General features: G+C 39.4%; 5 protein-coding genes and 1 pseudogene across 5 annotated transcripts; 4 read left to right on the top strand and 2 right to left on the bottom strand.

Moving 5' to 3' along the window:
- Nucleotides 1-8,618: 8,618 nt before the first annotated feature.
- Nucleotides 8,619-9,527, top strand: LOC109245272 (olfactory receptor 4C11-like). The gene has a single exon (XM_019412575.2). The coding sequence runs from the start codon at nucleotides 8,619-8,621 to the stop codon at nucleotides 9,525-9,527; it is 909 nt and encodes a 302-aa protein (XP_019268120.2).
- Nucleotides 9,528-25,806: 16,279 nt separating this feature from the next.
- LOC109245182 (olfactory receptor 4C11-like) lies at nucleotides 25,807-40,790 on the top strand. Its single transcript, XM_019412496.2, has 5 exons — nucleotides 25,807-26,699; nucleotides 29,875-29,897; nucleotides 34,374-34,441; nucleotides 36,978-37,205; nucleotides 40,695-40,790. Exons 1-5 carry the CDS (start codon nucleotides 25,807-25,809, stop codon nucleotides 40,788-40,790), a joined length of 1,308 nt encoding a protein of 435 aa, XP_019268041.2.
- Nucleotides 34,679-34,779, bottom strand: LOC128776302 (U6 spliceosomal RNA; annotated as a pseudogene).
- A 148-nt stretch (nucleotides 40,791-40,938) lies between the features above and the next one.
- LOC109245275 (olfactory receptor 4C11-like) lies at nucleotides 40,939-41,847 on the top strand. The gene has a single exon (XM_019412579.2). The coding sequence runs from the start codon at nucleotides 40,939-40,941 to the stop codon at nucleotides 41,845-41,847; it is 909 nt and encodes a 302-aa protein (XP_019268124.2).
- Nucleotides 41,848-47,645: 5,798 nt separating this feature from the next.
- Nucleotides 47,646-49,890, bottom strand: LOC109245183 (olfactory receptor 4C6-like). The gene is made up of 2 exons (XM_019412497.2): nucleotides 48,995-49,890; nucleotides 47,646-47,679 (listed from the first exon to the last, which is right to left on the bottom strand). Exons 1-2 carry the CDS (start codon nucleotides 49,888-49,890, stop codon nucleotides 47,646-47,648), a joined length of 930 nt encoding a protein of 309 aa, XP_019268042.2.
- An 18,656-nt stretch (nucleotides 49,891-68,546) lies between these two features.
- Nucleotides 68,547-69,455, top strand: LOC109245276 (olfactory receptor 4C11-like). The gene has a single exon (XM_019412580.2). It carries the CDS (start codon nucleotides 68,547-68,549, stop codon nucleotides 69,453-69,455), a length of 909 nt encoding a protein of 302 aa, XP_019268125.2.
- The last annotated feature ends 2,634 nt before the right edge of the window (nucleotides 69,456-72,089 follow it).

Genomic DNA, 72,089 nt, shown 5'->3' with positions numbered 1-72,089 from the left:
ATATGCCTTTTTGATGCCTGTTTTTGTTGAATCTAATGGGAGTTTTCTGGGCTTTGTGGATTTTGAGGTCTACTTTTCCACCATTATTTGCTCCCATGACCCTTCTACCCCTTTTCCCTCTCTTTGTCTTCTGGGACCCATATGATTTGGATGTTACTCCTTTTTAATGAGTCACTGAGTTCTCTCATTCTTATATCGTGCTCTTTGCCTTTGTTTTCCTCTTTTTTTTCTGCTTCATTATTCTCTATAATTTTGTCCTCTGTATCATGAATTTGCTGCTCTGCTTCATCCATCCTTGCCACCATAGCACCATTCGAGATTGAATGTCAGTAATAGCATTTTTAATTTCACCTTGACTGGAGCTTACTTATTTTATTGCCACAGAAAGGGATTCTTTGTGTTTTTTGTTTTTTATGTTACTTTGGGTATTATTCTTATTATAGTGATTCTAAATTCGTGTTCTGTCATCTTGCTTGTAACTGTGTTGATTAAGTCCCTGGTTGTCATTTCTTCCTTTTCTTTCTTTTGAGGTGAATTCCTTCATTTCATCATTTTGAAGGAAGAAAAAAAATTAACAAAATAAAGTAAATAAATAAAAATTAAAAAATTAAAATCAACACAAAAAAATCAAATGAAGGATGCTGGTCATAGGTGTGTTTTGGTCTGGTTGTGGAAAGAAGTTTGATTGAATAGAGAAAAAAAGGAAAGAAAAGAAGTGAAAAAAGGCAAACAGTTGAAAATTTAAAATAATGAATACAATAACATAGAATAAAAAGAAATGATGAAAGTGAAATCGATTTAAAAGTTCACAAAAATGGAAAAATACAGTAGTAAAAACTGAAGAAAAATCTTTTCATAAAAATGGGAATAAGTATCAATTTTTTCTCTTTATCTCTTCATGAACAAGAAAAGGAAATAAAATTACATATATAAAACAAAAGGATGGGTGCTGGATTGATTGTGAGTTGGTGGATGAATAAATGGGCAAAGGACATTGAGGGAGACACTTATTGTGATGAGCACTGGGTGTGAGATGTAGGGGATGAATCACTGGGTTCTACTCCTGAAATTATTAGTGAACTATATGCTCAATATCTTGCATGTAAATTAACAAATATAATTTGGTATGTACAATGCAGTAATAGCATTAAAATGAATGAAATATTACCATTTGCAAAAACATGGATGGACTTAGAGTGTCCATAAGCTAAATAAATCAGTCAGAGGACGTCAAACAGCACATGATTTCACTCATATGTGGAATTTAAGAGATAAGGCAAATGAACAAAGAAAGGAAAAAGAAAAAAAAAACACCCAGACTCTAAAATAAAGAGCAGAAAATGCTGTTTGCTGAAGGGAGGTGGGCGGCTGTGTGAAATAGTAAAGGAGATCAAGAGGAGCGAAGATACTCCACAGGTAGCCAGTCTGTGACACTTGTGATTAGCACTGAGTAATGTGTAGAATTGCTCAATAACAAAAGTGCATTTCATTGTTAAGTATAACTTGAATTGATTTAAAAATAAAAACTACTTGAAAACATCTTCATTTCCATATATTTTCCCTTCTCTCTTTACCTGACAACTTACTGACTTCAAAATATTTAGAAAGTGTAGAAATTTTAATGAGTAGTTTTCATTGTAATTTTATAATTTATGAGTATTTTTAACATTTATAATATTATATCTAAGAGTGACATTTTCTAGAATAAGAAACAGGGAGAAGTTTAGAAACTTACTTAAAGTGAGAGACACAAATAGCGAGGCATGAATTCAATTACATCACATGTGGTTCAACCTGTACATGGGCTCCGAGTTTTGTGTGGTGTTGGAAAAGATTTGCCTTAAATATCAGAGCATTTGGTAGCTTTCAGGAATCTATACCTGCTTGCTTTTTCCATAGGGCAGGGACAGGAGTGGAGCACTTGGTAACTGAAATGAAAGGTGTCCCTTAGGACAGACTGGTAGGGGAGAAGGGCTCTGAGGACAGAATCTGCCCATTGACAGCCTTGTTCAGGAATCCTTGGCACTGTGGTTTGCTGTGGCCAAGGATTGACTGAGTTTATCCCTTTGGGTTGGGTGAGAAGGGGAGAGTCCTTGTCCCTCCAAAGGCTCAGCATTTGTGAACATTTATGGAATCTCTATAAATATCAGATGGAGGAGGAAGAAATGTTTAATTCGTGTGCTCTTCCGGGGAGTTGTTTTGGGGTTACAGAGTTGCTTTAAGAGACGTTTCTATAGCAGAATAGTGGGGATATTTCCTCTTTATTCTAGAAAATTATAAGAATAGAAGTGAGAAATTTTCTGCTGATATTACAGCTCTAACTCAGTCCTTTTAATAAAGACTGGCTGTCTGTGGAGTATCTCCTCTCCCCACAGACCCTGCACTGGAAAGCTGAGTAAATCTATTGGATATATGGTTCACATGTTGCACACTTACTGCACATGATTCATCTTCAAAGTAAATCCGAATTGCGAGAGCAAATCTAGGAGCTCTCTATTGGATCTCATCTCCTTTACGAGCAATAAGGTAAATATTCAAACCCAAGTAAACTATGTTCTTTTCCTTGCCTCCCACGAAGGACTGGGTTTTAGGGCAGTTGCCATGATTTAATTCTGTCTCCTGAGACGCTTGAAACTCCAGGAACATATTTGTCTTAGTGATGAGAGGATCTGAATGTGTCAGGGCTCCCAGCTTTCACTGGCCTCTGCTTGAGGCAGGACATTCTCAGGACCAATGCTTATTGGAAAGGTGGGGGGTATATTTGAGGGGGCAGAGGTATAGTATCCTATACATATGGGTTTCTTTTTTTTTAATTGATTAAATAAGCAGCTGACCCTCAATTTATTTATTTTATTTAAATGTTTTTTATTTATTTTGAGAGAGAGAGAGGAGAGAGAGAGAAAGAGAGAATGAGTAAGGGAGAGTCAGGGAGACAGAGAGAATCCCAAGCAGGCTGTCAGCGCAGAACCCTATGTGGGGCTTGATCCCACGAACCGTGAGATCATGACCTGAGCTGAAATGAAGAGTCTGACACATAACTGACTGACCCACCCAAGCACCCCTATTCATGTGGATTTCTTATTTACAAGGCTTAAGTTCTGGAAAAGGAACAGGTTGTATACTGACCACATGCAGTCTGTATGCATTAATACTGTTGATACCTCGATCTGTGATATATTGATTGTTCTGCCAGTAATGATACTAAAGTTGGCTGTCCATACCTCCTGAAAAACCTGCTTACAGCTAAGAATTATATTCTCTTTCTGCTGTTGGGGTAAGGGGCATATATGGAGTGGAGGAATGAGAAGCAAACTCTCTATTGAAATCTGAGAGAAGTATTCTTTATCCCTAACAAGATTCTTTGCTCAACCTTACACTGTGGGTTTAAGTTATAAATATGAATATGAATATATATAAATAAACATAAATATAAATATAAATATAAATATAAATATAAATAAATTCTGATCTTATTTTGATCACTCTTCAAGTTTGCATCCATTTGAGAGTCAGGGTATACATACTAGGCATGGAAGTGCTTTTCTTCTTTACTGATTCATGGTTTCTGGCTTTACGCTGACTGCACCCAAATGAATGGAGTCTGCTGCTTTGCATGGCACTGGTGGGTAAGGTGTGGAGTGTTAGAGTGGGAGAGATTACCATGGAGCACAAAAATTTGAGTTCTGGTACTGGTTGCTTTTTGACTGCTCTCTGCTAAGCTACTTCCCAGCCTAGTCGGAAGTGCACAAATTAGAACAATGTGAATTTGCCTAATGAGACGTGAATTCCAATGAGAAAAGATTTTAAAGAGAAAAGGAAAGAAGACTATAATCAAGGGTTGCATGATTCAAACACACACACACACACACACACACACACACACACACACACACATTTTAGCAGTGGAAGGCAAGTAGCAAGAAAGTTGTTTGGGAAAACCTGGAAGGCTGTGCTCAGGAGATGGACAGGGTACTCTGGACACAGGAAGCAATGGAAGGTGGAGGTTATCAGACGAAGGTCATTTAGCCACTGAGAAATACTGAAAGTGTAGGGAATGAGATGGTCGGGACATATTCATGAGGGACAGCAAGTGTCAGGCATGGCTGGAACACACACGAGAGGAAGCCCTGGGAGGAAAGGTGGTAAGCAAGACTATGGCACAGCGTTTGAGGACTTTGAAAGTCATGGTGAGTATTTCAGCCTTTGCACTTGAAAACCACAGTAACCCTTTTATCATAAGTTATGATTCATCATATTTTTAGAATGCCCACTTTTCCTTTTCAAGTTGTAGTTAGGAGGTAAAAAGAGGGAGAGGATGGAGCTAGGAGAAGATGGAATTTCTGAAATTGTGTCCTTTCTTTCTGTATAGAAACATAGAGTGTCCATCTGAAGAATTGTAGGATTGACCATTTGTAAGACTGCTGTTTATGAGTAACTGATTTTGTACTATGTTTGAGCTAATAATGCTCACAGTGAAAACTCACGTAGTTATCTCCCTCGACGTGTTATTTTCTCCAACAAGATGGCATGAGACATTTTATTTAGATTTTAATGAGTATTAGACACTGTGTGAAAGGAGTTTTTATGTCCCATGTTTTGAGAATCTAAACTGATCCTGTTTTTAGATCAGTGAAAATACTTTGTATGATATTACGATGATGGATGTATGTTACTAATATTTACCAAAACCATAGAATGTACCACACCCAAGAGTGAGCCTTGGGGTAAACTTTGGACTCTGGGTGATGAGGATGTGTCACGGTAGGCTCATCAGTTCTGGGAAATGTACCGTTCTGGCGGGCGATGTTGGTAATGGCAGGGGTGATATTTGGGTGGCTGCTAGGGACCATATGGGGAATCTCTGTACCTGTGTCTTGGTGTTGCTGTGAATGTGGCACTGCTCTAAAAAAATTAAGTCTTAGCAACGAGAACAAACTAAGAAGCAACAACGACCAAAAGATCTTATTAAAGCTGAGAGGAGGCGTGTGATTTTGCTGCCTCCTCCCCGCCCCCCACAGAGACAGCTGAGAGGGAGCCCATCTGCTCCTCCTCTGACAGGGGAAGGGACACGTCTGGAGTCACCACTGAATCATACTCGGGATGCCTGCTGGGTCAATCTTCATTCTGTTGGGGCCACAGTGAATTCCCCTGTATGCTCTCCATTGAGTTTCTAAGTGCAGGATGTACAAAGACTGATATCTTCAGGGCAACCCTGACATCTTGAAGGGAGCAGGCACCTCAGTCCAGATAAGCTCAAATCCAACTGGACTATGTTTAGAAAACTAGATGACTAAATTTTGATAAACAGCTGAATGAGTTTTTCCTTCTGCGCTGAATATATCTTAATAAAATCAGCTGTCATATCTTGTATATCTCCAAATCTCATACTTGACTGCAAAAATATGTTCAAATTTCATAACCAGGCTTCCATGGCTTTTGGCAAAGACAAAACCTTGCTTTTCCAAGTTTTTCTGCTGACGCTAGAGTCCGTCTAAACCAGCGGTTTCATATTGATCTTCTCTATTTGTCCCATCACCCCCATTAAAACGTTGGTTGGTTTCTTTCATGTCAAATGCTCTCTCCCCTCTGATATTCATATCTTTGCATCACAAACTCTTTACAAACCAGGGTATATTTTATTTCTACTTTCATGTCATCATGGGTCACATATAGGGAAGCTGTTTGCACTTTGTATTTGTTTTTTAGTATGTATTAACGATATTTGGAGTTGCCGTTACCAGCTTCTGATCACCATGAGCAAATTAGTGCCAAGATGATTTCAGTCACTTGGGGGAAGGAAATTAGTGTGCAAAAGCATTGTGCAGATGCAGTATGGGTAAATGAACAGGTAGATTAATATCTTGGTAATATTAATAATCATAGTGGAATGTTGATACTAGTAATCATAATGAAAGAACCATTCCAATCACAGTTACTAAATACCTGCATCTCTTCTGCGTCGTACATACTGAATTATTTAGCCTTCATAGAAACACTAAAAAGTAGATTCTTTTACAGGTGAAGAAAATGAAGCACAGAGGTATGTAAGGACTTCTGCCACATGGCACCATACTGCGCAGTGGGTGGGGTATGAATCCAGCTTTTCCGCTTCAGCCTCGATGCTCTCACTGTGCTAACTTACCTCTCTGCTCTGCTTTAGGATGTTTGCATCTCAGGGGACCTGGTTCAGATTCTGACTTTCTTCAGTCAAACTATAGTTCATCTCTTAACAGAATCTGGAGTTTTTCACTGACCATCTGTCTGTTAGGAATTTTTACTCTTCTCTCTGCAGATGGATTCTTCTAATACCAACCACATAGTCCCTTACATAATTAATGATTTCATCTACATGTATCTTAAAACTCAAAAATCATTAACAAGAAGTGAGTATTTTGCCCATTTTTGCCATAAGTCCAGGTAATTGTGATTTGATATTTAAAATCAAAGATGATTATGGAATTCTGAGAGAAGGGAACAGGCAGTACAATTTTAAAATGTTTTGAAACAAACACTAAATTAGAATGGGGAAATGGACAGCTTGTAATAAAAGAAAAGGAAAAAAAGTCATAGAAAAAGGGAAAAAGTAAAATCATAATAGGGAAAGTAGCAGAGGCGGGGACTTACATAGCTCTCGCTTATTATAAGCTGGATCTTTTTCTCATTTTATCTGCAGTGCGGTGTAACCATGTTATGTGTAAAGTAGCTTTCCCCAGATAATAAAGAGTGGAGCTGGGATCTGAACCCAAGACATCTGACTACAGCAACTGTGTTCTTGACCAAGAAATGTAGTTAGTTATTTTCTTGATGAATAGCCATCCCAGATAAAATATCAAGATTGCAAAATATGAACTGAACAAATACAAAAAATTCTCAAGAGAACAACATTTTCATTAAAAATGCAGTAACAATGTAAAATGTGGTTGCTGATAAAAATGTGTATGTATATAACAAAATTCAATTGTTTTCTACTAACCAAATGAGAGAATAAGATCGTCATAAAATGACCTTTTTTGTTTGTTTGCATGTTCATCAGCTTTTCTGCAAAATCATCAACCTTGAAATATTGACCATATGTGTATATAGTAAAAGGATGTAGAGATACATTCATATGTAAATATACTTAGAGAATATTTCTTAAAAGATATTTCTAAAAGAAAACCAAAAGTAGTTATTTCTGAGAGTGCGTTTATAAATTCAATAATTTGGAGACAGCTTTAAATTTTCTTTCATTTTTCTATGTACTTTGGAATATTAATGATAAACATGAATTATTTCATCATAAATATAGTTAATAAATGGACATACCATATTGAAAAACATTTTTACTAATTATCCACAGCAATGATAATCTCTAGCATTTGGGACAGCAGCAAATTACTTGGGAAACTACTCTAAGTTGCTATTTATATGAGTCAAAATTGGAAGCAATATAAATATCTCAAAGGACAAACAGTCAAAGAGATTCCATTTAAGACACTTAATACAATATCACATAATTAAATTAACAGTGAAACTAACGATAAGTATGATAAAATGGGAAGAAGGGCTATAATAATTCCAAGTCAAAATCAGGACACAAAATGATATTATATTAAGATTTCAATGACAAACTCAATATGTTATGAACAAATACTTGATGTAGAATAATCATGACATAGTATGTTAGAATTATGGGATATGTTTCATATGAAGTTTTTAAAAGTATGCTGGTGAAATCAGGGTAAAATGAATATCTCTGGGTTACAAAACTATTTAGATTATAGGCATCATTAGGAATTTTATGGCATGTTGAATTCAGAGGCAGAGACGCTCAATATTCTGAGATTAGTCCCAGAGTACAGTCAAGAGGGTAAACAGTTTTCCTTGATTATTCCAACCTCAAAGTTGCCTTGACCTTTGTTATATAATGACATCAGGGAAGCGGACATTGAACAGGAAAGGCGTAAGTAAAAGATGGTCAAAATAGATTTACGTAAAGCATATTGCATCCAAGAAACTGATGGGTTCAGAGACGAAGGGGTCAGAGACCCAAAAATAAGCGAACTGAACTGAGAGTATTTTCTTCCAGAGGGATTCTCTGACAATATGAGTGCTTAATCTTAGTGGAATAGTCTTTTTTAGATGTCAAAGCATATAGATAAAACGCAAAACACATGAGATATATGTGTGTATCTGTGTGCATAAACAATCTTTTAATTCTTAAGAAAACTCAGGATCAGGTAAGGTAAATATTTGCACTCCGTTTTTCATATGAAAGCTAAATTTTGAGATAGTTAAGGCACTTGCCAAAGGAGAAGTGAAGTTCTGCAGTTTTCAATCTTGGTAGAAATCATAATTTTTAAAGGATATTTAATTTTATCTCCCCAGATGCGAAGGCTTTGTTGATCCAATTCAGTTAGCTTCTGAATCAGCAGATAGATCTGGGAGAGGCTTGGGCATCTGCAGATTTACCAAGAGTCATAGGGGATTGAAGACAGTCAGAGGTAACATAACATGGAGCAAAAGCAAGGCATTCAGAGTTCAGCCCACCGATCTTCCCAAGCTGTCACTTCTTTTCTTCTCTTTGCAGATTCAGCCTTGTCCTCCACTGCACCTTACTTTCAGCCAGTAGAATTGCAATGAATAGCAGTGTGACTGAATTCATTCTCCTTGGGCTGACACAGGATCCAGGAAAGCAGAGGGCAGTATTTGGGGTCTTCCTGATCTTTTACCTTGCAACACTGTTGGGGAACTTTCTCATTGTAGTGACTATCAAAACAAGCAGGACCCTTGGGACTCCCATGTACTTCTTCCTGTTCTATCTGTCTTTTGCTGACACTTGCTTCTCTACAACCACAGCCCCCAGATTGATTGTGGATGCCCTTTCTCACAAGAAGACCATTTCCTACAATGAGTGCATGATTCAGGTCTTTACACTCCATTTCTTTGGGTGCATGGAAATCTTGGTGCTCATCCTCATGGCTTTTGATCGCTATGTAGCCATTTGTAAGCCCTTGCGATACACAACCATCATGAGCCGGCACGTGTGCAGTGTTTTGGTGATTCTAGCCTGGGTGGGATCTTGTATCCACTCTTCGGCACAAATTTTCCTGGCTTTGAGATTGCCTTTCTGTGGCCCCAACGTGATTGACCACTATTTCTGTGACTTGCAGCCCTTGTTGAAACTTGCCTGCATGGACACTTATGTGATAAATTTGCTAGTTGTTTCCAACAGTGGGGCCATATGCACGGTGAGTTTCATAATCCTGCTTATGTCCTATGTTGTCATCTTGTACTCTCTGCGTAACCACAGTGCTGAAGGAAGGCGAAAAGCCCTTTCCACCTGCACCTCCCACTTTATTGTGGTTGTCTTATTTTTTGGTCCATGCATATTCATATACACACGTCCCCCAGCTACATTTCCAATTGACAAAATAGTGGCTGTGTTTTATACAATTGGGACGCCCCTGCTGAACCCTCTGATCTATACACTGAGGAATATGGAAGTGAAAAAAGCCATGAAGAAATTATGGTGTAGCAAAGTATGACTTCTTTGGATACACGATATTCAGGGATTTCAATGTATTTTTCCTTAACAGCTTGGTTTTCCTTCATGGACAGGCAAGGTGAATTATTCTCATTGTGGGAAAAATCCATTGGGAAATTTTAATTTCACTATTATTTTATATATTTAATTGAATTATTATGAATAAGTACGAATATATACACAACCCTTATTCAGAGAGAATGGCATTAGAATAGGATTACTTAATATCCATAAACATTGTGAACAACCTGGGCTGGCTCTCAGCTGAATTCTTTTGATACCTGGCTATATTTACATGATAATTTCTCTTCCTGTACGATTTGTCTTCAGAAAATAATGTATTGATTATTGACAGAATGATTGTGTGTGTGTGTGTGTGCGCGCACACACTAATTCTCTACAGATTTTATTCTAGTCTTTAAGAACTTGGACATAGAGCTAATCCCTATGGAACCAGAACTTAGAAATGAAGGTTGTGGTCTTGACAACCTGGGAGTTGGAGAAGATGTTCTGAGAAAATTCTGTGGTGGAATCCTTGCCTGAGCCTGACTCACTGGGACATGGATGGACCCTCAAACTCCACGAAGAGCTGGAAACCTCAGTGAAAACCTGGACTGTCACTGGATAACACTCTCAGTGTTCAGTGAATGGTGGGAGAAGGGGAGTTTTACACTTGGCAGTGATGGGCGGTATCAGCCAGTGAACTGGTTTTTGGCAGGGTCCTTCTCTTTCATCGTCACAGATCAGGGTCAGTGAGGGGGTTTGACAGCAGGAATATGCAGAAGGTTAAGGGGTAGAAGGGCACTAGAAAATAATGTACAGTGTAGAGAAAGCAAAGGTGAAAGGAAAGTGGTAACTGTATCCAGGTGGGATAGAAGAAGCTTTGCCTTTTTATATTGGAGAATCACTCATTGGGTATCTGAACGTTTGCAGGGAAACAAATGCAGTTTCTGGGTATCTCTATAAAATTGACCTAGATTAGCTTGACTTCCTTGGCTCTTACATTCATTTGCATATCAGGAAAACACTTTATTTATTTATTTATTTATTTATGGTTCCCAATGGTGTCTGAAAATTCAAATTTCATATTCCTTGGGAGAACCCAGGATTGAAGGTCCACATTACTGCTTTTTGATTATGGTCTTCTGGTTTTGAGAGGAATGTTTAAATACTTATTTTAATTTTTGAAGTTAAACTAATTGATATCTGTAATAAACACCCTACCACCATAACCACCACCACCTCCGCCACCACCACATCATAATCTCATAATTAAGTACCGTCATGTGATGCTGTTTCAGTGTCTAAACTTACAATTCACACCAAATTGGCACCAAGAAGAATTACTTTATGTGATATAGGCTAATGAGAAAAGAATCCAATGACCTTCCTAAGTATGAGATCATTTCTAGCAACTGAAGACCAAATGTTATCATGTCTCATCTAAGATACCCAAGACTCCTACATAGAAAGAAGTGGCAGAATAAATAGTTAAATCCCAAAGAGAACATTTGTCAGAGCTCTCAGTGCCATATTTACAAGAGGCAATTATGTTTTATGTTCTAAGTGAAGACTCCTGATCTTCCTAGTTTTGTGTCTTGCAGTTTCATTTCTGAAGCATGAATCTGGTCATGTGAAGTTTATATTTAGAATAATCGATTCTTAAGTGACCAAGACATAATAAAAATAAACGTTTAATTCTTATCATTTGTTGATTTTTAAAATTTAATATAGTGGGAGAAAGAAAATATTCATTAGTATTCAGAAAGCTGTGGGAATTTTCTTCTCATGCTTAGATCATTTAGATCCAGCTTCCCTTAGATTTTAGATAAAGTCAGTTCATAGGGGTGGAAGAAGTGGTCAGGGGACCAAAAAGTCTTACTTGACCTGGTACCTTAACAAACTCACTCACCGTGTCTGCTTCTGGCAAATAGTGAAAGATTTTTCTTTGACTTCCTTTTGGGGGATTTTTGTAGGCTCTCTAATTTTAGTATCCTGGGTGTGGGAAGAAGATTTCTGTTTCTTATGATCACTGATGACCCCTTGTTAGCCCTCAGAAAGCCAGTGGTTTCCTTCCAAATTCTGTACCCTTCCCAGTGATCTCTTTTGAGCTAGTCACTAGAAGTTCTCCTTATGGCTTCTCTGTGGGAGTGTGTGGGGAAACATCCAGGCATATCTGCTCCCAAAGAGTTATATTTATATGGAAAACTTCTAACATAGGCTAATGTCAACCAGTCACCCTCACCTGATACCAACCAGTCTCTCTTCCTTCCTTGACTTTTCTTATCTCATTCTGCTCTGAGTACCTATATGGAGGGCCCCATGCTAGGTTCTCCAAGTAGTGCTCCAGCACGCAAACACACACACACACACAAGCCTGTGCACACGCACACACACACACACACACACAGAGACACATGTGAATTCTGGGGTGAGGGACTGACATATGTCTACAGTGATTTACTTAAGGATTTTTTTCATAATTCTCTTGGCCACTTTATAACCTGACCACGTCTATATCCTTTTTCTAGTAGGATACTTTCCTTCATCTTTTCCTTTTGTTTGGAAATCAGCATAAGGTGATTTAGACACACAGTTCACATCCATTGTGTCTATACAACATTTCAGTTTTAACACCTTGCTACATAAGAAAAGTTACATTATAATTTGTATGAACACTGGGCTTCAACAGAATTTATTTTAATTTAGAAAGTGATGGGAGACAGCACTGGAGGGGCCAAGATGGTGGAGCAGCAGGGAAGTCTTTTTTTCCTGTTCTCGTCGCTGAAACACAGCTAGATCAACACAAAACCACCTGCACACCTAGAGAAGAGATTTGAGGATTAACACAACAATCTGCCACTTGAGGCACAGAACTCAGCAGGTACATGGTGCAGAGAGGTAAACTGGGGAGAGAGAAGCTGTGGATACTAGGAGCTGTTTTTGCTTGTGGACAGAGGACAGAGACAGGGCGAGAGTACAGGAAATGCACTCCCCCTAAAAGAGGCTAGTGAACAAGAAAAAAAAGCAGAAACACCCACAAGAAAGGGAGGAAGAGAACTTAGAAAAGAGAGGGTTTAATTATGTCTCCGTAAACAGGGGTGGGCAGAAGCTGAAACTCCACAGCTCAGTACCCGGTGAAGCTCTGTTTGGAAGGGTGAATTCCTCAGTAGCAGTGAGGTCCGAGGGGGTGCTAGGGCCACACGGGGAGAGGAAGTTTCCCTTCCAGGATAACATTTGGTAAACGCTGGGTGGCCTCCCCACAGGCATAGGTCCCAGCAGACCCTGGGTAACAGGCACGTTCACTGGAGTTGCCACGAGGATGTTAAGGGTGAAGCCTGGTGCCATATCTGTGTTGTGATTTACCGTAATTCATAATCCCTGAATCACTGCCGCTACATGATTACATGAACTTTTTCTGGCACAGGCTGGAACCAGGCTTCACTCTCTGGGTATCTGCAACATCGCAGTCATGTGAACCTTCCTGGGGGCAGGCAGGCACCGGCCATTGCTCTTGAGACCTTCCCCCAGAGCATCTCAGTGGGTCATAGCTGTGAGGCCCTCAGAAATGAGGGGTTTGGATACAAGGCCCCATCTGAGATACAACATGGGGGGAAGGTGCTGCCTGGTGGACTGATGTCTTGGTCACAGGCAGTGTAGTTGTGGGGAGTGGACAGAAGCCTGAGACAAAGGAGGAGTGCTTGATTGCTGGTGGGGGAGTTCACAGAGTTCTGATACTAGAGACTGGGTAGCTTGGTGTTTCCATTTTCAGCCGTCCTGAGCATGTGAATACACACCCATGCTTGCCACAACCTTCCACTCTAGCACACTAAGCAGCGCCATCTTGTGGAGGATCGAGCCATTACACCAAGACCCTTCCAAGTGGGCCAATGGTGCTCTAGAGGAATGCCACAAGTGTCTGCCTGCTTAGTTTACAACCATAAAGTGCTTGATAGTTTGATTCCTGGGGGAAACTGGATTTCTTTCAACCATATCTCATTCTGTTCACTGGTCCGTCTATTCCATTTTTTTTCTTTTTCTTTTCTTTTCTTTTCTCATTCTTGAAAAGACAAAGAGAAAAACATATTTATTTTCCAGTTTTATAAAAAGATTTCTCTTTAGGTTTTCTACTTTACTTTTTACTTTTTTGTAAATTTTTAAATCCTATTTCACTTTAATCATTTCATTTTATTCTATCTTATTGTATTTGTTAATTTAAATTTTCAAATGATTTTCTTTTTGTCCCCCTCTTTTCACTTGTTTTATTTCCTTTGTTCTCTATTCTATCAAGCTTCTTTCAACAACCAGACCAAAACACACCTACAATCCAGCATTCTTTATTTGATATTTTTTGTGTTGTTTTAAATTTTTATTTTTTTCTATTACTTTATTAATTCTTTTTCATCCCTCAAAATGATGAGACAAAAGAATTCACCCGAAAAGAAAGAAGAGGAAGTGACAACCAGAGACTTAATCAACTCAGTTATAAGCAAGATGTCACAACCAGAATTTAGAATCACAATATTAAGAATACTACTCAGCTTAAAACACACACACACACACACACACACACACACAAACACACACAAAATCGCTTTCCGTGGCAATAAAAGAAGTAAACTCTTGTCAGAGTGAAATTAAAAAAGTTATAACTGACATTCAATCTCAAATGGTGCCATAGTGGCAAGGATGGATGAAGCAGAGCAGCAAGTCAATGACATAGAGGACAAAATTATGGAGAATAATAAAGTTGAGAAAAACAGGAAAACTAAGGCAAAAGAGCATGAGATAAGAATGAGAGAACTCAGCGACTCATTAAAAGGGAATAATATCCAAATCGTAGGGGTCCCAGAAGATGAACAGAGAGAAAAAGGGGTAGAAGGGTCATGTGAGCAAATAAGAGTGGAAAAGTAGACCTCAAAATCCAGGAAGCCCAGAAAACTGCCATTAGAGCCAACAAAAACAGAGCATCAAAGAAGCATATCATATTCCAATTCACAAAATACTCAGGCAAGGAAAGAGTCATGAAAGCAGCAAGGGGAAAAAAAAACCCTTAACCTACAAGGGAAGACAGATCATGTTCACAGCACACCTATCCGCAGAAACTTGGCAGGCCAGAAAGGAGTGGCAAGATATGTTCAATGTGTTGGATCAGAAAAGTATGCAGCCAAGAATTCATTATCCAGCAAAGTTGTCATTGAAAATAGAAGGAGAGATAAAAAGTTTCCCAAACAAACCAGATGGAGTTGGTGAACCCTAACCCAGCCCTGCAAGAAATTTTAAGGGGAACTCACTGGGAGGAAAAAAGATGAAACAAAACAAAAAAGATCTAAAGCAACAAAAACTAGAAAGGACCAGAGAATACCACCGGAAACTTCAACTCCATAACAATACAATGGCAATAAGTTCATATCTTTTAGGACTCATTCTAAATGTCAAAGGACTAAATGCTGCAATCAAAGACATTCGGTAACAGAATGGAAAAGAAAACAAGATCCATCTATATGCTGTTTACAAGGGACTCATTTTAAACATCAAGACACCTTCAGTGTTTATTTATTTTTGAGAGACAGAGAGAGATAGCATGAGCAGGAGAGGGCAGAGAGAGAGAGGGAGACCCAGAATATGAAGCAGGCTCCAGGCTCTGAGCTGTCAGCCCAGAGCCCGATGCGGGCCTTGAACTCACAGACCGCGAGATCATGACCTGAGCTGAAGTCGGACGCTCAACCGACTGAGCCACCCAGGCGCCCCGACATCAAGACTCCTTCAGATTGAAAGTAGAGATGGAGAACCACCTAACAGGCTCCCAGTTGCCAAAAGAGAGCTGGAGTAGCCAGTCTTATAACAGACAATGTAGATTGTAAAATAAAGTCTGTCACAAGAGATTAAGAAGGGCATTAGATCATTATTAAGGGGTTTATATACCTAGGATATCTAACAGTTGTAAACATTTATGCCCCAATGTGAAATAACCCAAATTTATAAATCAATTAATGACAAATATAAAGGAAATCATTGACAATAATACGATAATAGTAAGGGACCTCAACACCCAAATTATAGCAATGGACAGATCATGTGAGTGGAAAATCAACATAGAAGCAAAGGCTTTGAATGACACACTGGACTGGATGTACTTAACAGATATATTCAGAACATTTCATTCTAAAGCAGCACAATACATATTCTTCTCCAGTGCATGTGGAATATTCTCCAGAATAGATCACATACTGGGACACAAATCAGCCCTTAATAAGTACAAAAGGATTGAGATCATACCTTGCATATTTTCAGACCACAACACAGTGAAACGTGAAATCTCAAGAAAAAATTTGGGCAGGCAACAAATAGTTGGAGACTAAAGAATATCCTACTAACAAATGAATAGGTTAACCAAGAAGTTAAAGTGGTACATAAAAGTATATGGGCCAATGAAAATGATAATACCACAGATAAAAACCTCTGGGACACAGCCAAGGCAGTCATAAGAGGGAAGTATGTTGCAATGCACACCTTCCTAAAGAAGGAAGAAAGGTCATAGATACACAACCTAACTTTACACTTAAAAGAGCTGGGAAAAGAAGAGCGAATCAGCAGAAGACAGGAAATAATAAAGATTAGAGCAGAAATCAATTCTGTCGAAATTGGAAAAAAAAAAAAAGAAACAGTAGAACAGATCAATGAAACCAGGAGTTGGTTCTTTGAAAGAATTAATAAAATTGATAAACGTTTAACAAGTTTGATCAAAAAAGCAAAAGGATAGGGCCCAAATAAATCAAATCAAGAATGAAAGAGGGGAAATCATAGCCAACGCTGCAGAAATGCAAACAATATTAAGACAATATTACGAACAATTATATGCCAATAAATTGGGCGATCTGGAAGAAACGGACAAATTCCTTGAGACATATAAACTACAAAAACTGAAATAGGAAGAAATAGAAAATTTGAACAGCCCCATAACCAGTAAAGAAATTGAATCAAAAATCTCCCCAGAACCCAAGTCCAGGACTGGATGGCTTTCCAGGGGAATTCTACCAAACACTGAAACAAGAGTTAACACCTATTCTGTTCGAAAAAATAGAAAAGGAAGGAAAAGTTCCAAACACATTCTATGAGGCCAGCATTACCTTGATTCCAAAACCAGACAAACACCCCACTAAAAAGAACTACAGACCAATTTCCCTGATGAACATGGACGTAAAAGCTCTCAACAAGACCCTAGCCAACACTAAAAGAATTGTTCACCATGATCAAGTGGGATTTATACCTGGGATGCAAGACTGACTCAATTTCCATAAACCAATCAATGTCATACATCTTGCTTAGAAAAGAAAGGAGAAGAACCACATGAACCTGTCAATAGATGTGGACAAAGCATTTGACAAAATTCAGCATCCTTTCTTGATGAAACCCCTCAAAGAGTAGTGATAAAAGGATCATACCTCAAGATCATAAAAGCTATATATGAGAGATCCACCACTAATATCATCCTTGGTGGGGAAAAAACTGAGAGCTTTCCCACAAGGTCACGAAAACGACGAGGATGTCCACTCTCTCCACTGTTATTCAACATAGTATTGAAAGTCCTAGCCTCAGTAATCACACAACACAAAGGAATAAAATGCATCCAGTTGGCAAATAGGAAGTCAAACTTCCACTCTTTGCAGATGACATGATACACTATATGGAAAACTCAAAGGTTCCGCCAAAAAGCTGCCAGAACTGATCCATGAATTCAGCAATGTCGCAGGATATAAATTCAATGCACAAAATCAGATGCATTTCTATATACCAATAATGAAGCAACAGAAAGATACATCGAAAAATTGATCCCATTGACAATCGCACCAAGAACCATAAGACACCTAGGAATAAACCTAAGCAAAGAGGTGAGAAATCTATACACTGAAAACAATAGGAAGCTACTGAAAGAAATGGAAGAAGACACACAACAAGATGGAAAAATATTCCCTGGTCATGGATTAGAAGAACAAATATTGCTAAAATGTCAATACTACCCAAGGAAATCTGTGTATGTAATGCAATCTGTATGAAAATGAGACCAACATGCTTCACAGAGCTAGAACAAACAATCCTAAAGTTTGTGTTGAACCAGAAAATACCCTGAAGAGCCAAAGCAATCCTGAAAAAGAAAACCAAAGCTCGAGCATCACATTCTGGACTTCAAGGTGGATTCCAAGGCTGTAATCATCAGGACAGTATGGTACTGCCACAAAAACAGACACTTAGATCAAGGGAACAGAATATAGAGCCCAGAAATGGACCCACAAACATATGGGAAACTAATCTTTCACAAAGCAAGAAAGAAAATAGAATGGAATAAAGACACTCTTCAGCAAATGGTATTGGGAAAACTGGACAGCGACATGCCGAAGAATGAACCTGGAACACTTTCTTACACCGTACACAAAAACAAACTCAAAATGGATGAAAGACCTAAGTGTAAGGCAGGAAGCTCTCAAAATCCTAGAAGAGAAAACAGGCAAAAACCTCTTTGACCTCGGCTGCAGCAACTTCTTGCTCAACATGTCTCTGGATGCAAGGGAAGAAAGCAAAAATGAACTATTGGGACCTCATCAAGATAAAAAGCTTTTGCGTGGTGAAAGAAACAATCAGCAAAAACAAAAGGCAAATGATGGAATGGGAGAAGATGTGTTCAAATTACATATCAGATAAAGGGTTCGTATCCAAAGCCTATAAAGAATTTGTCAGACTCAACACCTGAGAAAGAAATAACCCAGTGAGGAAATGGACAGAAGACCTGAACAGACACTTTTCAAAAGAAGACATCCAGATGGCTGACAGACACATGGAAACACGCTCAGCATCGCTCATCACCAGGGAAATACAAATCTAAACCACAGGGAGATACCACCTCACAGCTGTCAGAATGGCACACATTAGCAACTCAGGCAACCATAGATGTTGGCGAGGATGCGGAGGAAGGGGAACCCTTTTGCACTCCTGGTGGCAATGCAAGCTGGTGCAGCCACTCGGGAAGACAGTATGGAGGTTCCTCAAAAAATTAACAATAGAACTACCCTATGAGCCAGCAATTGCACAACTACATATTTATCCGAAGGATACAGGTATGCTGTTTTGAAAGGACACGTGCACTCCATTGTTTATAGCAGCGCTATTGACAAAAGCCAAAGTATGGAAAGAGACCAAACGTCCATTGACAGATGAATGGATAAAGAGGATGTGGTACACACACACACACACACACACACACACACACTGGAGTATTCCTTGGCAATCAAAAAGAATGAAATCTTGCCATTTGCATCAATGTGGATGGAACTAGAGTATTGTGCTGAGGGAAATTAGTCAGAGAAGACAAATATCATATGACTTCACTCATATGTGGAATTTAAGATACAAAACAGATGACCATAGGGCAAAGGAAGCGAAAATAGTGTAAAAACAGGGAAGGGGACAATGCGTGAAACTCTTAAATGTAGAGAACAAACTGATGGGTTCCGGAGGGGTTGTGAGTGGGTGGGTGGATAAATGGGCGACGGACATTGAGGAAGACACTTGTTGGGATGAGCCCTGGATGTCAGATGTAGGGGATGAGTCACTGGATTCTACTCCTGAAATCATTAGTGAACTATATGCTCACTAACTTGCATGTAAATTAAAAAAAATGATGTGGTACGTACATGCAGAAACACTTAGCCTTATTATGAATGAAATCTTGCCATTTGCAACAACGCGGATGGACTTAGAGTGCCCATAAGCTAAATAAATCAGACAGAGGAAGTCAAATAGCGTATGATTTCACTCATATGTGGAATTTAAGAAATAAGGCTCATATGAGCAAAGAAAGAAGAGAAAAAACACGCAGACTCTAAAATACAGAGAATAAAATGCTGGTTGCCGAAGGGAGGTGGGCGGCTGGGTGAAATAGTAAAGGAGATCAAAAGGAGAGAAGATACTCCAGAGGTAGCCAGTCTGTGACACTTGTCATGAACGCTGAGTAATGTGTAGCATTGCTCAATAACAAAAGTGCAGTTCATTGTTAAGTATAACTTGAGTTGATTTAAAAATAAAAACTACTTAAAAACATCTTCATTTCCATATTTTTTCTCTTCTCTTTTACCTGCCTACTTACTACTTCAAAATATATAGAAATTGTAGGAATTTTAATGAGTAGTTTCACTGTAATTTTATATTTTATGAGTATCATTAAAATTTATAATATTATATCTAAGAGTGACATTTTCTAGAATGAGAAAGGGGGAGAAGTTTAAAACCTTGCTTAAAATGACAGAGACAAAAATACTGAAGCTAGAATTCAATTATATCACATGTGTTTCAAACTCTACATGGCCTCTGAGTTTCGTATGGAGTTACAAAAGATTTGGCTTAAAGAGCAGAATATTTGGGAACTTTCAGTGATCTATACCTGCTTGCTTTTTCCGTAGGGCAGGGACAGGAGTGGAGCACTTGGTAACTGAAATGAGAGGTGTCCCTTAGGACAGACTGGTAGGGGAGAAGGGCTCTGAGGACAGAATCTGCCCATTGATGGCCTTGTTCAGGAATCCATGGCACTGAGGTGCCTGTGGTCAAGGATTGACTGAGTTTATCCCTTGGGGTTGGGTGGGAAGGGCAGAGTCCTTGTCCCTTCAAAGGCTCAGCATTTGTGAACGTCTATGACATCTCTATAAATATATGATGGAGGAGGAAGAAATGTTGATTCATGTGTTCTTCCAGGGTTTTTTTGGGCGGGTGGTTACAGAGCTGCTTTTAGAGATGTTCCTATCATAGAATAGTGGGGATGTTTCCTTTTAATTCTTGAAAGTTCTAAGACTGGAAGTGAGAAATTTTATGCTGATATTACAGCTCTAACTCAGGCCTTCTAGGAAAGACTGGCTATCTGTGGAGTATCTCCTCTCCCCACAGACCTTGCACTGGAAAGCTGAGTAAATCTATTGGATGTACGGTTCACATGTTGCACACTTACTGCACATGATTCATCTTCAAAGTAAATCTGAATTGCGAGAGCAAATCTAGGAGCTCTCTATTGGACCTCATCTCTTTTATGAGAAATAAGGTAAGTTTTCAAACTCAAGTAAACTATGTTCTTTTCCTTGCCTCCCATGCAGGACTGTGTTTTAGGGAAGTTGCCATGGTTTAGTTCTGTCTCCTGAGAAGCTTGAAGCTCTGGGAACATATTTGTCTTAGTGATGAGAGGATCTGAATGTGTCAGGGCTTCCAGCTTTCACTGGCCTCTGCTTGAGGCAGCACAGTCTCAGGAAAAATTCTTATCGAATGGGTGGGAGGTATATTTGAGGGGGCAGAGGTTTAGTATCCTATACATATGGGTTTCTTTTTCTTTTAATGGATTAAATAAGCAGCTGATCCTCAGGAAGCAATGGAAGGTGGACGTTTATCAGACGAAGGTCATTTAGCCACTAGGAAATACTGAAAATGTAGTGAATGATATGGTTGGGACATATTCATGAGGGACAGCAAGTGTCAGGCATGGCTGGAACACACATGAGCAGAAGCCCTGCGAGGAAAGGGGGTAAGCAAGACTATGGCACAGCGTTTGAGGACTTTGAAAGTCATGGTGAGTATTTCAGCCTTTGCACTTGAAAACCACAGCAACCCTTTAATCATAAGTTATGATTCATCATATTTTTAGAACGCCCACTTTTCCTTTTCAAGTTGTAGCTAGGAGGTAAAAAGAGGGAGAGGATAGAGAGTGAGGAGAAGAGGGAATTTCTGAAATTGTTTCCTTTCCTTCTGTTTAGAAACATAGAGGGTCCACTTAACGAACTGTAGGATTGACCATTTGTAATACTGACGTTCATGAGATACCAGCCCGATTTTGTACTATGTATGAGCTAATAATGCTCACAGTGAAAACTCACGTAGTTATCTCCCTTGATATGTTATTTCTCTTCAACAAAATGGTGTGAGACATTTTATTTAGAATTTGATGAGTATTAGACACTGTGTGAAAGGAGTTTTTATGTCCCATGTTTTGAGAATCTAAACTGATCCTGTTTTTAGATCAGTGAAAATACGCTCTATGATGATGTTATTAACGTTTATCCAAACCATTGAATGTACTACACCAGCAGTGAACCCTGGGAAAAACTGTGTACTCTGGGTGATGAGGATGTATCACAGTGGGCTCATCGGTTCTGACAAATGTGCCATTCTGGCAGGGGATGTTGATAATGGCAGGGGTGATATCTGTGTAGGGGCTAGGGACCTTATGGGGAATCTCTGTACCTGTGTTGGTGTTGCTGTGAATGTAGCACTGCTCTAAAAAAATTAAGTCTTAGCAACAAGAACAAACTAAAAAGCAACAACGACCAAAAGATCTTATTAAAGCTGAGAGGAGGCGTGTGATTTTGCTACCTCCTCCCCGCCCCCCACAGAGACAGCTGAGAGGGAACCCATCTGCTCCTCCTCTGAGAGGGGAAGGGACAGGTCTGGAGTCACCACTGAATCATACTCGGGATGCCTGCTGGGTCAATCTTCATTCTGTTGGGGCCACAGTGGATCCACCTGTATGCTGTCCATTGAGTTTCTAATGCAGGGGATTCAAAGATGGATGTCTTCAGGGCAACCCTGACACTTGAAGGGGGCAGGCACTCATTCCAGGTAAGCCCAAATCCAACTAGACTAAATTTAGAAAAAAACAGATGATTAAATTTTGATAAACAGCTGAATGATTTTGTTCTTCTGTGCTGAATAAATCTCAATAAAATCAGCTCTCATATCTTGTATATCTTCAAATTTCATACCTGACTGCAAAAATATGTTCAGATTTCATAACCTGGCTTCCATGGCCTTTGGCAGAGATGAAACCTTACTTTTCCAAGTTTTTCTACTGTGACACTAGAATCCGTCTAAACCAGCGATTTCATATTGATCTTCTCTGTTTGTCCCATAATCCCCATTAAAACGTTGGTTGGTTTCTTTCATGTCAATGCTCTCACCCCTCTGATTTTCATAGCTTTGCATCACAAACTCTTTACAACCAAGGGCCTATTATATTTCTACTTTCCTCTCCTCATATACAGAACCTGTTATGTACTTTGCATTTTATTATTTATTTATTATTTATTTATTTATTCATTTATTTATTTAATATTTATTCATTATTGAAAGACAGAGGGAGACAGAGTGCTAATGGGAAGGGGCAGAGAGAGAGGGAGACACAGAATTTGAAGCAGGTTCTAGGCTCTAAGCTGTCAGCCCAAAGCCCCATGCAGGGCTCTAACTCACGGACTGCAAGATCATGACCTGAGCCAAGCCATCTGCTCAACCAACTGAGCCACCCTGGCGTCCCTGTTTTTTAGTATTTATGAACGGTATTTGGAGTTGCCATTCCCAGCTCCTGATCACCATGAGCAAATTAGCAGGAACCACAGTGCCGAGATGATTTCAACTACTCGGGGAAGGAAATATGTGTCAAAAACAGTTGTGCAGATGTATTAAGGGTAAATGAACAGGTAGATTAATATCCTGGTAATTTTAATAATCATAATGGAATGTTGATACTAGTAATCATAATGAAAGAGCCATTCCAATCGCAGTTACTAAATACCTGCATCTCTTCTGCGTCGTACATACTGAATTATTTAGCCTTCACAGAAACCCTAAAAAGTAGATTATTTTAATCTTAATGTTTACAGAGGAAGAATAAGTAGCACAGTTATGTAGGGACTTGTGAAATATGGCACCATACTGCGCAGTGCGTGGGGTATGAATCCTGGTGGTGTGGCTTCAGCCTAGATGCTCTGTCATTGTGCTAACCTACCTCTCTGCTCTGCTTTAGGGGATTTGCATCTTAGGGAACCTGGTTTAGAACTTGAATTTCTTCAATCAAATCTATAGTTCATCTCTTAACATAACCCTGAGTTTTTCACTGACCCATCTATCCTTTAGGAATTTTTACTCTTCTCTTTGCAGATGGTTTCTATTCTTCTAATACCAATCACATAGTCCCTTACATAATTAATGCTTTCATCTATGCATATCTTAAAACTCAAAAATCATTAAGAACAGGTGAGTATTTTGCCCAATCTTCACAATAAGTCCAGATAATTGTGATTTGATATTTAAAATCAAAGATAATTATGGAATTCTGAGAGAAGGGAACAGGCAGTAGAATTTTAAAATGTTTTGAAACAAACACTAAATTAGAATGGGGAAATGGACAGTTTGTAATAAAAGAAAAGGAAAAAAAGTCATAGAAAAAGGGAAAAAGTAAAATCATAATAGGGAAAGCAGCAGAGGCGGGGACTTACATAGCTCTTGCTTATTATAGGCTGGATCTTTTTCTCATTTTATCTGCAGTGCAGTGTAACCATGTTATGTGCAAAGTAGCTTTCCCCAGCTAGTAAAGAGTGGAGCTGGGATTTGAACCCAAGACATCTGACTACAGCAACTGTGTTCTTGACCAAGAAATGTAGTTAGTTATTTTCTTGATGAATAGCCATCCCAGATAGAATATCAAGATTGCAAAATATGAACTGACCAAAGATAAAAAATTCTCATAAAAGCAATATTTTCATTAAAAATGTAGTAACAATGTAAAATGTGGTTGGTGATAAAAATGTATGTGCATATAACAAAATACAATTGTTTTCTACTAACCAAATGAGAGAATAAGATCGTGTCATAAAATAACCTTTCTTGTTTGTTTGCATGTTCATCAGCTTTTTTGCAAAATCATCAACCTTGAAATATTGATCATATGTGTATATAGTAAAAGGATGTAGAGATACACACATTTGTAAATATACTTAGAGAATGTTTCCTAAAAGACATTTCTAAAAGAAAACCAAAAGTAGTTATTTCTGGAGAGTAGGAGTGTAAATTCAATAGTTTGGAGACAGCTTTAAATTTTCTTTTATTCTTCTGTGTCTTTTGAATAACTAGTGATAAACATGAATTATTTCATCATAAAATATAGTTAATAAGTGGAGGCAAAATGTTGAGAAACATTTTTAATAATTATCAACAGCAATGATAATCTCTAGCACTTGGGACAACAACATCATACTTTGGAAATTAAGTTGTTATGTATGTGACTCAAAATTGGAAACTATATAAATAACTCAAAGGACAAATGGTCAAAGAGATGCCACTTATGAAACTTTATACAATGTCACATAATTAAATTAACAGTTAAACTAATGCTAAGTATAATAACATGGGAAGAAGTGTTATAATAATTCAAGTCAAAATCAGGACACAAAATGATATAATATGATGATTTCAGTGACAAACTCAACAAGTTATGAACAAAAACTTGAACTAGAACAATCATAATATAGTATGTTGGAATTATGGGATATGTTTCAAGATGAAATGTTTAGAAGTATCCTGGTGACCTCAGGGTAAATGAACATATCTGAGTGACAATACTATTTAGATTATAGGAATCATTAGGAATTTTATAGCATGTTCAATTCATAGGCAGAGATGCCCAATATTCTGAGTTTAGTCCCACAGCACAGTCAAGAGGGTAAACAGTTTCCCTCAATTATGTCAACTTCAAAGGTGTCCTGATATTTGTTATATAATAGCGCCAGTAAAACTGACATTGGACAATGGAGGTTAAGTAAAAGATTGTCAAAACATATTTTGTAAAGTATATTTCATCCAACATACTGATGGAGTCAGAGATAAAGGGGTCAGGGACCCAAAAATGAATAAACTGAACTGTGAATACTTTCTTCCAGAGGGATTCTCCAACAAGTTAATTATAGTGGAATAGTGTTTTCCAGATGTCAAAGTACATAGATAAAATGCATAACACATGTGATATATGTGTGTATCTGTGTGCCTAAACAATCTTTTAATTCTTAGGGAAAATCAGGATCAGGTAAGGCAAATATTTGTATTCCGTTTTTCACATGAAAGCTAAATTTTGAGACAGTTAAGTCACTTGCTGAAGGAGAATTGAAGTTCTGATGCTTTCAATCTTAGTAGGAATCATAATTTTTAAAGGACATTTAATTTTACCTCCCCAAATGCAAAGGCTTTGATCCAAGGCAGTTAGTTTCTAAATCAACAGATAGATCTGGGAGAGGCTTGGGCATCTGCGGATTTACCAAGAGTCATAGAAGTTTCAAGGCAGTCAGAGGTAACATAACATGGAGCAAAAGCAAGGCATTCAGAGTTCAGCCCACCGATCTTCCCAAGCTGTCACTTCTTTTCTTCCCTTTGCAGATTCAGCCCTTGTCCTCAACTGCACCTTACTTTCAGCCAGTAGTATTGCGATGAATAGCAGTGTGACTGAATTCATTCTCCTTGGGTTGACACGGGATGCAGGAAAGCAGAAGGCAGTATTCGGGGTCTTCTTGATTCTTTACCTTGCAACACTGTTGGGGAACTTTCTTATTGTATTGACTATTAAAATAAGCAAGACCCTTGGGAGTCCCATGTACTTCTTCCTGTTCTATCTGTCTTTTGCTGACGCCTGCTTCTCTACAACCACAGCCCCCAGATTGATTGTGGATGCCCTTGCTCAGAAGAAGACCATTTCCTACAAAGAGTGCATGACTCAGGTCTTTGCAGCCCATTTCTTTGGGTGCATGGAAATCTTGGTGCTCATCCTCATGGCTTTTGATCGCTATGTAGCCATTTGTAAGCCCTTGCGATACACTACCATCATGAGCCGGCACGTGTGCAGCGTTTTGGTGATTTTAGCCTGGGTGGGATCTTGTATCCACTCTTCGGCACAAATTTTCCTGGCTTTGAGATTGCCTTTCTGTGGCCCCAATGTGATTGACCACTATTTCTGTGACTTGCAGCCCTTGTTGAAACTTGCCTGCATGGACACTTATGTGATAAATTTGCTAGTTGTTTCCAACAGTGGGGCCATATGCACGGTGAGTTTCATAATCCTGCTTATCTCCTATGTTGTCATCTTGTACTCTCTGCGTAACCACAGTACTGAAGGAAGGCGAAAAGCCCTTTCCACCTGCACCTCCCACTTTATTGTGGTTGTTTTATTTTTTGGTCCGTGCATATTCATGTATACACGCCCCCCAACCACATTTCCAATAGACAAGACAGTGGCTGTGTTTTATACAATTGGGACGCCCTTGCTCAACCCTCTGATATATACACTGAGGAATGTTGAAGTGAAAAATGCCATGAAAAAGTTATGGTGTAGCAAAACATGACTTCTTTTGATACAGGGTATTCAGGGATTCTAATGTATTTTTCCTTAACAGCTGGTTTCTTTCATGTGCAGGAAAGATGAAATATTCTCATTGTGGGAAAAATCCATTAAAATTTTTAATTTCACTAATATTTTATATATTTAATTGACTTATTATGAATAAGTATGAATAAATGCACATCCCTTTTTCATAGAGGATGGCATTAGAATAGGATTACTTGAAATCCATAAACATTGTGAACCACCTGTGCTGGCTCTCAGTTGAATTCTTTTGACAGCTGGCCATATTCATATGATAATTTATCTTCCTGTACAATTTGTCTTCAGAAAATAATATACTCACTATTGACAGAATGATTGTGTGTTTGTGTGTATGTGTGTGCACACACTAATCCTTTACAGATTTTATTCTAGTCCTTAAGAACTTGGATGTAGAGGTAATCCCTATGGAACCAGAGCTTAGAAATGAAGGTTGTGGTCTCGAGTTGGAGAAGATGTTCTGAGAAAATTCTGTGGTGGAATCTGTGCCTCAGCTTGACTCACTGGGACATGAATGGACCCTCAAACTCCATGAAAAGCTGGAAACCTCAGTGAAAACCTGGACTGTCACTGGAAAACACTGTCAATGTTCGGTGAATGGTGGGAGAAGGAGAGTTTTACACTTGGCAGTGATGGGCGGTATCAGCCAGGAACTGCTTTTTGGCAGGGTCCTTCTCTTTCATCGTCACAGATCAGGGTCAGTGAGGGGGTTTGGCAGCAGGAATATGCAGAAGGTTAAGGGGTAGAAGCATGGCTAGAAAACAATGTACAGTGTAGAGAAAGCAAAGGTGAAAGGAAAGTGGTAACTGTCTCCAGGTGGGATAGAAGAAGCTTTGCCTTTTCATATTGGAGAATACTCATTGGGTATCTGAACGTTTGCAGGGAAAAAAATGCAGTTCCTGGGTATCTCTATAAAATTGACCTAGATTAGCTTGACTTCCTTGGCTGTTACATTTATTTGCATATCGGTACAACCCTTTATTTATTTATTTAGGTTCCTAATACTATCTGAAAATTCAAATTTCCTATTCCTTGGGAGAACCAGGATTGAAGGTGCTTTCCAATTTTGGGCTTCTGGTTTTGTAGGAGAATGTTTAAATACATATTTTGATTTTTGAAGTTAACCTAATTGATATGTGTAATGAACACCCTACCACCATAACCACCACCACGCCCGCTACCACCACATCATAATCTCATAATTAAGTACTGTCATGTGATGCTGTTTCAGTGTCTGAACTTATAATTCCCACCTAATTGGCACCAAGAAATTACTTTAAGTGATATAGGCTAATGAGAAAAGAATCCAATGACCTTCCCAATTATGAGAACATTTCTACCAACTGAAGACCAAATGTTATCATGTCCCATCTAAGATGCCCAAGACTCCTACATACAAAGAGGTGGCAGAATAAATTGTTAAGTCCTAAGGAAGACATTTGTCCGAGCTCTCAGTGCCTTATTTACAAGAGGCAATTATCTTTTATATTCTAAGTGAAGACTCCCGATTCCTAGTTTTGTGCCTCGCAGTTTCATTTCTGAAGCATTTGAATCCGGTCATGTGAAGGTTATATTTAGAATAATTGCAGAAATTTTCTTGTCATGCTTAGTTCATTTGGATGCCATATTCCCTTAGATGTTAAATAAAGTCTCAGTTGGAAGGGGTGGGAGAACTTGCAGGGAACTGAAAGATCTTACTTGACCTGGTACCTTAACAAACTGCCTCAATGTCTCTGCTTCTGGGAAATGGTGAAAGCTTTTTATTTGCCTTCCTTCTGGGGGCATCTATGTAGGCTCTCTAATTTTAGCATCCTTGATGTGGAAAGATTTCTATTTCTTATCATCACTGATGACCCCTTGTTAGCCCTTAGAAAGCCAGTGGTTACCTTCCAAATTCTGTATGCTTCCTGGTGAACTCTTTTGGGTTGGTCCCTAAAAGATCTTTATGGCTTCTCTGTGGCAGTTTGTGGGGAAACATCCAGGCATCTCTGCTCCCAAAGTGTTCTATTAATGAAGAAACATTTCTAACATAGACTGACTTCAACCAGTCACCCTCATCTGATACCAACCAGTCTCTCTTCCTTCCTTGACTTTTCTTATCTAAGTCTGCTCAGTGCACCCATATGGAGGGTCCCATGCTAGGTTCTCAGAGTAGCACTCCTGCATGCAAACACACACACAAACACACACACACACACACACACACACACACACACACACAAACACACACACCCCTGGGGTGAGGGACAGACATATCTCTACAGTGAATTCTCTAAAGCTGTTTTCACAAATTACTCAGCCAGTTTATAACCCGACCACGTTTATATCCTTTATCTAGTTGTAGGATACTTCTGCTGATCATTTCCTTGGTTTGGAAGTAGCATAAGATGATTTAGGCACAAGTTCACATCCATTGTGTCTATTCAACATTTGAGTTTTAACACCTTGCTACATAAGAAAGGTTACATTATAAACAATTTGTATGACCACTGGACCTGAAGAGAATTTATTTTCATTTGGAAAGTGATGGCAGACAGCACTGGAGGGGCCAAGATGGTGGAGAAGCCAGGTAGTTTTTTCTTTTCTCTGTCTCTTCCCTGAAATACAGTTAGATCATCACCAAACCATCTTGCACAACTAGAAAACAGATTTGAGGATTAACACAACAATCTGCAACTTGAGGCACAGAACTCAGCAGGTCCATGGTGCAGATAGGTGAACTGGGGGAGAGAGAAGCTGTGGATAGTAGGGAGCTGTTTTTGCTTGTGGACAGAGGACAGAGATAGGGCGAGAGTACAGGAAATGCACTCCCCCTAAAAGCAGCTGATGAGGAAGAGAAAGTGTGGAAACACCCACAAGGACTGATCAAGAAAGGAATAAAGGGAACTTAGAAAGAAAGGGTTTAATTACCATTTACAGACGGGTTTTATCAAGAAAGGATGCTGAATTTTGTCAAATGGTTTCTCCATATCTATTTACAGGTTCACGTGGTTCTTCTCCTTTCTCTTACTAATGTGATGTATCACATTGATGATTTGTGGAAATTGGGTCATCCTTGCATCCCAGGTATAAATCCCACTAGATCGTGGTGAATAGTTCTTTTAGTGTATTGTTGGATCAGGTTGGGTAGGATCTTGTTGAGACGTTTGCATCCATGGCATCAGGGAAATTGGTCTGTAGTTCTCCTTTTTAGTTCTCCATTTCAGTTCTCCATTTAGTTCTCAATTTCAAGGTAAATGCTGGCCTCATAGAATGCGTTTGGAACTTTTCCATCTATTTCTACTTTTTGGAACAGCTTCAAAAGAATAGGCATTAACTGTACTTTCAGTGTTTGGTAGAATTCCCCAGAAAAGCCATCCAGTCCTGGACTCTGGTTTTGGGGAGATTTTTGATTATAGATTCAGTTTCTTTACTGGTTATGGGCTGCTCAAATTTTCTATTTCTTCCTATTTCAGTTTTTGTAGTTTATATGTCTCTAGGAATTTGTCCATTATTTCCAGATTGCCCGATTTATTGGCATATAATTGCTCATAATACTGTCTTAATATTGTTTGTATTTCTGCAGTGTTGGTTGTGATCGCTCCTCTTTCATTCTCCATTTGATTTATTTAGGTCCTTTCCTTTTCTTCTTGATCAAACTTGTTAGAGGTTTATCAATTTTATTAATTCTTTCAAAGAACCAACTCCTGGTTTCATTGATCTGTTCTTTTTTTTTTTCATTTTGATACAATTGATTTCCACTCTAATATATATTATTTCCTGTCTAATGCTGATTTGGGGTTTTATTTGCTGTTCTTTTCCCGACTCTTTTAAATATAATGCTAGGTTGTTTTTCTGGGACCTTTCTTCCTTCTTTAGGAAGGCATGCATTGCTACAAAGTACCCTCCCTCTATGACTGCCTTGGCTCTGAGCAGATTTTTTGCTGTGGTGTTATCATTTTCTTTGGCCCATATACTTTTTATGTACCTCTTTAACTTCTTGGTTCACCTATTCATTCTCTAGTAGGATGCTCTTTAGTATCCAAGTATTTGTTGTCTTTCCAAATTTTTTCTTGTGGTTGATGTTGTGTTTCACAGTGTTGTGGTCTGAAAATATACAAGGTATGATCTCAGTCTTTTTGTACTTATTCAGGGCTCATCTGTGTCCCAGTATGTGATATTTTCTGGAGAATGTTCCACGTGCACTGGAGAAGAATATGCATTGTGTTGCCTTAGAATAGATTGTTCTGAATATATCTGTTAAATACATCCAGTCCAGTATGTCATTCAAAGGCTTTGTTTCTTTGTTGATTTTCCACTCAAATGATCTGTCGTTTGTTGTAATTTGGGTGTTGAAGTCCCCTACTATTATCGTATTATTGTCAATGAGTTCCTTTATATTTGTGATTAATTGATTTGTAAATTTGTGGTATCAAACCTTGGGGACATAAATGTTTACAATTGTTAAATCTACTTGGTAGATAGACACCTTAATTATGATCTAATGCCCTTCTTCATCTTTTGTTACATTCTTTATTTTGAAATCTAGATTTTCTAAGACTGGCTACTCCAGCTTTCCTTTGGCAACCATTAGCATGATAGATGGTTCTCTATCTCCTAACTTTCAATCTGAAGGTGTCTTAAGTCTAAAATGAATATCTTGTAGTCAGCATATAGATGGATCTTGTTTTTTTTTTTATCCATTCTTTTACCCTATGTGTTTGATTGCAGCATTTAGACCATTGACATTTAGAGTGAGTCCTGAATGATATGAACTTATTGCCATTGTGTTGTCTGTGGAGTTGGAGTTTCTGGTGGTATTGTCTGGTCCTTTGTAGTCTTTGTTGCTTTTGATCTTTTTTGTTTTGTTTCGTCTTTTCTCCTCTCAGAGAGTTCCCCTTAAAATTTCTTGCAGGGCTGGTTTAGTGTTCACTAACTCCATCAGTTTTGTTTGGGAAACTTTTTATCTCTCCTTCTATTTTCAATGACAACCTTGCTGGGTAACGAATTCTTGGCTGCATATTTTTCTGATTCAACACGTTGAACATATTTTGCCACTCCTTTCTTGCCTGCCAAGTTTCTGCAGATAGGTCTGCTGCAAACCTGATCTGTCTTCCCTTGTAGGTTAAGGACTTTTTTTTTTCCCCTTACTGCTTTCATGATTCTTTTCTTGCGTGAGTATTTTGTGAACTTGACTATGATATGCCTTTTTGATGCCCGTTTTTTGTTGAATCTAATGGGAGTTTTCTGGGCTTCGTGGATTTTGAGGTCTACTTTTCCACTATTATTTGCTCCCATGACCCTTCTACCCCTTTTCCCTCTCTTTGTCTTCTGGGACCCATATGATTTGGATGTTACTCCTTTTTAATGAGTCACTGAGTTCTCTCATTCTTATAACGTGCTCTTTTGTCTTAGTTTTCCTCTTTTTTTTCTGCTTCATTATTCTCTATAGTTTTGTCCTCTGTATCATGAATTTGCTGCTCTGCTTCATCCATCCTTGCCACCATAGCACCATTCGAGATTGAATGTCAGTAATAGCATTTTTAATTTCACCTTGACTGGAGCTTACTTCTATTATTGCCACAAACGGGATTCTTCACGTTTTTTATTTTACCCTGGGTAGTATTCTTACAATTGTGATTCTAAATTCGTGTTCTGTCATCTTGCTTGTAACTGTGTTGATTAAGTCCCTGGTTGCCATTTCTTCCTTTTCTTTCTTTTGAGGTGAATTCCTTCATTTCATCATTTTGAAGGAAGAAAAAGAATTAACAAAATAAAGTAAATAAATAAAAATAAAAAATTAAAATCAACACAAAAAAAATCAAATGAAGGATGTTAGTCACAGATGTGTTCTGGATGTTTGTTGAAAGAAGTTTGATAGAATAGAGAAAAAAAGGAAAGAATAGTAGTGAAAAAAAGGCAAAGAGTTGAAAATTTAAAATAATGAATACAATAACATAGAATAAAAAGAAATGAGGAAAGTGAAATAGATTTAAAAATTTACAAAAACGTGAAAAATACAGTAGAAAAAACTGAAGAAAAATCTTTTCATAAAAATGGGAATAAGTATCATATTTTTCTCTTTCTGTCTTCACGAACAAGAAAAGAAAATAAAATTAATATAGAGAACAAACATATGGGAGCTGGAGGGGTTGTGAGTTGGTGGATGAATAAATGGGCAAAGGACATTGAGAAAGACACTTGTTGGGATGAACACTGGATGCGAGATGTAGGGGATGAATCACTGGATTCTACTCCTGAAATTATTAGTGAACTATATGCTGACTAAATTGCATGTAAATTAAAAAATATAATGTGGTACGTACAATGCAGTCATAGCATTAAAATGAATGACATCTTATCATTTGCAACAACATGGATGCACTTAGAGTGTCCATAAGCTAAATAACTCAGACAGAGGAAGTCAAATAGCACATGATTTCACTCATATGTGGAATTTAAGAAATAAGGCCAATGAACAAAGAAAAAAAAGATAAGAAACACCCCAGACTCTAAAATACAGAGTGGAAAATGCTGGTTGCCAAAGGGAGGTGGGTAGCTGGGTGAAATAGTAAAGGAGATCAAGAAGAGAGAAGATACTCCAGAGGTAGCCAGTCTATGAAACTTGTGATGAGCACTGAGTAATGTGTAGAATTGCTCAATAACAAAAGTGCGTTTCATTGTTAGTATAACTTGAATTGATTTAAAAATAAAAAAATATTTTAAAAATGTCTTAATTTCCATATTCTTTCTCTTCTCTCTTTACCTACTGACTCAACTGATTTCAAAATATTTAGAAATTTTAATGAGTAGGTTTCATTGTAATTTTATATTTTATGAGTCTCATTAAGATTTATTGTATTATATCTAAGAGTGACATTATCTAGAATGAGAAAGAGGGGTAAGTTTAGAACCTTGCTTAAAGTGACAGAGACAAAAATAGTGAAGCTAGAATTCAATTATATCACATGTGGTTTAACCTGTACATGGGCTCTGAGTTTTGTGGGGTTAGAAAAGATTTGGCCTAAAGAGCAGAGCATTTGGGAACTTTCAGTGATCTTTACCTGCTTGCTTTTTCTGTAAGGCAGGGACAGGAGTGGAGCACTTGGTAACTGAAGTGAGATGTGTCCCTTAGGGCAGACTGGAGAGGGAGAAGGGCTCTGGGGACAGAATCTGCCCACTGACAGTCTTGTTCAAAATCCTTGGCACTGTGGTTTGCTGTGGTCAAGGATTGACTGAGTTTATCCCTTGGGGTTGGGTGGGAAAGACAGAGTCCTTGTCCCTTCAAAGGCTCAGCATTTGTGAACATCTATGAAATCTCTATAAATATCTGATGGAGGAGGAAGAAATGTTAATTCATGTGCTCCTCCAGGGTTTTTTTGGGGGAGGTTACAGAGCTGCTTTAGAAATGTTCCTATCATAGAATAGTGGGGATGTTTCCTTTTTATTCTCGTAAGTTTTAAGAATAGAAGTGAGAAATTTTATGCTGATATTACAGCTCTAACTCAGGCCTTCTAGGAAAGACTGGCTATCTGTGGAGTATCTCCTCTCCCCACAGACCCTGCACTGGAATGCTGAGTAAATCTATTGGATGTACGGTTCACATGTTGCACACTTACTGCACATGATTCATCTTCAAAGTAAATCTGAATTGCGAGAGCAAATCTAGGAGCTCTCTATTAGATCTCATCTCCTTTACGAGCAATAAGGTAAGTTTTCAAACCCAAGTAAACTATGTTCTTTTCCTTGCCTCCCATGCAGGACTGGGTTTTAGGGCAGTTGCCATGATTTAATTCTGTCTCCTGAGAAGCTTGAAGCTCCGGGAACATATTTGTCTTAGTGATGAGAGGATCTGAATGTGTCAGGGCTCCCAGCTTTCGCTGGTCTCTGCTTGATGTGTCACAGTCTCAGGAGCAAATTTTTAAAAATATAATTTGTTTTCAAATAAAAATATGGAATGCTTTAGGAGTTTGCATATGATCCTTGCGCAGGGGCATGCAATCTTTGTGCGTTCCAATTTTAGGAATTGTGCTCTGAAAGCGAGCACACTCGGGACCAATTCCTTGGAAGGGGGTGGTTATATTTGAGGGGGCAGAGGTATAGTACCCTATACATGTGGGTTTCTTTTTCTTTTAATTGATTAAATAAGCATCTGACCCTCAATTTATTTATTTACCTATTTGTGTATTAAATTAAATGTTTGTTTATTTTTTTTGAGAGAGAGAGAGAGAAGAGAGAAAGAGATAATGAGTGAGGGAGAGAGGGAGAGAGAGAGAATCCTAAGCAGGCTGTCAGTGCAGAGCCCAATGCTGGGCTTGATCCCGTAAACCCCGAGATCATGACTTGAGCTGAAAGCAAGAGTCTGACTCATAACTGACTGAGCCACCCAGGCACCCCCTATACATTTGAATTTCTTATGTATAAGGCTTAATGTTAGGAAAAAGGATTGGATTGTATACTGACCATACACCATCATTATGCATTGGCACTGTTGATGACACGGTTCTATTATATACTGATTGTTCTGCCAGTCGTGATATTAAAGTTGTCTGTCCAGACCCACTGTCACCCCTGCTTACAGCTAAGAATTATATTCTCTTTCTGCTTTTGGGGTAAGGGGTATATATGGAGTGGAGGAATGAGAAGCAAACTCTCTCATGAAATCCAAATCTTTATCCCTAACAAGATTCTTTGCTCAACCTTACACCGTGGGCTTAAGAGATAAATGTGAACATAAATAAATATAAATATAAATAAACAGAAACATAAATATAAATATAAATTCTGCTCTCTTTTTTAATCCCTCTTCAATATGCATCCATTTGAGAGTCAGGATACATACTGGGCATGGCAGTGCTTTTCTTCTCTACTGGTTCATGGTTTCTGACTTTATGCCGGCTCCACCCAAATGAAAGGAGTCTGATGCTTTGCTTGGCAGGGCTGGTGAGGTGTGGACTGTTTGAGAAGGAGAGATTTCCATGGAGCACAAAGGTTTGAGTTCTGGTACTGGTTGCTTTTTGACTGCTCTCTGCTAAGCTGCTTCCCAGCCTAGTCGGACGTGTACAAAATAGAACAAAGAGAAATTCCCTTATGAGATTTAAAAATCAAATGAACAAAGAAATTAGAGGAAGAAAAAAGAAAGAAGGCTATAGTCAAGGGTTGTATGATCCAATAAATACACACACACACATACACACACACACACACACATTTTAACAGTTGAAGGCCATTAGTGAGAAAGTTGTTTGGGAAAACCTGGAAGGCTCTGGTGAGGAGATGAACAGGGTACTCTGGACACAGAAAGCAATGGAAGGGGGAAGTTTGTCAGACGAAGGTCATTTAGCCACTAAGAAATGTTGAAAATGTAGGGACTGAGATAGTAAGGACATATTCATGAGGGACAGCAAGTGTCAGGCATGGCTGGAACACACACGAGCAGAAGCCCTGGGAGGAAAGGTGGTAAGCAAGACTATGGCACAGCGTTTGAGGACTTCGAAAGTCATGGTGAGTATTTCAGCCTTTGCACTTGAAAACCACAGCAACCCTTTATTCATAAGTTATGTTCATCATATTTTTAGAACGCCCACTTTTCCTTTTCAAGTTGTAGCTAGGAGGTAAAAAGAGGGAGAGGATAGAGAGTGAGGAGAAGAGGGAATTTCTGAAATTGTTTCCTTTCCTTCTGTTTAGAAACATAGAGGGTCCACTTAAAGAACTGTAGGATTGACCATTTGTAATAGTGACGTTCATGAGATACCAGCCCGATTTTGTACTATGTATGAGCTAATAATGCTCACAGTGAAAACTCACGTAGTTATCTCCTTTGACATGTTATTTCTCTTCAACAAAATGGTGTGAGACATTTTATTTAGAATTTGATGAGTATTAGACACTGTGTGAAAGGAGTTTTTATGTCCCATGTTTTGAGAATCTAAACTGATCCAGTTTTTAGATCAGTGAAAATACTCTGCATGATATTACGATGATGGATGTCTGTTTCTAATATGTACCGAAACCATAGAATGTACCACACCCAAGAGTGAGCCTTGGGGTAAACTTTGGACTCTGGGTGATGAGGATGTGTCACGGTAGGCTCATCAGTTCTGGGAAATGTACCGTTCTGGCGGGCGATGTTGGTAATGGCAGGGGTGATATTTGGGTGGCGGCTAGGGACCATATGGGGAATCTCTGTACCTGTGTGTTGGTGTTGCTGTGAATGTAACACTGCTGTAAAAAATTAAGTCTTAGCAACAAGAACGAAGTAAAAAGCAACAACGACCAAAAAATCTTATTAAAGCTGAGAGGAGTTGTGTGATTTTGCTACCTCCTCCCCGCCCCCCACAGAGACAGCTGAGAGGGAGCCCATCTGCTCCTCCTCTGAGAGGGGAAGGGACAGGTCTGGAGTCACCACTGAATCATACTCGGGATGCCTGCTGGGTCAATCTTCGTTCTGTTGGGGCCACAGTGGATCCACCTGTATGTTCTCCATTGAGTTTCCAAGTGCAGGGGATACAAAGATGGATGTCTTCAGGGCAACCCTGACATCTTGAAGGGAGCAGGCACTCATTCCAGGTAAGCCCAAATCCAACTAGACTATGTTTAGAAAACTAGATGACTAAATTTTGATAAACAGCTGAATGAGTTTGTCCTTCTGTGCTGAATAAATCTCAATAAAATCAGCTGTCATATCTTGTATATCTCCAAATCTCATACTTGACCTCAAAAATATGTTCAAATTTCATAACGTGGCTTCCATGGCCTTTGGCAGAGACAAAACCTTGTTTTTCCAAGTTATTCTACTATGACACCAGAATCAGTCTAAACCAGAGGTTTCATATTGATCTTCTCTATTTGTCCCATCACCCCCATTAAAACTTTGGTTGGTTTCTTTCATGTCAAATGCTCTCACCCCTCTGATTTTTGTATCTTTGGATCACAAACTCTTTACAACCAAGGTTATATTTTATTTTCACTCTCATGTCATCATGGTTCACATATAGGGAAGCTGTTTGCATTTTGTATTTGTTTTTTACTATTTTTATTTATTTATTCTTAACATTTACTCATTTTTGACAGACAAAGAGAGACAGAGTGTGAATGGGGAAGAGGCAGAGATAGAAGGAGACACAGAATTTGAAGCAGGCTCTATCTAGCCTCCAAGCTGTCAGCACAGAGCCGGATGTGGGGCTGGAACTCACGGACTGCAAGATCGTGACCTGAGCCAAAGTCAGCTGTTCAACCGACTGAGCCACCCAGGCGTCCCTGTTTTTTAGTATTTGTTAAGGATATTTGGAGTTGCCATTCCCAGCTTCTGATCACCATGAGCAAATTAGCAGGAACCACAGTGACAAGATGATTTCAGCTACTCGGGGAAGGAAATATGTGTGAAAAACAGTTGTGCAGATGGTATGGGTAAATGAACAGGTAGATTAATATCCTGTTAATTTTAATAATCATAATGGAATGTTGATACTAGTAATCATAATGAAAGAGCCATTCCAATCGCAGTTACTAAATATCTGCATCTCTTCTGCGTCGTACATACTGAATTATTTAGCCTTCATAGAAACACTAAAAAGTAGATTATTTTAATCTTCATGTCTACAGAGGAAGAAAAAGTAGCACAGAGTTATGCAGGGACTTGTGAAATATGGCATCATACTGCGCAGTGCGTGGGGTACGAATCCTGGCGGTGTGGCTTCAGCCTGGATGCTCTGTCATTGTGCTAACTTACCTCTCTGCTCTGCTTTAGGGGATTTGCATCTTAGGGAACCTGGTTTAGAACTTGAATTTCTTCAATCAAATCTATAGTTCATCTCTTAACATAACCCTGAGTTTTTCACTGACCCATCTATCCTTTAGGAATTTTTACTCTTCTCTTTGCAGATGGTTTCTATTCTTCTAATACCAGTCACATAGTCCCTTACATAATTAATGCTTTCATCTATGCATATCTTAAAACTCAAAAATCATTAAGAACAGGTGAGTATTTTGCCCAATCTTCACAATAAGTCCAGATAATTGTGATTTGATATTTAAAATCAAAGATAATTATGGAATTCTGAGAGAAGGGAACAGGCAGTAGAATTTTAAAATGTTTTGAAACAAACACTAAATTAGAATGGGGAAATGGACAGTTTGTAATAAAAGAAAAGGAAAAAAAGTCATAGAAAAAGAGAAAAAGTAAAATCATAATAGGGAAAGCAGCAGAGGCGGGGACTTACATAGCTCTTGCTTATTATAGGCTGGATCTTTTTCTCATTTTATCTGCAGTGCATGTAACCATGTTATGTGTAAAGTAGCTTTCCCCAGCTAGTAAAGAGTGGAGCTGGGATTTGAACCCAAGACATCTGACTACAGCAACTGTGTTCTTGACCAAGAAATGTAGTTATTTTCTTGATGAATAGCCATCCCAGATAGAATATCAACATTGCAAAATATGAACTGAGCAAAGATAAAAAATTCTCATAAAAGCAATATTTTCATTAAAAATGTAGTAACAATGTAAAATGTGGTTGGTGATAAAAATGTATGTGCATATAACAAAATACAATTGTTTTCTACTAACCAAATGAGAGAATAAGATCGTGTCATAAAATAACCTTTCTTGTTTGTTTGCATGTTCATCAGCTTTTTGCAAAATCATCAACCTTGAAATATTGACCATATATCATATAGTAAAAGGATGTAGAGATACACACATTTGTGAATATACTTAGAGAATGTTTCCTAAAAGACATTTCTAAAAGAAAACCAAAAGTAGTTATTTCTGGAGAGTAGGAGTATAAATTCAATAGTTTGGAGACAGCTTTAAATATTCTTTTATTCTTCTGTGTCTTTTGAATAACAGATGATAGACATGAATTATTTCATCATAAAATATAGTTAATAAATGGACACAAAATGTTGAGAAACATTTTTAATAATTATCAACAGCATGATGATCTCTAGCATTTGGGACAACAACATCATACTTGGGAAATTACTTTAAGTTGTTATCTATGTGACTCAAAATTGGAAACTATATAAATAACTCAAAGGACAAATGGTCAAAGAGATGCCACTTACAAAACTTTATACAATGTCGCGTAATTAAATTAACAGTTAAACTAATGATAAGTATAATGACATGGGAGGAAGTGTTATAATAATTCAAGTCAAAATCAGGACACAAAATGATATTATATGGTGATTTCAGTGACAAACTCAACATGTTATGAACAAATACTTGAAATAGAACAATCATAACATAGTATGTTGGAATTATGGGATACTTTTCAGATGAAATTTTTAGAAGTATCCTGGTGACTTCAGGGTAAAATGAACATCTTTGAGTAACAACAGGCATCATTTAGATTATAGGCATCATTAGGAATTTTATAGCTTGTTGAATTCACAGGCAGAGATGCTCAATATTCTGAGATTAGTCCCACAGTACAGTCAAGAAGGTAAACCGTTTTCATCAATCATGTCAACTTCAAACGTGTCCCGACATTTGTTATATAATGGCGTCAGTAAAACTGACATTGAACAAGGGAGGTTAAGTAAAAGATTGTCAAAACAGATTTTTATAAAGCATATTTCATCCAACACACTGATGGAGTCAGAGATAAAGGGGTTAGGGACCCAAAAATGAGTGAACTGAACAGAGAATACTTTCTTCCAGAGGGGTTTTCCAACAAGTTAATTATAGTGGAATAGTGTTTTCCATATTTCAAAGCACGTAGATAAAAAAAATGCATAACACATGAGATATACGTGTGTATCTGTGTGCATATACAATCTTTTAATTCTTAAGGAAACTCAGGATCAGCTAAGGCAAATATTTGCACTCCCTTTTTCATATGAAAGCTAAATTATGAGACAGTTAAGTCACTTGCCCAAGGAGAGTTCAAGTTCTGCAGTTTTCAGTCTTGGTAGGAATCAGAATTTTTTAAGGACATTTTTTACTCCCCAAATACAAAGGCTTTGTTGACCCAAGGCAGTTGGCTTCGGAATCAGCAGATAGATCTGGGAGAGGCTTGGGCATCTGCGGATTTACCAAGAGTCAAAGGGGATTGAAGGCAGTCAGAAGTAACATAACATGGAGCAAAAGCAAGGCATTCAGAGTTCAGCCCACCGATCTTCCCAAGCTGTCACTTCTTTTCTTCTCTTTGCAGATTCAGCCCTTGTCCTCCACTGCACCTTACTTTCAGCCAGGAGAATTGCGATGAATAGCAGTGTGACTGAATTCATTCTCCTTGGGTTGACACGGGATGCAGGAAAGCAGAAGGCAGTATTTGGGGTCTTCTTGATTCTTTACCTTGCGACACTGTTGGGGAACTTTCTCATTGTAGTGACTATTAAAATAAGCAGGACCCTTGGGAGTCCCATGTACTTCTTCCTGTTCTATCTGTCTTTTGCTGACGCCTGCTTCTCTACAACCACAGCCCCCAGATTGATTGTGGATGCCCTTGCTCAGAAGAAGACCATTTCCTACAATGAGTGCATGATTCAGGTCTTTACATTCCATTTCTTTGGGTGCATGGAAATCTTGGTGCTCATCCTTATGGCTTTTGATCGCTATGTAGCCATTTGTAAGCCCTTGCGATACACTACCATCATGAGCCGGCACGTGTGCAGCGTTTTGGTGATTCTAGCCTGGGTGGGATCATGTATCCACTCTTCGGCACAAATTTTCCTGACTTTGAGATTGCCTTTCTGTGGCCCCAACGTGATTGACCACTATTTCTGTGACTTGCAGCCCTTGTTGAAACTTGCCTGTATGGACACTTATGTGATAAATTTGCTAGTTGTTTCCAACAGTGGGGCCATATGCACGGTGAGTTTCATAATCCTGCTTATCTCCTATGTTGTCATCTTGTACTCTCTGCGAAACCACAGTGCTGAAGGAAGGCGAAAAGCCCTTTCCACCTGCACCTCCCACTTTATTGTGGTTGTCTTATTTTTTGGCCCATGCATATTCATATACACACGCCCGCCAACCACATTTCCAATAGACAAGACAGTGGCCGTGTTTTATACAATTGGGACACCCTTGCTCAACCCTCTGATCTATACACTGAGGAATATGGAAGTGAAAAAAGCCATGAAGAAATTATGGTGTAGCAAAGTATGACTTCTCTTGATACAGGATATTTAGGGATTCTAATGTATATTTCCTTTTTTTTTCTAATGTATATTTCCTTAAGAGATTGGTTTTCCTTCATGGACTGGAAAGATGAAATATTCTCATTGGGGGAAAATCCATTAAGGAATTTTAATATCACTAATATTTTATATATTTAATTGACTTATCATGAATAAGTACGAATGAATATACATCCTTAATTCTGAGAGGATTGCATTAGAATAGGATAATTTAAAGTCTGTAACCATTTTTGAACCCCCTTGCTGGCCCTTAGTTGAATTCTATTCACCTATGGCCATATTTACCTGATAATTTCACCTCCTGTGCAATTTGTCTTCAGAAAGAAATGCACTGACTAGTGACAGAATGATTGTGTAGTGTGTGTATGTGTGTGCACACACTAATTCTTTACAGATTTTATTCTCGTCCTTAAGAACTTGGACATAGAGCTAATCCATATGGAACTGGAACTTAGAAATGAAGGTAGTGGTCTTGACTACCTGGGACTTAGCGATGATGTTCTGAGAAATTCTGTGGTGGAATCTGTGCCTAAGCCTGACTCACTGGGACATCTACATGGATGGACCCTCAAGCTCCCAGAAAAGCTGGAAACCTCAGTGAAAACCTGGACCTTCACCGGAAAGAACTCTCAATGTTTGGTGAATGGTGGGAGAAGGAGAGTTGTACACTTGGCAGTGATGGGCGGTATCTGCCAGTCAGCTGCTTTATTGGCAGGGTCCTTCCCCTTCATGTTCACAGAGAAGGGGCAATGTGGGTGTTTGGCAGCAGGAATATGCAGAAGGATGAGGGGTAGACGGAGGGCTGGAGAACTATGTACACTGTAGAGACAGAAAAGGTGAATGGAAAGTGGTAAGGTTAAGAAAATATGTTTATTAGTGCTCAGAAAGCTGTGGGAATTCTCTTCTCATGCTTAGATCATAGAGATCCCAGATTCCCTTAGATTTTAGATAAGGTCTCAGTTGGGAGGGGTGGGAGAAGTGGTCAGGGGACAGAGAGGTCCTACTTGACCTGGTACCTTGCAAACTGGCTCACTCTCTCTGCTTCTGAAAAATCTTGAGATCCTTTTATTTGCCCTCCTTTTGGGGGCTTTTTGTAGGCTGTCTAATTTTAGTATCCTTGATGTGGGAAGAAGGTTTCTATTTCTTATGATAACTGATGACTCCTTGTTAGCCCTCAGAAAGCCAGTGGTTACCTTCCAAATTCTGTACCCTTCCCAATGAACTCTTTTCGGCTGGTCCCTAGAAGATCTCCTTACAGCTTCTCTGTGGCATCTATCTAGTTGTAGGGTACTTCTGTTGACCATTTCCTTTGGTTTGGAAATAGGCATAAGGTGATTTAGACACACAGTTCACATCCATTGTGTCTACTCAACATTTCAATTTTAACTCCTTGCTACATGAGAAAGGTTACATTATAAATAATTTCTGTGAACACTGGACCCCAAGATAATTTATTTTCATTTAGAAAGTGATTGTACATTACTCTGAAATGAGAAATATTTACTTCTTTTCACATAAAAGCTAAAATTTTAAGAATAAAAATTTGTATAATATAACCTTATCTGTAAATGAGAAAGACTTCAAGTGAACTGGGTGGAGATTGACCTTGGGAAGGAGTAATGAGGAAAGGTGAAAGGGAGTCACTCCAAGTATAGGAACAAGAGAAAGGAAAGGAAGACAGAAAATAAGTCTTTTCATTGGTCATAAGGAAAAATGACTTCATCAAAGTTTCAAGATGCCTCTTATAAAATCCTTCTGTGATTTCAGTGACTAGCAGAGATGTGTCTGTTCTCTCCTCTCTACATTTAGGCTGGAATCCTTCTGTGCAAACAAAAAGACCTCAGCATCCGGGACAGAATCATCACTAGGGTTCAACAGACAATGGGCATAGTTAGTATTGAGGTAATTATAGCATCAGCCACTTCAAATAGCTGGACAACTGAGGAGGGTCTGTAGGAATCTAACAAGTGATAGGTAGTTACAGAGTTCTGTAGGGTATCATAGAGATCTGTCACCCTCGTCCTTTCTTCACCCCATGAATCAGAAGGGGTGGATCAGGTTAGAAGCTAGAATGAAAGGGTTTGAACAGTAAAACACAGTTAAGGAATAATGGCAGTGTCTTAGGTCCCCTGAGCTTCTAAGCTGACCTGCAGTACCTAAAAAATTAAAAATTTCCAGAAGAAAGACAGGATTTTTTAGCTGGGAATTCCAGCAAAAGTGCTGAGATTGCATATTCTATGGGTCAGACACCTCTCCCTGAAACAATCACTGTGGTAAAACAACAACAAAAAGTTCTCTGTGTTCAGATCCAGGTGAATGGGTGGCTCTATGATCTTCTCTGGGACCTCTCAGGTGTTTGGGTTCGATTAGCTATAGTCTGATCCGATATGATCTTGAACGGGACGGTGGTGCTCCTTCCCTGGTGGCCTGTCGTCCAGCATGCTAATCCGGGGTTGTTCTCATGGCAGAAGTGTCTCAGAGAGCAAATGAAAGTGCACAAACCTCTTGAGGCAGAGGCTCAGAACTGGCGTTCTGTCGGGGTGTCTATCACGTTCTATCGGCCAAAGTGAGTCACAAGGACTTCCCAGACTCAGAAAGGGAAGGTCTGCAAAGTTACAAGGAAACCAGTGTAGATACAGGGAGGCTAATAACTGTGGGCACAGTGTAATAATTCTGGCCCAAATGCTTACCACGTGCCTGGGAATTTTCAACGTGTTTTGTAGAATTTAATTGATTTCATCCTTAGCAGTGCCTATACTATACTCTATGTCTTTGTTCATGCTGGTCCCATTACCTGGAATGTCCTTTCCTTTGGCTAACTTGGAAACACCTTACTCATGTTTCAGGCTCAACTTCAATGTCATCTCTTCCAGGAAGCTTTTCGTGGCTCAGCCAAAGGCTCTTTATTTACACTCCATTAGTACTTGTGTAAATTACTTCTCAACATGTTCATCACATTATGTTGAATTTAATTAATTTGTGTACCTTTCCATGGCTTTTACATTTCCTATCTCCAGGGAATTGGCATAGAAGAATTTAGAAGCGTAGGGTTAAACTGGGCTTTAAACTAGGCTTAGAAATTTATCTGGAACAATTCACTTAATCTCTTTGTATCTCAGGTAGCTCATCTGCCAAATGGGAGCACAACGGTAGTGAATGTATAGATTTATGGCAAAGATGAGATGAGTTAACATTGATAAAGTGCTTAAGGAATACCCTTCATTATTATTGCTTATATTTGCATGATCACAATACACATAATCAGTAATGTTTCAATAAGCTGAAACATTTTTAAAACTCTTCGAGGAACTTAAAAAGCAGATGTTGTCTTTCCGAAACAATCAAGATGATGTTCTGAAAAATATTGCTTAGAGAAATTAGTTGAAAGGGTTCAAATATGGGACTGAGCAGGAAATATATTTAGTGCTTCACTGACAAGTTACACCAGGGAAAGTTAAGTCACTCACAGGAAGTTTCCTTTCTTCTCTCATTTCCCAGCTTCCTTTCAGTTGGGCGCAAGTGATTTTACCTGCCTGGCCCCTGTGGATTACTACAGCTTTGTGATATATTTGCTCTTGGTTCTTCTCCCCCTTCCCCCCTCCCCGTCCCCCCCAATCTTTGACCATTCTCACATATATATTCAACCGCATGGAGTTTAGAATCAGTTTGTCAGTTTCCATGAATATCATCTCCAGAGATTTCGATTAGGAGCTCACTAAATGTGTCAGTTAATTGGGAAAAGTTAACAACTTTCAAATGTGAGTTTCTCCTATCATGAATCGTAGAACTCACCTTATTCAGTTGTCATATGTCTTTTTGTGAAGACGTTTAGTCTGCTTTTTGTAATTTTTGTTACATCTCTTAGTTTGATGATGAAGACCATTTATTTTATTTTTTAAACTTGTTTATTATGCTTACATTTGGAAGTAATATTGTGCTTATTTTTGACCAAGATTTTTAATAAACACTATAATATGTCTGTTGGTTGTGTTGGTTTTGCTAAGTAGATGAACACATCACCCAGCAATGAATTCTGTTGCTTCATTTTTGGTTTTGATTGCCTTATTTCCTTTTTACTGTTACTTCATTGGCTGACACAGAATTTCCAAAGTGACAGCCAATGGACTGGAATTCACCTGAAAGTTTGTAAATTTGTTTGATCCCAAATTGTTCTTTAGAATACGATTTTACCAACCTTTAAAAAAATCAGCCATTGGGGCGCCTGGGTGGCGCAGTCGGTTAAGCGTCCGACTTCAGCCAGGTCACGATCTCGCGGTCCGTGAGTTCGAGCCCCGCGTCAGGCTCCGGGCTGATGGCTCGGAGCCTGGAGCCTGTTTCCCATTCTGTGTCTCCCTCTCTCTCTGCCCCTCCCCCGTTCATGCTCTGTCTCTCTCTGTCCCAAAAATAAATAAAAAACGTTGAAAAAATTAAAAAAAAAAAAAATCAGCCATCAACCTATTCAAATCATTAAAAGTTATATGAAATATGGATGCCTGATTTGTCTTAAAAATCTGAGTGTGAGGCAAATTTGGATATATGCTCCCCATAGGGTGACCACAGAGCAGAGCTTAGTCTGGGCAGACTCGAATAGGGGACAGCATTTGTTCCCTTTTGTTAGGGAACAAATGTTTTACATTTCTTCTTAAACATCTTTGCACAATTTGACTTTACTCAATTTTTAAAATCTTCCTGGTGTCTGTAGGTATATGAGGTTGAGAACGTGGCATTAAGACTCTTAGTAAAATATATAATAATAGCAGTTATAGAAGATGGCCTTATTTCTGAATTTAATGGATTACTCTTCTAATTAACCGTGACATTTTCTTTAGGCTTCTGGAACACACTTTTCATCAAGTTAAAGAGATTCATTTTCCTTTTAGTTGGTTGTGCTTTAATTATAATTCAGTTTAAAAATTGACATCTCAGAAATAGCCCCTTTTGCTTTTAACTTTATTATTAGAGTTATATAAATATAACTTTATTATTAGAATATCCTGGTACCAGAAATCAGTAAACTAAAGATTGTATCGGAAAGCAGAATATGTAAAAAATTTCCAGACCTTATGTGCTAAAATGTATTTAATGAGAAACAGAGGCATGCTGTGACCTGAGAACTTATTTAATCATCATAAAAAAGATGTGAACAAACTGGCAGTTAACCCTAAATTGTAAGTTGGCACAGTCACAAAAAGCTCTCAACAATTGAATAAGAAACATGAAACTAAAGCTAGGATTGCACTGTTTCTTTGATTGACGTTTATCAAGGTATCAAATCTCAAACATCACAAAATATAAAGTCTTGGACCTCATTCCAAGGACGTTCCTAGTGTTTATATTACACGACTCTAATAAAATAAAGATTATCCTAAGCTTTTTCAAAGACCCAAGTCATCACATTGTTGTGGATTTTTCTTCTGTACTGATACATGGAAAAAATGAAAAACTATAAAACTAGGAGGATTACTTTACTGTGAAATAAAGATATTTCTAAATGTTTATTTATTTTCAGAGAGAGAGACAGAGAGAGAGCAAGCAGGGCAGGGGCAGAGGGAGAGAGAGAGAGAGAGAGAGAATTCCAAGCAGGCTCCACACTGCCATCATGGAGCTGGAGGTGGGACTCAAACCCACGAACCATGAGATCATGAGCTGAGCTGAAATCAAGAGTCAGATGCTTAACCGACTGAGCTACCCAGTGCCCCTACTATGAAGTATTAAATGGTACTGTAAAATTCCTTCTACAATCAAAACTGAAAGAACAAATAGAAACTAGCTGCAAAAGCTTTTTACACTTTGCCTCCAACTCCCCTATAACACAAAAGTTAAAGTCATTCAGTCTTCCTGGAGAATTTCTGGCTCAAGGTTATTTCTAAGAAACCATAACAACATTCGTGCTCTTTGTGGTTATAGGGAGCAGTAGCTGTCTCCACACGACATAATCTGACCCCTGTGTACACTTCTCACCTTGCTTCTTGCCACTCTACGTGGGCCACTATGTTCCTTGAAAATACCATGGTAGTCCTGTTTTAGAGTCTCCCTTTCTAGAATCTTCATCGCACTCATCTTCACGTGCCATTTCCTTCTGATCATTGCTGTCATTTATTGGTGTTCTCATCATTAAAAGCATTAAAGTTATTAAAGTATTAATATATTTCATCACTTTTCCTCAACAATCAGCTGAAATGCTATGAGCTAATAGAATCCTTCTCTTCCTACCCAATATGAAGGACCCTCCATAAAATAACCAGAGCCTTCCATTTCCACAAACTCTGTTCTAATGATCACTCCCTGCCTTTTGTTTGTTTGTTTTTAATTACTTATTGATTATCTCCTTGTTCGCCCCAACTATCTGAACTTGGCTGTTTGGGCAGGGGAGTGGGGAAAGCTCTTCCATTCTATAATCATTCAACAGACATTTATTGAAAACCTAACAGATGCCAGGCATAAATAAAACAGAAGTCCTTCCCACAAGATGTCCAGTACAGAGAAAGCTGGCAAGTAGCCAAAGTCAAATGACGTTTATGTAAAAGCAATTATACTATTGATCATTTTTACTAAGAAAATAAGGAAGATGTCGGCATAGGGATTATGGTAAGAGTGGGGGAATCTTTAACAGAGGTGTGAGGGGGAGGCTCTATGAGGTGATAGTGCTTCATGTCTTAGTTTGAAGCTGTAAATTAGGGGGAAACAGCCACCTGAAGAGGAGGAGGGCTTGCTCTCAGAGAGAAGCAAAAACTTGAAGAGCTGAGGGGGCAGGTGAAAAAGTCCCACAACTGCTGACGGACAGTGAAGGAGGAGGTGAGGCGCTCCAGATGTGGACTTAGAGGCAGTAGAAAGATTAAGTGGAGAATTTTACCACAAGGCAGGATGTTTCTAAAGGCAATGGGAAGCCAAGGAGGGTCTAAATCAGTAGCAGATCATAATCCTTTAACAAATCCATGGTCCTTAAATCCTGAATCATAAAGAACTTTATATTGTTAAGAAATCCCTCTGGCCGCTAGTGGAGAATGGACAGTTTATTTCTCACACGTGTCTGAAAGAATTCCTCTTTATGGGAGACATGATGCTCTTAGCATGACACGCACCTGCCAACAAAAGCCCCGCCCCCTTTCCCCCACAGTTTCCCCATGGCATTTTTCACCTCTGCGTTCCTCAGGGTGTAGATCAGGGGGTTTAACATGGGCGTGATGATGGAATCAGACACGGCCATTGCCTTGTCTAGGGGGTAAGTGGCCACAGGCCGCACGTACAGGAAAATGCAGGGCACGAAGAACAAGACGACCACAGTGAGGTGGGAGCCACAGGTCGAGAGGGCTTTGCGCCGCCCCGCAGAGCTGCAAGACTTCAGGGAGCAGAGGATGACCACGTAGGAGGCCACGAGGATAAGGAAGACGGTCACACACATCAGCCCACTGTTGAGGATGACTAAGAGACCCGGGGCGTGGGTGTCCATGCAGGCGAGTTTCAGCAATGGGAACAAATCACACATGAAGTGATCGATGACATTGGGACCACAGAAGGGTATTTGATACATGAAGAGAAGCTGTATTGCTGCGTGGATAAACCCCCCCACGCAGGCGCCTCCCAGCAGCAGGCGGCACACCCGAGGGTTCATGATGCTCGGGTAGTGCAGGGGCTTACAGATGGCCACGTAGCGGTCATAGGCCATCACGACGAGAAGGATGACCCCCACACCACCAAAGAAATGCTCCGCAAAGAGCTGGGTCATGCAGCCTTCAAAGGAGATGGTAGTTCTCTCGGAGAAGGAGTCCACGATCATCTTGGGGGCAATGACAGAACAGTAGGTGGCATCCATGAGGGACAAGGAAGTGAGGAAAAAATACATAGGTGATCTCAGGCTCTGACTTGTGATCACGGTTACCACCATGAGTAGGTTCCCCAAAACCGTGGACACGTACAGGATTAGAAACACAGCAGAGAGCATTTTCCGCAGCTCTGGGTTCTCTGTGATGCCCAAAAGAATGAATTCAGTCGCATTGTTTGGATTCTCCATTTATTGGGTGCTTATATGAGCTCCAGCTGGGAGCTGGAAAACCTAAAAATGCAACATATGATTTATAATTAGTGATTGTTGGCCTCATGTCTTTCCAGGACCTCAGGGACCTTATTATTTGTTTGTATTCATTTATTCACTATCCAAGCATTTGGATCTTAACAACATGCTAAATGAAGAGTTGAAAAGATAGATACTTCATTCATGCCAGCTTCTCCCATGACATTTGTCCTCTTTATTTAAATGGTTCTTCCATGTGATATAGTTTTCCTCTTCCTTTTCCTTCCTTTCTTCTTAATAGCCACTTTTTTTGAGTGCTTATCTTACTCCAGGTACTAGAATAACCCTATGATGTTTTCTTTTGTTTTTGGTTTTGTTTTTGTTTTGTTTTGTTTTTGTTTTTTTTACAGATGATGGAGCAGACCCTCATAAAGTTTAGGAGACTTAGCCAAGGTTGCACAGCTCGAAGGGGTGAAGCCAGAACATGGGCCATACTTTCTGACTCCAGAATCGGTGCCCTCAAATATCAATATTGCTTCCTTAGTAATTACTCTGTGAGTTTATCATTTGCTAATCAGTGTGCTAATTACAGTGCGATATATTACCCTGTTTTATCTTCAAAACAATCTGAAGTGGGTTATGCTTCCAATGCTCTTTTCCAGATGTTGTGACAGTTCCATTGTAATTCTGTAATTTACCCATCAGTATTAAATGCTCAAAATATACCTAAAAGTTGTGGTTGTATAATACCTGGGTAATATACCTAAATTGAGTAAGATTATACACAGTGATAGTTGATGGGGGGTGGGAGGGAGCGGAGGGTGGGTGATGGGTATTGAGGAGGGCACCTGTTGGGATGAGCACTGGGTGCTGTATGGAAACCAATTTGACAATAAATTTCATATTAAAAAAAATAAACAGTGATGGTCCAGCAGATCCAGGTCACAACAGACTGACTCAATCCTGAACAGCCTTAAGTCATTCCTTTTGGTTTCCTCTGTTCCCAAAATGGAGCAAAGTTCCCCCCCACCCCCAACATAAATGGCAACAAGTAGGCAATTCTGCTCTCCTTTTAAAGAAATGTAACACATCTTGGGAAGTTAAATCTCTTACAAGAGGTAAATCTCTTACTGGAATTTTGATTGCACAGCTCAAGTTGCTAACTACTATGTTCCGCTACTTCCTAAGAGAACAGATGATACGGTGTTTCAAGAAAGTTACTGTTGCGACCCAGAGGAAAAGCTGCAGTGAAGACGTGCCTTGTATACTACTGGGAACTACTTTTTAAAAAAATTCCTTTACTTTGAGAAAGAAAGAAAGAGAGAGAGAATGGGCATGAGAGGAGGAGAGGGGGAGAGAGAGAGAGAGAGAGAGAGAGAGAGAGAGAGAGAAGAGAGAGAGAATCCCAAGCAGGCTCCACACGGGGCTAGATCTCACAACGGTGAGATCATGACCTGAAGCGAAATTCAGAGTTGGACGTTTAACCCACTGAGCCATCCAGGCGCCCCACTCCTGGGAATTTTTAAGCAGAGGATGGCTGCTATACCTTAGGAATTTTTGAGAGTATAGCTTCAACTGATGCGTGGAGTATACCACTGTGTGAACGCTGAGAAGTTCCTCACACAGTTCAGCAACCCCACCCCGTGCACAAAATGCAGAGCGCCCACAGATGACCGTGGCAGTGCCATTTATTCACATTGCTTAACCTCCTCCTCTCCCTCCTGACCCAGGAACTGAGATCTTTCTTGTAAGGACGCTTGTGAATTACAAGGAACACTGACTCCAGAGTCAGGGAATGAGACGTGAATTTTATTCCATGTTGTGTCACTAATGTGGTCTGCCATTTGGGCATGTTGCTGGCATCTCCCAGCCTCAGTGTCCTCATTTGCAATGTAAGGATGGCTCACTGGACGAGTAACAACAAAGGACTCTGTTGCTTCCTCACAAAAGTGCTCATCTCTTAATTGATTGTATTGATTGTTTAAGCCGCTGGGTACGTTTTCTTAGAGAGGCGATTCATTTCATGTTAAAAAAAATTGAGGGGCACCTGGGTGGTTCAGTTGATTGTCAGCCTCTTGATTTCAGCTCAGGTCATGGTCTCGGGTTTCGTGAGTTTGAGCCCCACGTCTGGCTCTGTGCTGGTAGCAGAACCTGCCTGAGATTCTCTCTGTCCCTCCCCCCACTCATATTTCTCTCTCTCTCTCTCTCTCTGTACATCCCTCTCTCAAAATAAATAAATAAACTCTAAAAAATTGGAAAGCCACCACTCTAAGTAATATCTAATGTTCCATTTGTCTTATGGCTTGGGGCTTGAGTGACTTCATATCCATACAGTATAGAATTGAATTTTTCTTTGTAACATTCAGCCCAACACCAGCACCTTCCCCCTTAACTTATTCAGCTTCATTTCTCCGTTCTCCTCATTTTGTTTTTTTGTTTTTTTTTAAATTTTTTTTAACGTTTATTTATTTTTGAGACAGAGAGAGACAAAGTATGAACAGGGGAGGGTCAGAGAGAGGGAGACACAGAATCTGAAACAGGCTCCAGGCTCTGAGCTGTCAGCACAGAGCCCGACGCGGGGCTCGAACTCACGGACCGCGAGATCATGACCTGGGCCGAAGGCCACTTAACCGACTGAGCCACCCAGGCGCCCCTCTCCTCATTTTGTTTATTCCACTGTCATCCCATCCACTTTCTGCCAGACTCCTAGCATTTCTTTCCACAGCTGCCTTTCTGTTTGCAGGGAATGTCACTGGATCCAGACCCAGCAGACCTGCCACAAAGTCACAGCCAGGCCACTTACTGGCTTAGTGATCTCAGCCTCTGTAAGCCTCAGTTTCTGCAGTAGCACAATTACTAAAACAGAAAGACATACACAACTCACAGAATAATGGACATAAACTCACAGGATGAGAGAGGGGCCAGAGAGAAAGACGTCAGAGGGAAGGAGAAAGGGAAAGAGAGGGAGGGAGAGAGAGAGAGAGAGAGAGAGAGGAGAGAGGAGGAAGCTGAATTGGAAAAAAGCCATCAGAGAATCTCTTAGTAATTCTTCCCAGAATGCCTATGAGCAGTTTTCAGAAAACTACACATTTTATTTTCCAGTTTTCATTTCTAAATAAACATTCATTCATTTAACGTTGAAAAATTTTCTCAGAAGGAAACCAAAGTAGATCAAGCAAAATAACTGAATCTAATTCAGGTGTGCACTCAAGTTCATAATCAGGGTTCCTTATTCAGAGAATAAGTATTGCTTACAGATAAAGCAAACAAACAGGTATCGAGTGAGAATGACTGACATACTTTAAGAGTAATAGACGTGTATGTACGTATTCAATGTAATTAATTCAATTAATGTTATATTTGAAAATAATTTCTAAGCTATAATTCTATGCAATAACTGAAACCTACATATGAAATGCTTACACCAAATAATGGAGATGATTCTTAGAGCTTAGATTTTACAGTTGGTCAACAATGGAAAGTGGCATAACTAAAGATTCTAAGGTCACTTAACCTAAGATCTTACCAAACTCGGGATTCTGTCACATGAAGTAAGTTCAGAGAGTCCAAGAACCAGGTGCAGTTTTTCTAACTTGGTTTTTCTAACCGTGGAGGCAAAGTCTCTAGGACATAAACAAGGGAAAAGCCATCCACTTATTACATCTTGGCCAAATTTGTAGAACTGGGATTTGTATTGCTTTCAAAGAGAGAGTTAAACAGGAGACTTAAGTAGTTATGATCTTAAGGAGGAAATAACCTTTCTCCAAGGGATTACCAAGGGATTTACATTCTCTCCAATTAAGGACAACTGCTAAAAGATATCCAAGTACAGTGCTTACCAAATCATTCAGGTTTCTTTTTGAACCCTAGTTGATTGTATTCTTAGGTCAACGTAGACAGGGGTCTTGTTCACCTTCTTAGAAGACAAATTATGAAATTAATGCTCTCCTTTTGGCACAGAGGATCTGTTTGGGCAGCTGTGACATACCACAGACCACATCATTCTAGTTTCATCCCCTGAGGCCGATTCTCCACTGATGAAGGTGCTAACCCCCGAGCCAGTGAATTCTCATCCATCTGCTATAACAATGTGGTATTCCCAGGGGACAGGATCATTGCTGGGGTCAGACCGAGCTGCTCCACAGCAGAAGTCGAGGTCAGTATCAACAATTGAGTCATTTGTTCCTGCACTGTGACCTGTAGGGTAGTTATAGGGGAGCCACATGTATTCGCATCCAACAGAGCCATGGGTTTCGTAACAGCATTTTTTCCCTCCCTTTGGAATAATCTTTGTAAATCTTAAGAAGTTATTCAGTGGCAGTTGTTACCCTTGAGCAGTTCCACACATAAGTCGAAGGCCGAACTTGGGTTCTATAAAAGAATTCCTAACCTATCAAGATTCTCTACTCTGAGACAGTCAAACTGACTTACATTATCTCCTAGGGTCCTACTTTTTCCTGATTTTCTGTTGAAAATTTTTAATTTTTGTGTCTCATTCGTAATTATTTTAGCACCCTTCCCCCACTGAGTTCGTGGTGACTCCCATTCATTGGTTTCGATAAAACATAAATACTATATCCTGGATTAAATGGTATTTTTCTAGTACTTTTCCAGTGCTGAATGTTGAACTGTTCTTACTTGTATTCCAGCCTCCCAGGCAGGACACGACTATCAAATGACAGAAAGAGGCCAGGAATTTTATTATTATTATTATTATTATTGTTAATTATTTTAAGTAGACTTCACGTTCAGCACAGAACTTAGCATGGGGCTTGAATTCACCACCCTGAGATCAAGACCTGACCTGATATCAAGAGTCAGATGCTTAAATAACTGAGTCACCCAGGTGCCCAGGAATATTTTATTCTTTTTTTTAATGGTTATTTACTTACTTGGAGAGAAAGAGAGAGAAAGCGCATGCAAGCTGGGGAGGGGCAGAGAGAGAGAGAGAGAGGGAGGGAGAAAGAAAGGGAGAGAGAGAATCCCAAGCTGGTTCCAAGTTGTCAGAGCAGAGCCTGATGTGGGGCTTCATCTCACAAACCCTGAGACCATGACCTGAGCTGAAATCAAGTGTCAGATGCTAAACCAACTGAGCCACCCAGGTGCCCATGTATTAGTTTATTCTTACTCCAGTTTCTGCTGCCTCTAATTTGCAGCAACAATTGCAACTTTTGTCTTTTTTTAGTAGTTATGTATTGCATGTAATATATTACAGGAATAAGACTTTTTCGAGGCAAATATAATTGCCCAAAATGGAATAAACAAAGTGATCCTTAATACCCAGATTCCCAGCAGTGGGAATGTCACTTTCTAGCAATAACAGATCTTCAGCAGATTCAAAGGGTAAGAGGGGGTTGAGAGACGCATAACGCTTGCAAGAAAGGTATTATGAGAATTGAATATAAAAGATCACCTTCAGAGAATCTTTACATGTTACTCTGTCACGTATGTATTTTACATTTTCATGGAGGGACATTACTGCTGCAAGTTACAGGTGATGAAGTGTGACAATTTTGTCATGATTTTCCAAACAGTAAGTCAAATTATTTTTTAATGAACGAAGGTATAATTGAAGTTGAACCAACAAAAATTATCTATGGGAACTTATGCTGCAAATAATGCTAGTTTAGTACACGGAATATTAAATTGAACTTTAAACACATGAATTGCAATGCTTCATGTGCTACTGATCAGCCGTAGGTCCTTGTGAGTAAAGCAATTATTAATCTTCTCTAAGTCTTATTTGCTCATCTGTTGCTAAGAGCTGAAAGGGATGGTCTCTGAAGTCTCACCTTCCAAATCCCTCAGGAGTATAAGCGATGTGAAGAACCCAGTTTCCATGGAGACACCAAGATATAGGGAGTATGCAAAACGTGGCTTTTAGCATTCCACCGTATCTTCTAAAGTGTAGGTGGGTGGAAGAGAGGTCAAGGGAGCCCATGCAAGGTGCTAAATATAAGCTTAAAATATGCTCTATAGCTGGTCACAAGAAAAAAAATCACCTTGCTTTCCAGGTAGGAAGATCTTTAAAGGCTTTATTAATGTGGTAAAGGAAAGAAGAAGCAGAATGGGAATTCCTTGGTAACTGGAATGACGCCCATCCAGGAATAGAGTGACCATTTTATGTGATACTCAATTTTCCAAATTGATTAAGTAACAGAAATTTTAATATGTTTTAAAATGTTCACATGGTTTATAGTAATTTATACATAATGAGATGTTTTGAAGAGATGTCTGAAGTTCTGTGTCTTGGTGACATGTTGAAATCTAGTCTAGATCTGTTCAATTTTAGTTCAATTTGTTTTCACTACATGTGACCAAAGATCTGAATCTACCGAGGTTTTTTTATATTTTATTTCTAGGGGCGCCCGAGTGGTTCAGTTGGTTAAGCGAGCCACCTCGGCTCAGGTCATGATCTCGCGGTTTGTGAGTTCGAGCCCCGCATCGGGCTCCGTGCTGACAGCTCAGAGCCTGGAGCCTGCTTTGGATTCTGTGTCTCCCTCTCTGCCCCTCCCCTGCTCATGTTCTGTCTCTCTCTGTCTCTCAATAACAAATAAACGTTTAAAAAAAAGTCTTATATTTTGGTTCTACACATGTTAGAAATCTATTCTTTCCAAAAATATTTATGGAGTAACTACTATGTGCCAGATCTATTTTAGGTGCTCGAGATAAAACAGTGAACAGAACAAAGATTCCTGACCTCATGAGCTTAGATTCTAGTGAGGGAAAGAGAAAAATCAACAATAAACACACGAGTAGATGGTTTGTTTCGTTACAAGTTTATATGTACCGTGGAAAAATACAAAGGGGGGCATGGTAAGGATCATCAGGGCTGGGGGGGGGGCAGCCTGCAATGGTGCTGTGTTGTGTAGTATTGTATTTTATAGTGTTTATTTTTACTGAAGCATAATTGGCATACAATATCCTAGTGGTCTCAGGTGCATGTTATAGTGATTTGATATTTTTATACATTATGAAAATGATCCTCATGGTAAGTGTAGTTTCATTCTATCACCATACAAAGTTATTACAACATTACCGACTCTATTCCCTGTGCTGTACATTATATCTCCATGGCTTACAGTCTGCAACTTTAATAGGTGGTCAGAGTAATCTTCAAGGAGGACATCCTATTTGAATAAATACTGGAAGAGGGTGAGGGTATTCACTGAAGAAATAGGTTGGAACATTTGAGGCCAGTGAGATTGGAACTCAGAGAGTACCAGATGAGGTCAGACGGGGAGTGGTGGGTTCGGATCACGTAAGTCACATTAAATGACTTTGGTGTTTTTGTTTTTTTTTTAACGTTTATTTATTTATTTTGAGAGGGGACGGGGACACAGAGAAAGAGGGAGACAGAGAATCCCAATCAGGTTCCGCACTGTCAGCACAGAGCCTAATGTGGGCTTGATCCCAAGAGCCGTGGGCTCATGACCTGAGTAGAAATCAAGTCATACCCTCCACCAACCAAGCCAGCCAGGTGTCCCAAATGACTTTGTTTTTTACGAGAGTGACGAAGAGCACTGCTGGAGAGGTTTAATTAGAGGAGAGACAAGACCTGACTCTCGGGTGACACGGTCACTTTAGCTGCTTAGATAGGATGTGACTGGGGTTACATGAAGGTAAGGCAGTAACTACAGAAGCAGGGGTATCGCTGTGGATTTCAGCGACCTCGGTTGGGAATCCACATGACTATAACTCATTCTTAATAGTGAAGATGGTGAGAAACATCAGGTCCTGCATATGTTTTGAAGGTAGAACTAACAGAATTCTGTGTCAGATTGGAATGCGCAGTGTGAAGAGAGAAGCAAAGAGTGACTTAAAGATCTTGACCTGAGAAATTGCTAGGATGGACTTGCCAACCGCTGAGAAGACAAAGCGCTGAGAGAGGAGCGTGGTGGTGGGGGGTGGGGGGGTGCGATGTGTGGCAGTGGAGCCAGGGGTTCATCCTTGCGACATTCTGAATTTGAGATTTTATTAGACAACGGAGGGGAGATTTGGTCAGGCGGTTAGACATACAAGGGTGGCATTAGGGAGCATTGTCTGGGACGCAGATACAAACTTGTGAGTATCAGGCAGTTAGAGAACGTTTGAAGCTAAGGGATTGGATGCATTTACTGAAGCTGTGTGTTGACGGAGGAAAAGGGGACCTGGGACCCGCAACCTTAGGAGTCAGAGAGAAAAGGCAGCATCAACAGGAGAAGGAAGAAAGGGACCAGTAAAGTAGAAGGAAAATCGAGAAGCCAAGGTAAATAGGAAGCCAGTGGACAAAGTATACCAAGGAAATAAAAATGGTAACCATCTCTAATACTGCAGGTAGATCTAGTAAATCGATGGCTGAGAGCTGGCCATGGGATGTAGCACTGTGGAGGTCATTTGCAACATCGACAGGAAGTGGGGTAAGGTGGAGTGCTGGGGCACCTGCCCGGCATTGGACTGAGAGGGATCAGACACAGAAAGTACCAAGCTCTCCCAACATATGTTACTAGGAAGGGGGAGAAGTGAATGCAGAAAGCAGCTGGCAAGGAATAAGCTTGAGGGAAGGGGCTTTTTAAGATAGAGGAAAGGACGGGGTGGTTCCATGATGATAGGGAATGATCCAGCAGAGATCAAAAGGTTCTAAGGAAAGATGGGGAATCATCAGACCGCTGCTCTCGTGTAGACAGGAGCAACACAAATGGAGGCGCTGGCTGATGCGACAGACTTGCAACTCACACCCGCTGACATTGTGTCTCCTACTCCTCCACCTCTGCTGAATTTGTCTCCGTAGCACATCCTTCTCTGACTCCTTAGCACATCCTTCTTTGACATGTCACACCGCTATTTATTTACTTGTTTGTTTTTCTTTGTTTAGCATACACACCAGACTGCAATTTATATGAGGGAAGGGATTTGTGTCTTTAAGAAACGTGCTGTTAAATGACCAGTGTCCAGAAGAGCACCGGGCACATAGTAAGTGGTCAATAAATATTTGCTGAGTTAACTTAAAAATGATAATAAAATCCATAGATGGTCTTTCGCTTCTGGGTGTGATTCGATAACTTGTGGCCAAAAGTGCTCTTGTCATGAGTGACTAGAAAAGGCAGATACAGCAGGGCAACCACCTTGTGAGGAACTGGAAGGGATAAACTGCAGAGACAAGAGCTTCGATAAATAAATTCTGTGGCTGCCTTTTTAAATTTAAATTCAAGTTGTTTTTACAGTGTAGGACTGGTTTCAGGAGTAGAACCCAGTGGTCCACCTCTTACCTATGATGCCCAGTGCTCATCCCAACAAATGTCCTTCTTAACGCCCATCACCCATTTAGCTCATCCCTCCACCCACCTCCCTTCTCACAACCACTAGCTTGTCCTGTGTATTTAAGAGCCTCTTATGGTTTGCCTCCCTTGATCGTAGAGAATGAAATCTTGCCATTTGCAACAACACGGAGAGAACTAGAGGGCATGATGCTAAGTGAAATAAGTCAGGCAGAAAAAGACAAGTATTGCATGATTTCACTCATATGTGGAATTTAAGAACACAGCAGATGAATGTAGGGGAAGGAAAGGAAAAATAAGATCTGTGGTGGCTTCTATCCCAAGAACATTTGGTGATTCTGGCACAGACAGGAGGCTGAGAACTGGTGGAGGGTCACTTGCAGGGCTGGGGTGAGGACAGAGACAGCAGCAGCGCTTTGGGAGGAAATTTTGGAGAGCCTCAATCATGCTGTGATTTCCCCCTCAGGATGTTTCCCCAATTCTAGAGGCTGTATAGGGTTTGTTATGGGTTGAATTGTAAATCTTCAAAAGATGTTGAAGTCCTGCCTCCCAGTGGTTGTGAATATGAATTTATTTGGAAATAGGGTCTTTGCAGATGATCAAGTTAAGACGAGGTCGTCATAGTGGACTTTATAAGGATCACTGTTCTTATAAACAGGGGGAGATTTGGACATGGAGACAGACATGCACACAACCAGGGACAACACCAGGGAAGATGAAGGCAGAGATGGGGTGATGCATCTATAAGCCGTGAAACTCCAAAGATTGCCAGCAAACCACCAGAAGCTAGGGGGGATGCATGAAACAGATACCCTCAGAAGGCACCATAGGACACAACCAAATAATAAAGAGCAGAAGGCAGAGAAGTAGAACATAAATATGAGGAGAACACACACAAAGCCAAAATCTGTTTCTTTGAATAGAAGAATAAAGTTGACAAACTCCTACCGTGGGGTGGTAGTTACAGGAGTGTATACATTTATCAAAAGTCATCTACTGCATGTTTAAAAATGGTGCATTTTGTCATTATGTAGTGTCCTTCTTTGAGTCTTGTTACAGTCTTTGTTTGAAGGTCTATTTTGTCTGATATAAGTATTGCTATCCCAGCTTTCTTTCTGCTTCTATTTTCATGGTAAATGCTTTTCCATCCCTTCACTTTCAGTTTGCACATGTCTTTAGGTCTGGATGAGTCCAACAATCCGACAAGAAGATATAACAAGTCTAAATACCTATGCACTGAACATGGGTGCACCTAAATACATAAAGCAACTATTAACAGACATAAAGGAAGAAATTGACAGTAATACAGTAATAATAGGGAACTTTAACACCCAACTTACATCAAGAGCCGATCATCCAGACAGAAAAGTCAATGATGAAATAGTGGCTTTGAATGACACATGCGACCAAATGGACCTAACAGACATATTCAGAATATTATATAAACAGCAGCATACACATTCTTTTCAGATACACATGAAAAGTTCTCCAGAATGGATCACATGTTAGGCTACAAAACAAGTGTTAAAAAATTCGAAAAGATTGCAATCGTATTATACATATTTTTTTGGCCATAATGGTATGAAAGTAGCATTACTCGGGGCGCCTGGGTGGCGCAGTCGGTTAAGCGTCTGACTTCAGCCAGGTCACGATCTCGCGGTCTGTGAGTTCGAGCCCCGCGTCAGGCTCTGGGCTGATGGCTCGGAGCCTGGAGCCTGTTTCCGATTCTGTGTCTCCCTCTCTCTCTCTGTCCCTCCCCCATTCATGCTCTGTCTCTCTCTCTGTCCCCAAAATAAATAAAAAAAAAAAAAAAAAAAAAAAAAAGAAAGTAGCATTACTCATAAGAAGAAATCTAGAAAGAACACAAATACATGGAGGCTAAAGAAGTTCCTAGTAAACAATGAATGGGTCAACCAAAAAATCAAACAGGAAATCAAAAATTACATGGATACAGCTGAAAATGATTAGGGGTTAATATCCAGACGATACAAAGAACTCATACAATTCACCACCACAATGAGAAGAGATCTGATTACAAAATGGGCAGAGGACCTGAATAAACATTTTTCCAAAGAAGACACACGAATGACCAGTAAACACATTAAAACATGTTCAACGCCGCTAATAATCAAGGAAATGCAAATCAAAACTACGATGAGGGGTGCCTGGGTGGCTCAGCTGGTGAAGCATCTGACTGCGGCTCAGGTCATGGTCCCGTGGTTCGTGAGTTCGAGCCCCATGTTGGGATCTCTGCTGTCAGCACAGAGCCTTGTTCAGATCCTCTGTTCCTCTCTCGCTCTGCTCCTCACCCGTGCACACCCTCTCTCTTTTTCTTCATCAAAAATAAATAAATGTTACCAAAAAAACTGCAGTGAAATATCACCTCCTACCTATCAGAATGGCTAAAATAATAAATACAAGAAATCGCAAGTGCTGGCGAGGATGCTGGAGATGTGGAGAAAAAAGAACCCCTGTGCTCTGTTGGTGGGGATGCAACTTGGTGCAGCCATGTGAGAAACAGCATGTTGTTTCCTCAAAAAATTAAAAATAGAACTACCATCTGATCCAGTAACTCCACTACTGGGTATTTATCCAAAGAAAAAAAACACTAATGGGAAAAGACATATGCACCCCTTTGTTTACTGCAGCATTATATACAATAGCCAAAGTATGGAAGCCACCCAGGGTCCACTGATAGGTGAGTGGATAAAGAAGATACGGTACACACAGTGGACTGTTACTCAGGTTTAACAAGAAGGAAACCTTGCCGTTTGCAACAACATGGATGGACTTAGAGTGTGTAATGCTAAGCTAAATAAGTCAGACATAGGAAGACAAATACCATATGATTTCACCCATACGTGGAATTCAAGAAATTAGACAAATGATCACACAAAGGAAAGAGAGAAAATACAAAACCCAAACTCTTAAATCCAGAAAATACACTGGTGGTTGCCAGAGGGGAGGTGGGCAGATGGGTGAAGCAGATTAGGGGGTCAAGGGTACACTTGTGGTGAGCATTGAGTAATGTACAGAATTGTTCAATATAAAAAGTGCATTTCATTGCTTAACTATAACTTAACTTGACTTAAAGATTTAAAAAAACGTGTAAAACATCTTCATTTCCATTTTCTTTCTCTGCTTTCTTTACCTGTTGACTTACTGATTTCAAAATATTTAGAAATTGTAGAGATTGCAAACAGTAGTTTTCATTGTAATTTAATATTTTAAGAGTATCATTAAGATTTATAATATTATACGTAGCAGTAACATTTTCTAAAATAAACTGGGAGACGTTAAGAAACTTGCCTAAAGTCACAGAGACGTAAATCGTGAAGCGAGAATTCAATTATATCACATGGGTTTGAACCTGTACATGGGCTCAGAGCTTTATGTGCTGTTAGAAAGATTTGACTGAAAGAGCAGAGCATTGGGAACTTTCAGTGATTTACAACTGTTAGCTTTTTCCGTAGGGCAGGGTCATGAGTGGAGCACTTGGTAACTGAGATGAGAGGTGTCCCTTAGGACAGACTCTGGATGGGGAGAAGGGCTCTGAGGACAGAATCTGCCTGTTGACAGCCTAGTTTGGGATTACTTGGCACCATGGTTTGCTGTGATCCAGGATTGACTGAGCTTTGCCTTTGGGGTTGGGTGGGAAGGGCAGAGTCCTCGTCCCTCCAAAAGCTTGGCATTTGTGGACTTCTATGAAATCTCTATAAATATCGGAGGGAGGAGGAAGAAATGTACAATTCGTCTGCTCTGCCAGGGAGTTGTTTTGGGCTTACAGAGCTGTCTTTAGAGATGTTTGTATCACAGAATAGTGAGGATATTTCCTCTTTATTCTCGAAAGTTCTAAGAATAGAAGTGAGAAATTTTCTGCTGATATTACAGCTCTAACTCAGGCCTTCTAGGAAAGACTGGCTACCTGTGGAGTATCTCCTCTCCCCGTAGACCCTGCAGTGGAAAGCTGAGTAAATCTATTGGATGTACAGTTCACATGTTGCACACTTACTGCACATGATTCATCTTCAAAGTAAATCCGAATAGTGAGAGCAAATCTAGGAGCTCTCTCTTGGATCCCATCTCCTTCTTTATAAGAAATAAGGTAAGTTTTCAAACACAAGTCAACTATGTTCTTTTCCTTGCCTCCCATGCAGGACTAGGTTTTAGGGCAGTTGCCATGATTTAATTCTGTCTCCTGAGAAGCTTGAAGCTCCAGGAACATATTTGTCTCCGTGATGAGAGGATCTGAATGTGTCAGGGCTCCCAGCTTTCACTGGCCTCTGCTTGAGGCAGCACATTCTCACGACCAATTTTTATTGAAAGGGAGGTACATTCAAGGGGGCAGAGGTATAGAACCCTATACTTGTGGGTTTCTTTAGTTTTTAAATTAATTAAATAAGCAGTTGACCCTTTATTTATTTATTTATTTATTTATTTATTTATTTATTTTTATATATTTACTAATTTATTTTGAGAAAGACAGAGCATGAGCAATCATGAACGGGGAGGGGCAGAGAGAGGGAGAGAGAGAATCCCAAGCAGGCTGTCAGCACAGGGCCCAATGTGGGGCTTGATCCCATGCACCGTGAGATCATGACATGAACTGAAACCAAGGTTCTGATGCTTAATCACGTGAACCACCCAGGCACCCCAAATTAGGTGTTTTAAAAGAAAAGCTGATAAGATGAAGGCTACCTCTAGCTGTAGAGGGAGAGATTGCCATGAGAAAAAAAGGCTTGCATCCTGGTGCTGGTTTCTTTCTGACTGCTCTCTCCTCACCTGCCTCCCAGACTGGCCAGAAGTGCACGAAATAGACATTGTGAACCTGCCTCATGAGATGTAAAATCCAATGAATAAAAATATTAAAGGGAAAAGGAATGATGGCTCTAATCAAGGGTTGCACGATTCAGGAAACACACACACACACACACACACACACACACACACACACACACAGATTTTAACACTGGAAGGTTGTTTGGGAAAACCTGGAAAGCTTTGCTGAGAGGGTGAATTGGGTACTCTAGACACAGGTAGCAACGGAGAGTGGAAGTTGTTTCAGAGGAAGGTCATTTAGCCACTAAGAAACATTGAAAATGTAGGGAATGAGATGGTCGGGACATATTCATGAGGGACAGCAAGTGTCAGGCATGGCTGGAACACACACGAGCAGAAGCCCTGGGAGGAAAGGTGGTAAGCAAGACTATGGCACAGCGTTTGAGCCTTTGCACTTGAAAACCACAGTAACCATTGAATTAGAATTTATGTTTCACCATATTTTTCGAATGCCCGCTTTTCCTTTTCAAGTTGGAGCAAGGAGGTAAAAAGAGGGAGAGGACGGAGAGTGAGGGTAAGAGGGAAGATCTGAAATTGTGTCCTTTCTTTCCGTTTAGAAACACAGTGGGCCCACTTAAAGAATGCCAGGACTGGCCATTTGTAATACTGACTGGTTTATGAGAGGCCAGTCCAATTTCATGCTATGTATGAGCTAATAATACTCACAATGAAAACTCACATAGACATTGCCCTCAACGTGTTAGTTTTCTCCAACAAAATGGTGTGAGCCATTTTATTTAGAACTCAATGAGTATTACACACTGTGTGAAAGGAATTTTTGTATCTCATGTTTTGAGAATCTAAACTGATCCTGTTTTTAGATCAGTGAAAATACTCCGTATGATATTACGATGATGAATGTCTGTGATTAATGTTTATCCAAACCATAGAATGTACCACACCAAGAGTGAACCTTGGGGTAAACTGTGGTCTCTGGGTGATAAGGATGTGTCACAGTAGGCTCCTCAGTTCCGAGAAATGTGCCATTCTGGAGGGAGATGTTGATAATGGCAGGGGTGATATTTGTGTGGGGGGCTAGGGACCACATGGAGAATCTCTGTACCTGTGTGTTGGTGTTGCTGTGAATCTAACACTGCTCTACAAAACTAAAGTCTTAACAACAAGAACAAAGTCAAAAGCAACAACAACAAAATGATCCTATTAAAGCTGAGAGGAGTTGTGTGATTTTGCTACCTCCTCCCCGCCCCCCACAGAGACAGCTGAGAGGGAGCCCATCTGCTCCTCCTCTGAGAGGGGAAGGGACAGGTCTGGAGGCACCACTGAATCATACTCGGGATGCCTGCTGGGCCAATCTTCTTTCTGTTGGGGCCACAGTGGATTCACCTGTATGTTCTCCATTGGGTTTCCAAGTGCAGGGGATACAAAGATGGATTTCTTCAGGGTAACTCTGACATCTTGAAGGGAGCAGGCACCTCATTCCGGATTAGCCCAAATCCAACTAGACTAAACTTAGAAAAACCAGATGATTAAATCTTGATAAACAGCTGAATGGTTCTGTTCTTAGGTGTTGAATAAATCTAATAAAATCAGCTTTCATATCTTGTATATCTTCAAATCTCATACTTGACTGCAAAAATATGTTCAAATTTCATAACGTGGCTTCCATGGCCTTTGGCAGAGAGGAAACGTTACTTTTCCAAGTTTTTCTACTGTGACACTAGAATCAGTTTAAACCAGCGGTTTCACATCGTTCTTCTCTATTTGTCCCATGATCCCCATTAAAACTTTGGTTGGTTTCTTTCATGTCAAATGCTCTCACCCCTCTGATTTTCATATCTTTGGATCACAAACTCTTTACAACCAAGGGTACATTTTATTTCTACTCTCATGTCATCATGGGTCACATATAGGGAAAATGTTTGCACTTTGTATTTGGTTTTTAGTATTTATTTATTTATTTATTTATTTATTTATTTTAACATTTATTCATTTTTGAAAGACAGAGAGAGACAGAGTGCTAATGGGAGGGGCAGAGAGAGAGGGAGACACAGAATTTGAAGCAGGCTCTAGGCTCTAAGCTGTCAGCACAGAGCCCGATGCGGGGCTTGAACTCACGAACCGTGAGATCATGACCTGAGCCAAAGTCGGGTGCTCAACCAACTGAGCCACCCAGGCGCCCCTGTTTTTTAGTATTTATGAACGATGTTTGGAGTTGCCATTCCCAGCTTCTGATCACCATGAGCAAATTAGCAGGAACCACAGTGCCGAGATGATTTCAGCCACTGGGGGAAGGAAACTAGTGTGAAAAACAGTGGTACAGATGTAGTATTGCGTCTACATGTGTCTTAAAACTCAAAAGTCATTAAGAACAAGTATTCTGCCCATTCTTTACAATAAAAGAATCCAGATAATTGGGATTCAGTATTTCAAATGAAAGATAACTATGGAATTATGAGAGAAGTGCATAGATAGTGTAATTTTAAAATGTTGGAAAAAAGGCTAAATGAGAATGGGGAAATTGGTAGCTTGTAATAAGAAAAGGAAAAAAAAAGTCACAGAAAAGGGAAAAAATAAAATCAGAATAGGGAAAGTAGCAGAGGCTGGGACTTACACAATTCTCACTTATTATATGCTGGGTCCTTTTCTCATTTCATCTGCAGAGTAACCCTGGTTATGTTTAAAGTGGCTTTCCCAAGGTAGTAAATAGTGGAGCTGGGATTTGAACCCAAGACATCTGACTGCAGCAACCGTGTCATTGAATAAAAAAACGTAGTTATTTTCCTAGATGAATAGCCATCCCAGATAAAATATCATGATTGCAAAATATGAACTGAACAAAGATAAAGCATTCTCAAAAGAACACTATTTTCATGAAAATTGTGGCAACCATGTAAAATGTGGTTGGGGTCAAAAATGTATATGCATATTTTAATACAATTTTTTCTGTTAACCAAATGAGAGAATCAGATCCTGTCAAAACAAAACCTTTTTGTTTGTCTTCATGTTCATCAGCTTTTCTGCAAAATCATCAACCTTGAAATATTGACCATATTTGTACATAGTAAAAAGACGTAGAAATACACACATATGTAAATATACTGATAGGATCTTTCTTAAATGACATAGAAGAAACCAAAAGTAGTTATTTCTGGAGAGTAGGATTATAGATTCAATAAACTGGAGACAAATTTTAATTTTCTTCTCTCATTTTCCTGTGTAATTTGGATAATTAATGTTAATCATGAATTATTCTATAATAAAATACAGCTAACGAATAGACACAAAATATTGAAAAACGTTTTTAATGATTATAAATAGCAATGATAATCTCTAGCTTTGGGATGGCAATATCATACTTGGGATATTACTCTGAGTTGTTATCTATGTGAGTGACAGTTGGAAGCAATATAAATATCTCAAAGGACAAATGGTCAAAAAGATGCCACTTATAAAAATTTATACAGTGTCACATGATTAAATTAACAATGAAACTAATGAAAAGTATAATAACATGGGAAGAAGTGTTCTAATAATTCCAAGTCAAAATCAGGACACAACATGTTATTATATGATGATTTCAATGACAAACTATACGTGCTAGGAACAAGAACTTGAAATAGAACAATCATAACATAGTATGTTGGAATTATGGAATAATAGTCAGATGATATTTTTAGAAGTATCCTAACGAATTCAGAGTAAAAAGGAACAACTCGGAGTAAAAACAAAATTTAGATTATAGGCATCGTTAAGAATTTTATAGCATGTTGAATTCATAGGCCGAGATGCTCAATATTGTAATGAGTTAAGTTCAACAGTACAGCCAAGAAGGTAAACGATTTTCCTCAATTATGCCAACCTCAAAGTTGTCCTGACATTTGTCATATAATGCATCAGGGAAGTTGACACTGAACACGAGAGGTGTAAGTAAAAGACTGTGAAAATAGATTTTTGTAAATCATATTTCATTCAAGATATTGACGGGGTCAGAGATGAAGGGGTCAGAGACCCAAAAATGAGTGAACTAAACTGAGAACATTTTCATCAAGAGGGACTCCTCAACAGTATGAGTGCTTAATTATAGTGGAATAGTGTTTTTCAGAATTCAAAGCATGTAGATAAAATGCATAACACATGAAATATATGTGTCTATATGTGTGCATAAAAATATGTTTAATTCTTAGGGAAACTCAGGATCAGGTAAGGCAAATATTTGCACTTTATTTTTCATATGAAGGCTAAATTTGCAGTGAGATAAGTCACTTGCCCAAGGAAAGTTCAAGTGCTGCAGTTTTCTATCTTGGTAGGAATTGAATTTTTAAAGGACATTTAATTTTACCTCCCCAAATGCAAAGGCTTTGTTGATCCAAGGCAGTTAGCTTCTGAATCGACAGATAGATCTGGGAGAGGCTTGGGCATCTGCGGATTTACCAAGAGTCATAGAGGATTGAAGGCAGTCAGAGGTAACATAACATGGAGCAAAAGCAAGGCATTCAGAGTTCACCCCACCGATCTTCCCAAGCTGTCACTTCTTTTCTTCTCTTTGCAGATTCAGCCCTTGTCCTCAACTGCACCTTACTTTCAGCCAGTAGAATTGCGATGAATAGCAGTGTGACTGAATTCATTCTCTTTGGGTTGACACAGGATGCAGGAAAGCAGAAGGCAGTATTTGGTGTCTTCTTGATTCTTTACCTTGCGACACTGTTGGGGAACTTTCTCATTTTAGTGACTATTAAAACAAGCAAGACCCTTGGGAGTCCCATGTACTTCTTCCTATTCTATCTGTCGTTTGCTGATGCTTGCCTCTCTACAACCATAGCTCCCAGATTGATTGTGGGTGCCATTACTCAGAAGAATACCATTTCGTACAATGAGTGCATGACTCAGGTCTTTGCAGCTCATTTCTTTGGGTGCCTGGAAATCTTCGTGCTCATCCTCATGGCTTTTGATCGCTATGTAGCCATTTGTAAGCCCTTGCGATACACAACCATCATGAGCCAGCACGTCTGCAGTGTGCTGATGATTTTGAGCTGGGTGGGATCCTGTATCCACTCTTCAGCACAAATTTTCCTGGCTTTGAGATTGCCTTTCTGTGGCCCCAACGTGATTGACCACTATTTCTGTGACTTGCAGCCCTTGTTGAAACTTGCCTGCATGGACACTTATGTGACAAATTTGCTAGTTGTTTCCAACAGTGGGGCCATATGCACGGTGAGTTTCATAATCCTGCTCATCTCCTATGTTGTCATCTTGTACTCGCTGCGAAACCACAGTGCTGAAGGAAGGCGAAAAGCCCTTTCCACCTGCACCTCCCACTTTATTGTGGTTGTCCTATTTTTTGGTCCATGTATATTCATATACACACGCCCACCAACCACATTTCCAATAGACAAGATGGTGGCTGTGTTTTATACAATTGGGACGCCCTTGCTCAACCCTCTGATTTATACCCTGAGGAATGTTGAAGTGAAAAATGCCATGAAAAAGTTATGGTGTAGCAAAGTATGACTTCTGTTGATATAGGATATTCAGGGATTCTAATGTATATTTCCTTAAGAGCTTGATTTTCCTTCATGGACAGGAAAAGTAAAATTTTCTCATTGGGGGAAAAACAATTGAGAAATTTTAATTGTACTCATATTGCATATATTTATTTGTATTAATAGTGATAAATACAAATAAGTACATATCCCTTATTCTGAAAGGAATGCATTAGAATAGGATTACTTGAAGTTCGTAACCATTTTGAACAACTTAAGCTGGTTCTTAGTTGACATCTGACCATGTTTTCATGATAATCTCACTTCCTGTACAAATTTGTATTTGTCTTTAGAAAGAAATGTACTGACTAGTGGCAGCATGATTGTGTAGTGTGTGTATGTGTGTGCACACACCAATTCTTTTTCTAGATTTTATTCTGGTCCTCAAGAACTTGGACATGGAGCTAATCCATATGGAACCGGAACCTAGAAATGGAGGTAGCGGTCTTGACAACCTGGGACTTGCAGAAGATGTTCTGAGAAAATTCTATGGTGGAATCTGTTCCTGAGCCTGACTCACTGGGGCACCTATATGGATGGACCCTCAAACTCCACGAAAAGCTGGAAACCTCACTGAAAACCTGGACTGTCCCTGGAAAACTCTCTCAAAGTTCTGTGAATGGTGGGAGAAGGAGAGTTTTACACTTGGCAGTGATGGGCGGTATCTGCTTTTTGTCAGGCTGTCTGTCCCCATGATCTTCACAGAGAAGAGGCAGTGAGGTGGTTGGCAGCAGGAATATGTGGAGGGATATAGGATAGAAGAGGGGTTAGAGAACAATGAACAATGAAGAGAAAGAAAAGGTGAGGAGAGAAGAAGCTTTGCTCTTTTTATATTTGGAGAACCACTTTTTGGGTATCTGAACGTTTGAAGGAAAAAAAAATGCAATTTCAGGGTATCTCTATAACATTGACTTAGCTTGGCTTAGCTTTCCTGGCTGTCATGTGTATTTGGGCATCATGAAAACAGTTTCTTTTTTGGCTCTGAATAGTGTCTGAAATATCCAGTTTCAGATTCCCTGGAAGAATCCAAGATGGGAAAGGCTGCCTCAGTGCTTTTCAATTTTGGTCTTTTGGTTTTGTAGGAGGATGTTTTAAAATACGTATTTGCATTTTTGAAGATGACGTAATTGAGGCGTGTGGTGCACACAGCACCACACTGCGTCACCATCTCATAGTTAAGTACCATGATGTAATACTATTTCAGTATCTGAGTTTATAATTCCCATCAAGTTGGCACAAAGAAGTATTACTTTAAGTGATATAGGCTAGTGAGATAAGAATCCAATGAACGTCATGAGTATGTGAAACATTTCTACCAACTGAAGACCAATTGTTATCATGTCCCATCAAAGATGCCCAAGATTCTTACATAGAAAAATGTGACAGAATAAATAGTTAAGTCCCAAAGAGGACCTTTGTCAGAGCTCTCAGGGCCATATTTACAAGAGGCAATTATGTTTCATATTCTAAGTGAACACTCCTGATTTCCCTAATTTTGTGTCTTGCAGTTTCATTTTTGAAACCTTTGAATCTGGTCATTTGATTATTATATTTAGTATTATTGGTTCTTAAGTAACCAAGACATAATAAAACTTTTTTTTAATTCTTATTTCTTGTTGCTCCTTAAAATTTTATATAGCGAGAGAAAAGATATGTTTGTGTGGGCTCGGAAAGCTTCATGAATTTTCTTCTCATTCTTAGATCATATAGAGTCTAGATTCCCCCAGATTTTAGATAAGGACTCAGTTGGGAGGGGTGGGAGAAGTGGTCAGGGGACAGAAAGGTCTTACTTGACCTGGTAACTTAACAAATTGGCTGACTCTGCTTCTGGCAAATGTTGAAAGCTTTTTATTTGCCTTCCCTTTGGGGGATTTTTGTAAGCTTTCTAATTTTAGTATCCTTGATATGGGAAGAATATTTCTCTTTCTTATGATCACTGATGACCCCTTGTTAGCACTTAGAAAGCCAGTAGTAACCTTCAAAATTCTCCCTCTTTTCCTTCCTCCCTTCTGTCTTTCCTTCCCCTCAATGCTCCCTCCTCCTCTCTTCCTCCCTCCTTCTCATCCATTCTTCCTTCCTTCTTTCTCTTCTTTCAACACATTGTGTACTAAATGCATACTAGGTTCCATGACTGATGGATACAAAGTTGAATGAGAGAGTCACAACCCCAATCCTCATGGAACCTAAGTCTAAAGATATTCCTTAAAATGTTTCAAACATTTAGGTGTTTTTTCCTTAGGTCCAGCCATAAGTTTTGTTATTTTAAATTGTTCTTATAGTTTAAAATTGGAAAGGAAGGCATGGGATTTAAAGATTTTTTTTTCTCAAGTCATCTTTTCCCAGAAAAATCCCACTTTCTTTCCATGGTAATTCTATTCCTTGACTTCCATCATGTCATGGTATCATGATTATTTTGGTACTTCTCTAATCTTAACTTTTGGTCCACTTTCTGCTGCTATAATTTCCTGTTTTCTAAAAGCCCTTGTAAACCTAGGTTCTACCCTTGGCTCATTCTTCTCATCACATGCCTTACTTGGGTACTGTTATCTACTCTCTTAATTTAAACTAACACTGATACATCAATGTTCACCATATTCGATCT

Source organism: Panthera pardus, unplaced genomic scaffold, assembly GCF_024362965.1.
Source record: "Panthera pardus isolate Hobbes unplaced genomic scaffold, ASM2436296v1 HiC_scaffold_12, whole genome shotgun sequence".
In the NCBI taxonomy this organism is placed as follows: Eukaryota; Metazoa; Chordata; class Mammalia; order Carnivora; family Felidae; genus Panthera; species Panthera pardus.
This window is presented reverse-complemented; position numbering and strand designations above follow the sequence as displayed.

Bases quoted from the DNA above. Each gene is read 5' to 3' on its own strand.
- LOC109245276 (XM_019412580.2), top strand. From the start codon at position 68,547: ATGAATAGCAGTGTGACTGAATTCATTCTCTTTGGGTTGACACAGGAT.
- LOC109245275 (XM_019412579.2), top strand. From the start codon at position 40,939: ATGAATAGCAGTGTGACTGAATTCATTCTCCTTGGGTTGACACGGGAT.
- LOC109245182 (XM_019412496.2), top strand. From the start codon at position 25,807: ATGAATAGCAGTGTGACTGAATTCATTCTCCTTGGGTTGACACGGGAT. The intron at 26,700-29,874 runs GTGTAGCAAAAC...TTGTTGGATCAG, and splicing joins AATGCCATGAAAAAGTTATG to GTTGGGTAGGATCTTGTTGA. The intron at 34,442-36,977 runs GTAAGTTTTCAA...ATTAAGTCTTAG, and splicing joins TCTCCTTTACGAGCAATAAG to CAACAAGAACGAAGTAAAAA.
- LOC109245183 (XM_019412497.2), bottom strand. From the start codon at position 49,890: ATGGAGAATCCAAACAATGCGACTGAATTCATTCTTTTGGGCATCACA. The intron at 47,680-48,994 runs GTGGGGGAAAGG...GTTATAGGGGAG, and splicing joins AAAAATGCCATGGGGAAACT to TTGGAGGCAAAGTGTAAAAA.
- LOC109245272 (XM_019412575.2), top strand. From the start codon at position 8,619: ATGAATAGCAGTGTGACTGAATTCATTCTCCTTGGGCTGACACAGGAT.